The sequence below is a fragment of the Sphaerodactylus townsendi genome, linkage group LG01, assembly GCF_021028975.2.
Source record: "Sphaerodactylus townsendi isolate TG3544 linkage group LG01, MPM_Stown_v2.3, whole genome shotgun sequence".
NCBI lineage: Eukaryota > Metazoa > Chordata > Lepidosauria > Squamata > Sphaerodactylidae > Sphaerodactylus > Sphaerodactylus townsendi.
The window spans coordinates 192,915,618-192,986,184 of NC_059425.1; the positions used below are offsets into that span (position 1 = coordinate 192,915,618).

At 53.6% G+C, this 70,567-nt stretch overlaps 1 protein-coding gene across 1 annotated transcript; it reads left to right on the forward strand.

Annotated features, from left to right (window-relative positions):
- The first annotated feature begins 28,772 nt into the window (after positions 1 to 28,772).
- PLA2G7 (phospholipase A2 group VII) lies at positions 28,773 to 58,360 on the forward strand. The gene is made up of 7 exons (XM_048502789.1): positions 28,773 to 29,126; positions 47,718 to 47,829; positions 48,879 to 49,029; positions 51,009 to 51,102; positions 52,382 to 52,450; positions 55,727 to 55,871; positions 58,196 to 58,360. The coding sequence occupies exons 2-7, from the start codon at positions 47,743 to 47,745 to the stop codon at positions 58,343 to 58,345; spliced, it is 696 nt and encodes a 231-aa protein (XP_048358746.1). The 5' UTR covers positions 28,773 to 29,126; positions 47,718 to 47,742; the 3' UTR covers positions 58,346 to 58,360.
- Positions 58,361 to 70,567: the final 12,207 nt, after the last annotated feature.

Here is a 70,567-nt window from a genome sequence, read left to right on the forward strand (position 1 = left end):
GCCATGTTGTGTGCTGCAGGAGATTCTCCGTGGACATTTCCCACAGAGGTTTTCTCTGCATGCCGCTCATTCATTTGCTATTTTGCTGTACAAAGCAGATGAATAAGGTTTGTTTAGCCTCGTGATCCTGTGCACGTGGCATTTTGTTGGGATTTTGCAAGTGCCTGTCACAACTCAGTTATAAAAGGGTTAACTGTTTATATGTAAATGAGTTGCTGAAGTCACGGTTTATGACCTCAACTATTGATTAGCTATTGGTCAGTGAGAAAGCCATTGCTTACATGTTAGTGAGCATGTACATCTGAAGTTATATAGTTAACTCTGTTTCAGTGGTCCTTTCTGCACGGGCCTATCACGGTACAAGACGACAAAATGCCGTCCCAGAGTGCGTTCGCACAGGGGACGCAGCTTCTTTGCAGCCGCGGCGCGAAGCTGCCGTTTTCCTACCTCGCTCCCTGGCGAGTTTACAACGGCAACCGAGCGCTCTGTCTGAAACGGCAATGGCACCAGCGTCTTCCCTCCCCATGTCAGTCCGCCCTACCTGCTCTGCGGCCCTCCAGCATGTCGCCAAGGCCTGGGGACACGCCCCCTCTGCCCTGCGACGGCTGGAGCAGTCCGCCAGAACAGGGGGGGTGTCCCCTGGCCTTAGCGATAATGAAGAACCCACAAACTGGAAGTAGGTCGGCTAGACGGCCAGTAGCAACCTGGCGCCCGTTAATCCCCAACGGGATTCTGGGACGTTCGTCTGAGCAGTCCCAGAGGGTGGAATTGGCGTCATGTCGCCAGGCCAAGCTACTGACGTGAAGCGGCCTTTGTTTGAGAAACACACCACCACCGCGAGACCTTGTGAATGGGGTAGCAAGATGTAACCAAACGTACAGTAATGTAGATGTGTAACAGGAAAGAAAGGATTTCTTATTTTATCTGTATGTAATCCTCCCTTTATAGTTAGTAAACTCATATATAAAAAGCAACTCGGAATCTGTCTCTTCTGTTCTACTCTGCTAATATATATTGTTCTGTTTCCCAAGCAAACTAAAATCAGGTGCCTTGCACTCAGCTAGAACAGAGTGTAAGACCCACAAACAAATAAGTAACAGTTCAAAAACAGTGTAATAATATTGAAAGTTTAGGACTCTGACATCTCCCATGAAGTCTAACTAATAATGAATATTTGCGATGCTGGAAATGGTTGGAGATGGTTTGAAGAGCTTGCAGACACCAACTCTTTCCTTAACTGCTTCTAAGGAAGTCTGCGCTGCTTTGCCACTTCTAAGATCTCCCGGTGTTCTCTACTTGAGCTCTGTTTCCTTACAATTTTGTTGAAACTTGATTACTCAAATACCATGGATCTTTAACACCTTAAACATCTGAGATATTGCTGTCTCCAGCCTTCCTCAGACACCTGAAAACTAAAGAGACTGTAAAACAGGAACTGCTAACTAACGAGAAATACTATAGAGTTTTTCCTCTAGAGGGCTTCTTAAAGAGACAGGGTCTAACTAAGATTGTCTCCCACAGAATACTGTACAGAAGGCAACTAAACCCATTCTAACTAAAGAATTTACAACTGTAGGGGTTTAAATAAGGAAAATAGGGTGTCTCTAGGGGCATGACTTTTTTGTTTGTTTGTTTGTTTTTAGGGGGCTGTTTTTAGCTTGGGAGTCACAACTAGAAAAGCTACCGCATGCACATATTTGTGTTGCCACAGCTTCACAGACTTCCCCCAAAAACAAAAAAGGAAAAATGACACATGCAGAGGATTGCTAGGGTAAACAAACTTTATTAATCTGCAGTGATTCCCAACCAGGGTTCCGTGGGACTCTGGGGTACCATGAGCATGTCCCAGAGGTACCATGACAATGCTACTGCCTGCCCCACCCACTGGAATCAGTGGATTTTTGAAGGGGTTGGAAACCCTCATGAGCTCCCTTTAAACAACATTGAAAACCAGCAACATTGAAAAAGGAGCTCTCCCTTTAAATCCCCCCAATTCATGCCAAATTTAGGCAAACAAACAACCACTGACTGTCGAGGTATGCTTCCCTCCCCTCCCCTGCTTGCCCACTCCCCACCTACGGGCCAAAGCAGGGAAAAAACCACAAAAATTAAAAAAAAAAAAAAAATATCAAAAGCGAACCTCCAAAGGGTACCTGAGATATGAAGGCGAGGAGTCCGCGGGTACCGCGACATCGAAAAGGTTGGGAAACACTGATCTACTGTGTACAGTGAAACAGCAAATGGATAAGATGCAAGCAGACGAAACCTCTGTGGGGAATCTCTATGGAGGATCTGCTGCAGCACACCAAATGGCAAATGCCACTGACAAGAACTCCTTGCAGCAGGCGGGGAAAAAAGATCAGTTTTGGCTGACAACGCTTGTGTTCTCCCACACTGTGGGAGCACAAAATCCCCAAACATATTTTTATAATGTCCAAAAGTTATATATTTGGCAATGTGAATTCACCTAGGTCCGTGGTGTGGCCGAACCTTTGGCCCCTCAGATGTTATGAGGACTACAATTCCATCAGCCCTGCCAGCATGGCCAGTGGCCATGCTGGCGAGACTGATAATTATAATTTCGGAGGAAACAAATTAACACAGATAGAACATTGAATGTACCTTGTGTAGTACATGCATGGTATTTAACTGTCATTGATAGCTACCTACAGACATGGCCTCCACGAATTACATTATGTAATTTTATACTAATTTTAGAATTAATATGCCTAACAGCAGTTCAGAAAATGACATCAGTCCATTCAAAAGTTCCAGCCTCATTCATTTTTCATAACCTCTCCTCTTTAGCCAGCAACCCACAGAGGTCAGCAATGCCCAAGACGCTCCAACTGGAAATGTAGGTGGAAGTGAGCCATGCGCAGAAGGAAATACCTTGAGCCGCTTAGATATACCAAAGTTTAAGATCATTGTGATGATGAATATTCAAGCAAACAGAAATAAGTGGGAAGATATGCTGGGGCACAAGAAAAAAGGTATGGTTCATAATATTGAAGTATTTAGTCTTGATCTTAAAGCAGTTTTCTAAAAATTTCCTATATATTTTTGTATTTGTTCACAGGGTTTCTTAAGGTAGCAGCACATTTTAGTTTATTACTAATTACACATATTGCGGGATATTCTGTGATAACGAACAGTGCAAATTAACCATATTTTTGCAGCAGCGTTAGAGGTGGAAAAGGTGGTTGCCATCGCTGCTTCCTGGCCCTCAGATATCTCTACTGCGACTGGCTGCTTCCAACACTTGAGGAAAAAAACAACATTCCTGTTTCAACAGAAGTCAAATTTGCACAGCTCTGCCTCACTGGCTGTATTAAGCTGCAGCACACACACACACACAGTTTTGGAACTGCTTTCAAAGCAGTTGACAGGATGGACAGACGGCACACGAATTATTTTCAAAACTGTCCAAATGCAAGACATTTGGCCCTTTCCGCACGGCCCATTTACGGCACACTGGGGGCCGGCAAAGCGCCGTCCCCGGGGCCACGTTAGCGTGACTCGCACAAAACACAGCAACGCACCGACCTGGCTCCCTCCACCCCAGAGGCTGACATCAGGCCACCTCAAAACCTCCCTCCTGGAGGAGGTTTTTGAAAACAATCAACGTTCCCGCCCGGCAGTGCTTGGCACCATCAGAACAGCTGTTCCCCGTCCCTCTCCCACTCACCCTCGTCACCTTCCGACCGGCTCTGCTGGACTGCTGGGGGTCCTCCTTGCTATCCTCCAGCCTGGAGGTTGGAGGGCAGCGATGGAGTGAGTCTTAGGAATCCAGCTGCAAGTGCTGAAGCGGCAATGATGAGAGATCAGGGGAAGGTATCGATCTTGGAGCCACCTCTCCTAAGCTGGCCTCTCTTGAGGGGCTTCGCCGCGCTCAGTGTGAGAGCGGCCTCACAAGCAGAATTCACAGCGGTGGAGGCGCCCTCGCCCAGTGCGAGGAAAGAGACCATTTAGCACAAAAGCGAAGGGAAGAATCATAGAATCATAGAGTTGGAAGAGACCCCAAGGGCCATCAAGTCCAATCCCCTGCAATGCAGGAACACACATAAAGCAAAGAGATGAGAAAAGGGGGAAAGGAAATTAGGTCTGTCTTCAGAGTTTACGTGTGATTTGAGCAGTGAATTCAGGGAGTAAGTTCTTCTCATTCCACAGCAGAAACACCTACCTATTCTTATATGTAACCATGTGGTGTAGTGGTTAAGAGCAGGTGCACTCTAACCTGGAGAACCAGGTTTGATTCCCTGCTCTGCCACTTGAGCTGTGGAGGCTTATCTGGTGAACCAGATTAGCTTGTGCACTCCAACACATGCCAGCTGGGTGACCTTGGGATAGTCACAGTTCTTCGGAACTCTCTCAGCCCTACCAACCTCACATGGTGTTTGTTGTGAGGGCAGAAGGGAAAGGAGTTTGTAAGCCCCTTTGAGTCTCCTTACAGGGGGGATATAAATCCAAACTCTTCTTCTTCTTTAGTAATAAACCCAGCTCTCTAGGATTGCCAGCTGCCAGGTGAGGTCTGGACTCAGAGATCTACTGGAATTACCACTGATCTCCAGATGACAGAGATCAATTCACCTGGAGAAAATGACAGCTTTGGAGGGTAAACTCTGTGGCTTTATACTCTGTTCCAACACAAAAGGCTCTAGAAATTTTCAACCCCCAGAGCTGGCAAACCTAATTTACAATACAGTTCAAATGGCGAATGATGTCATCATTGGCCGTTTCTGCATGGCACAATCATACCTGGTTACAACCGGTTTCTTACAATCCAGGTCTGTTTTATCCTGGTTTCTCCCTTCGCATGGCTGCCTGTTTTGTGAAGGAATCCAGTGAAGACCAGGAGGAAATACTCCCAATTTCTTTTGCATGAGCCCAGGACTTCTGTATTTACATTGCAGGCATATCTGCACATGCCCGGTGTCCCAGGTTCTGGTTGGCTGATGTTTTTGAGTGGCAGCTTGAATGAATGTCAGGTGGGGAGATCAGACAGCTGGGCGGGAAAAATAAACTGGTTCTGCTTCTGTGGTATTTGCACAGTAGTAGGCTCACCCCAGGATTTCTGAAATGAATCACCAATTACCAATTTATCAATCGATCGATCGATCAATCAATCAATTTGCCAATTTTTGAATACCCCGGGACGAGGGAAATATTGCAGGGCAAACTTCTTGCATGGGATGAGGTATTTCTCTTGCTCAACCCAGGATATTTGAACCATGCAGAAATGGCCATTATGTAGACCAGGGGTAGGGAACCTGCGGCTCTCCAGATGTTCAGGAACTACAATTCCCATCAGCCTCTGTCAGCATGGCCAATTGGCCATGCTGGCAGGGGCTGATGGGAATTGTAGTTCCTGAACATCTGGAGAGCCGCAGGTTCCCTACCCCTGATGTAGACAAACCAGGGAACCCTTAGAGTTGCATGTCTCTTTCCACCTCCCATCTTTTCACGATTTGCTTTGTTGGGTATGAATGTCGGTGGCATGCTGCATGGACTCTTCTTTAGATACACGAACTGTCTGCTGCGATGAAGCACATTGAGACAGATTCTAGGTGTTGCCATGGAAAGTGAAATGCCCTGTTTGTTGGAACTGCATTATGAAGCAATGGCTCATGGGTCTATTAAAATAATACATTTCTCCACAAATCCCACAAAACATTTCTAAAATGTTTTCAATGTCAGAGATAGTAATTAACCAAGAGCATCTTGCAAGGGGAATGATCACAATGATCTAAGTGACAGACCTTTCCAGAGGATGATGGGTAATGTAACTATCAAAAGTCCTAGCTGAAACGTCCTGAAACCAGTTGAGACTGGACAGCTGACCTTTAAGTTGATTGACTAACATTTGTATAAAGTATGTGTAGGTGTGTTAGCTTGGTGTTGGGGTGTTTAAGGAGTTTCTGCATAGCATGCTGTCGGACTGTTCTTTGATTTCTGTATATACTTTGTAAATAGCTGCACTGAAGATAAAAAGCCTTCGTTGAAGTTAACTATTTCTGGTGTGGTCTGCTTATTTATCAAAGTATTCTGCCAGTGCAGTGGTTTGCTGAAGCTGCATTGCCTACCAATGTAATGCAACCTCAGTTGAAAAAGGTCTACTCTGCATCAGGTTATGGGCCCAGCACTTCCATATGAATCCCCCCCAACAACAATATATGTCTGTATTCATGCCCTCAAAATTATTCCTTGCTGCCACTACATGATTTTTCCTTCTCTTTTTTTAGTTCTGTGTAGGATTGATGCTTGACAGTGTCATGCTACAATTCCCTACACCACGCCTACTCGATACTTCGAACATTGGCCTCCCAAAATAAAAGACCAAACAGAGAAATGCTGCAAATAAGCAGGCGAGGGGGAAATTGGCTCTGAGGGGGAAGTTCATGGAAACACAGGATGGAAAATGTAGTCAATAGGTCACATAGTCACTGAAGATGTTTTGAAAATGTTTCAACCAGATCATCATTTTAAAAGGGGATTCATTTAAAATGTTTTGAGGCTGCAAACAAAACATTTTGGGATAAAAACAATGCAGAGGTCCATGGTGGAAATGGTTTATTTCCTGCCTCGAAACATTTTAAAAGGTTTGTGCAGAAAGGGTATTATTATTAGATCATGACATGGAATAATGTTTTAGCTATGATTGACCACACTGAGGGCATGAACAAAGGACCTGCTTTCAAAATTTGTTCTTCTTTTAACTTCACCTTGCAGAATATTTTCTCTCTCTCTCGTGAACATATAAATCCATTACCTTTACACATCTGACAAAATGCAAAAATACATTTAAAGATATAATACACCTTTTCCCTCACAACTCTCGATTTCGAATACCTTTAATGGCATGTAAACCCTCACAACTCTCAACAGCTGTTCTCCACGGCTCTTTCCCAACTGACTTGCCCCATCACTCCTCATTGGTCACTGACTTGCCCTCATTGTTTGCACATTAAACATTTTGTAAGAATTAAATTGAATCATTTGCCATTATAAGGCATCTGACAGAGGGAAGCTTTAACTCTCAAAAGCTTATAGCCTGAAAATATTGTTGGTCCCTTAGATGCTCCCAGACTTGTTGCTATAAATGAAAATAACCCTACAGTGGCATTTCTTGCATTCATCCTTTTTCTTAGACTCACCAGAAAAAGAAAGCAACAAGGCAACTAAAGTTAAGATACACGACGAAAAGCCACACAAAGAAAGCCACGCAATGAAAAGAACATCGAGCGATACTGTGCTGCCAAAGTTCAAAAGGTATTGTGCGATACCGCAAAGAACAGCCTCTTGTGACTGCCAGCTCTGTGACTGTAAAGCCTTCAAGCCAATAGATTTCAACTGTGTACTCTGCAATATGAGTCCACCACCAAGGGTCTTGTCTCGACAGGAATTTGAGTCGATGGAAGTCACAGAATCATACGGTAATCCTACACCTTTCCAGAGTTTCTTATCTTTCACCCCATTCCCTCAGGCACATAAATGCATCTAAATGACCCCTGGCTATAACTAGATACGTTTCAACAGGAATTGTCAGAAGCAAAATATTTGTTTTGTTCATAGACACAGGTCTGGAAATTCATACAGAATCTGGCATCTTCTATTAACAAGTTTGAATGAGGTGTTAATAAAGAAATTGAGATCTGCCTGGTGGAGCTTATAATTAGTTAAATCCAATTCCAAAAGCAGGAACATGTTTTTTGTGCAGCTAGTCCGTATGGATGCTTTTTGGGATGAAGGATTCCTGAAACTGGGGATAGCTCAAGCCAGTGAGTGTATTCCTCTTGAGTGATTGTGTAAATCCAGTGCTTGTGTCAAAATGAGAAGTGGATTATTCTGAATGTAATTCTCATTCCATCAGCAATTTAGGAAATAATATATTGCCCAGACGCAAGGCCCAGAGCCAACCTCCATCTTCTCTCCCCTGAGGTCCTAGAGCAGGGATAATTACCTGGTCTGGGGCCATTGGAGTGAGGGAAAAGTGCCAGGAAGCAAGCTGCCTGCCTAAGACAAACAAGGGAATCGACAAGAATCAGTCATCAAATGACTTAAGGGAAACACCTGGGAAAACAGGTGAGGCTGGGCCCGACCCACATGTAGGGGTTATTGAGTGAACAGGGAGTGTAACCCAAACTGGACCCAGAGAAGGGGAAATTAGACATAAAATGGATCCAGAAACAAATACCGCAATACCTTACAGCTGCTGTATACCAGGGTGGGTCAAGGTAGGGGTACTTCAAAATAAAATTATGAAGTGAGAGTGTAATTGGAAACCCAAATAATTAATGGTTGTTGTTTACAAAATTAAATCAAAAGAAATCAAAATGCAAAGAACCTGTACCAGGCACCTAGGAACTAATTCCTTAACTAATCGCACACAGTAACGAGAGGGCACACAGACTGCCTCTGCCTGCATTGACCCGCTAGGTTCCTCCATTCTTCTGAGGAAAACCTGCTGGAGGTCCCTGGCTCGAAAGAGATCCAGTTGGCCTCCACGAGGACCAGGGCTGTTACGGCCCAGGCCTCTACCTGGTGGAATAAGCTTCCTAGGGAGATCAGGGCACTGCGGGATTTACCATTTATTTTGCCAGGCTTTTCCCTCTGGCCAGCCGGGAATCAGACTGTTCTACTGATTCCCATATTACATCTGGCCTCCTGTGGGTACAGAAAAGGCCATCTGTTAGCCATCTGTTGCTGTTATTTTTGTTTTTGTTGGACTGTACTAGTATGACGACAACGATGATGGATGGATGGATGGATGGATGGATGGATGGATGGATGGATGGATGGATGGATGGATGGATGGATGGATGGATGGATGGATGGATGGATGGATGGATGGATGGATGGATGGATGGATGGATGGATGGATGGATGGATGGATGGATGGATGGATGGATGGATGGATGGATGGGTGGGTGGGTGGGTGGGTGGGTGGGTGGGTGGATGGGTGGATGGGTGGATGGATGGATGGATGGATGGATGGATGGATGGATGGATGGATGGATGGATGGATGGATGGATGGATGGATGGATGGATGGATGGATGGATGGATGGATGGATGGATGGGAAACTGAGGAGGGGTTAGGGACATTAGCCAGGGAAGGGAAATTAGCCAGGGCATAGCAAAGTGCTGGCAAAGCAAGGAGAAAAGTTCCACCCAAACACTTACTGATTGGTTCCCCACCTGGGGACATGACAATTTATACCCCACTAAAACATTCCCTTTTCACTGGACCCAGTGTGTAGCACATTTCTCTCTGTGATACACCTCTGAAGATGCAGGCGAAATGTTAGGAACAAGATCCACCAGACCACGGCCACACTGCCTGGAAAACCCACCACAACCAAGGAGAAAAAGCTTCAGAGTGTTGCAGGGTTTTAAGAAGAAAACCAAAGTTCCGAGCAGCAGAGATCTGGACCGGACAGCTAAGGAACCATTTGCTGAGGGACGGGAGGTCCATCTTTTTAGACAAAACATCTCCGGGACAGGTGGGGAGTTGACCATTCCAAATGTGGATTGAGTCTAGATAAAAATTTGAATCTCACTGGCTGGTTTACAGTTAACAGCTGTCAACCTTTCGCAGGAAAAAATGGGAAGATCCCTTGATGAGGCTATTTTGACCCTAATGTGCACGGCAACATGATTAACATACTTTGATTAGGGTGAAGCAACCCAGATCTGCATGGATACAGATCTGAGTGAGGCAACATAACTTCCGAGACAGGATGGAGGGCAAATTAATAAAATGAGTACCCTTCCTGATTGAGTAAAAAGGAAGCTGGTCAACGAAAGAGCAATGCTCTTGGGCTGGGCAGCCACATCTGGGGTCTGTCAGGATATTGGGCAATGTCTCCAGCGTTTTTTTTTTATTCCAGAAATATTTCCCCCTCTTTTTTATTTATTAAGAAAAGAAAAACAAAGGGAAAAACTTTACAAAAATACATTGAGTAAAGATAAAAATATAACACAACAGTAGGGGTGGAGCTACACATAAAATTTCTATAAATGGTTTCCAAATATCTAAAAATAACTCCATATGAAATTGCCTTCCATACGCCATGCATTCAAATACTGATAAGAGTTCTAAGGTCCTGAATCCACTGATTGACCAGAGCTGGGCTTTTATCTTTACAATGTTGAAATGTGAATCTTTTAGCTGTAGTAAGAGGGTCTATTTTCGATTACTGTCTACCTCCAAGAGATAGGCAAATAGTTTTAAAGTGCCTAGCCATCTTCCAAAAATCAGTGATCATTCTAATACAAAATTGGTATGAGTAATAACTTCTTCCCAGAAAAACTGAATTACTGGATACGCCCAAAGCATATGTTTAAGGAATGCATCTGATAAATTACGCCATAAGAACATCAGAAAGAGCCTTGCTGGATCAGACCAGAGTCCATCTAATCCAGCACTCTGCAACTCGCAGTGGCCCACCAGGTGCCTTTGGGAGCTCACATGCAGGATGTGAAAGCAATGGCCTTCTGCTGCTCCTGAGCACCTGGTCTGCTAAGGCATTTGCAACCTCAGATCAAGGAGGATCAAGATTGGTAGCCATAGATTGACTTTTCCTCCATAAATCTGTCCAAACCCCTTTTAAGGCTATCCAGGTGAGTGGCCCTCACCACCTCCTGTGGCAGCACATTCCAAACACCAATCACACGTTGTGTGAAGAAAGATTTCCTTTTATTAGTCCTAATTCTTCCCCCCAGCATTTTCAATGGATGCCCCCTGGTTCTAGTATTGTGAGAAAGAGAGAAAAATGTCTCTCTGTCAACATTTTCTACCCCATGCATAATTTTGTAGACTTCAATCCTATCCCCCCTCAGCCGCCTCCTCTCCAAACTAAAGAGTCCCAAACGCTGCAGCCTCTCCTCATAAGGAAGGTGCTCCAATCCTTCAGTCATCCTCGTTGCCCTTCTCTGCACTTTTTCTATCTCTTCGATATCCTTTTTGATATCAATTAGACACGTCATTCAATCCTTTGCTAAAGAGTTGCTGTTGTGTCCATTTTAGGTCGAAGGCTTCTACTATTAGCATAGAGACACCTGTAGACAGGGACGTAGGTATAGATTTTTTATGGGGGGGTTCAGGGAGGGCCACACCCCCACCTGCCCCTAGGGCATGGCCACGCCTCCACAAGCCCCGGCCCCGGCCCCGGCCTAGCGTTTATAAAAGCAGCTCTCCAAGGCCGGGGACGGCAGACTCCCCCGCCCTTCCCTCCCCTGCCCCCCACCAGCTGGGCTCCCAGCCTCTCCTCTGGGCAGAGGCAGAGAGGGAAAATGGAGCCCGCCCGGTGCAAAATCTGAGTTTTGCGCCCCCCCTCCCGGGGCAGCCGCTGTGATGCTGGAATCCACCCTCAAGCAGCATCACATTCAATGGTGTTTAAACTAGAGAGCCCAAATACTCCTTTTAAATCCACCTTAAAGGGAGAATCTGGGGTCCCCAGTTAAACAACATTGAACGTGATGCTGTTTGGGGGTGGATTATCCCCCACCCTGAAACAGCATCACTTTCAATGTGGCATACTGGTTAAGAGCAGGTGCATTCTAATCTGGAGGAACCGGGTTTGATTCCCAGCTCTGCCACTTGAGTTGTGGAGGCTTATCTGGGGAATTCAGATTAGCCTGTGCACTCCCACACACGCCAGCTGGGTGACCTTGGGCTAGTCACAGCTTTTCTGAGCTCTCTCAGCCCCACCCAGCTCAGAGGGTGTTTGTTGTGAGGGAGGAAGGGCAAAGAGATTGTAAGGTCCTTTGAGTCTCCTACAGGAGAGAAAGGGGGGATATAAATTCAAACTCTTCTTCTTCTTCTAAACTGAGGACCTCAGATTCTCCCTTTTAACCCATGCCGAAAGGGGTGGATTTAAAAGGAGATTCTGGGGAAATTTGGGGGGTGCCTGCTGTCAGGGGTGCAATTGTTAAGCTAGAAGCACCAAACTTTCAGGGTATCTTTAGGAGACTCTCCTAATGATACCATCCAGATTTGGTGAAGTTTGGTTCAGGGGGTCCAAAGTTATGGACCCTCAAAGGTGTAGCCCCCATCTTCTATTAGCTCCCATTGGAAACAATGGGGGATGGGGCGCCCCCTTTGGGAGTCTATAGCTTTGGACCCCCTGAATCAAACCTCACCAAACTTGGGTAGTATCATCAGGAGAGTCCCCCAAACAATCCCTGAAAGTTTGGTGCTGCTAGCTCAAACAATGCACTCCCTGCAGGCCAAAAATTAAAAAACACTAAAAATGTTTTTAAAACCCAACAAACGGAGTGGCGGAGCTTCGGACATGAATGGGGGGGGGTCTGAACCCGAGAAACCCCCTCCCCCTTACCTTCGTCCTTGCCTGTATACACTGTCTCTGTCCTTAACCTGGGATTTATGTGCTTTACCCTCAAGTCTTTTGTAGACATTATCCCTTGTCACATGCACATTGCTATGTTCCTCGCTTGTACATGATTGATTCAGAAAAAGGGGCTAATGGCAGCTACCAAGAATAAGTTCTGAGGATTACTATGCCAGGGATTTATAATTTTTTGTTTTTATGGTGTACCCCTTGAGAATCTCTTATTAGGGGTTCTTGACACCTATCAAGAGGGAATGGCATTCAAAATATGTCATTAGCACCCTGGATCAGGGAGGTGTATAAAGAATTCTAATCCAAACATTTCTGCGGGAAACTACATTTAGTCAATGTAGCAAAGATAAATTTCCAGTATATTTTGTCAAACTGTTTTTAGCATTAAGTGAAAGGATTGCAACTTGACCAGATCTCTTACTATTTAAAGCGATCAGATTAGTGACCAGCCTAAGATTGTCAGAACCTTTTCTACCTCGTACAAATTCTCTATGGTCTGTGTATACCCAGTGGGATACTGGACCTAAATGGCACCTGGGGGCATGACCAGCTCCCTGTGCCCCCATGCCCTCCCATGCCCCACTTACGGAAGCCATCAGGGAGGCTGGGGGAGGCCGGGGCTCAGCAGCAGGTGGCTTGGGAGGGCGCTGTGGTCGTAGGCTGGGTGGAAGGGCAGGAGCCGGCCTGAGCCCGCAGCAAACAACTCAGCCAGCAAGCAGCGCCCCAGCACAGGGCGAGCCGCCGGATTCCAGACGGGCCACTGCGCCACGGGAGAGGCCGAGCGCAGGGTCCCTGCTGGTGCCCGGCACCCCCTCATGTGATGAAGCGACGTGTGCCCAGGGACATGGGATTCCAAAGGTGTAACAATCATTTGGAGTCTGTTAGCAAGAATAGCAGTCACAGCCCACTCCAGATGGGGGGCCAAAATGACATCTGGATGCAGCAGAGAGCTGTGCCAATGTATTTTCCCCCTCCACTAGCGTAGGGGGCGGATGATGAGGGCAAAGATGCTGGCATCTGGTCGCCTCACAACTCTGTAGCAGCCAAACTCAGAAGTGACCGCCACCATGGAGCTACACTGGTATCCGAAGAGTCATTGGTGCAGGGGGGCGGGGCATTCCCGGAGGTGGAGCCAACATTTTCCGAGCCAAAAACACCACGGCACAGACTCTCCGTTGACCCCAGATAAGTACATTATCTCACCAACATAAGCAGATGGGGCACTGACTTTCATAGAAGACAATTTAGCTAATGTAACCACTCTCTCTGCTTGTTTGTTTTGTAGAGGAAATAGCAGACAAAGAAAGTTCCTGGAGGAGAGCTGCCGGTCAGACTGTTGAGTCAAACATCCAGGAGATGAGAGCCTTAGTTCCCAAGACAAAACCGCTGACTTCGGACGAGAGTGATGATGTCATCATTGAGGAGTTTGTCGCTGAGGATCCTCAACCCCAATCTATGGAAACGAGTGGAGCCCCTGCTACTAGTGGTCAGGGATATGCACCGAAATCACCTAATGTTGGCTTCATAATGACAGATCTGACTCAAAGCGACATGGAAATTTTCTCCCTGTGGAACAGTAATTGGCTATTTTTGCTTGAACTTTAATCGTAGCTAACTGGTAGTTTTGTTGTAGACTTCAGTGAACCTTAGCTGTGGTCAGTGTAGCAACCCTGGACTTCCGTGGTTGTCTCCCATCCAAGTGCTAACCATGGCTGACTTTGCTTAGCTTCTGAGATCTGACAGGATCAGGGTAGCCTGGGCCAGACAGGTCAAGGAGAACTCTACCTACAAATGGAAAAATTCATTATGGTATTAGCCTACAGCAGAGGTGGGATTCAGCCGGTTTGCACCAGTTCAACAGAACCAGTAGCTAACTGGCTGAAATCCCACCACCCCAGGCTGGCCATCAGTCAGGCTGCGCCGCTGGCCACCCGGCAGGCCACACCACCAGTCCAACTGGCCTCCGGCAGCCCACCTAGGCCTCCGAGCCCAAGGTGAAAAAAGCCCAGCCCGCAGTGGGTGGCGCAGCCGGGGGCGCAGCTGTGGGGGAACCGGTGGTTGAAGTTTTAGAATCCCACCACCAGCCTACAGTATTTTCTAATGAAGAAAAACTCATTTCCCCCAATTAATATTAAAACAACGGCTGGATATGCCAACTTCAGATTAACTTACAGGTATATAATGCCCAGCACAAAAGAAAGAAAGAGCCCAAAATTGAACAAGTGTGGTAAGCTAAATCATTTTGTAGTGATCATTATCATATTACCAATGAGTCCAAAGATAGGAGCTCCTAGAAAGGTCAGGGGAGAAATGTGTATAGCTGCCAAATGAAATAGCCCACAGCAATTGACCAGTCAAGTCTATAGAATGGCATCACATTTGTATTCAGTCTCAGAATGAGCCAAAGTGCAAGCAATAAAATGTTCCAAATGCCTCTAAACTATGCAGAATATTCATGGGCTTAAGCAAATCAAAGTTAAGAACGTTTAAGTTCTAGTGACATTATCAGGGAATATTTAAGCATGGGCTTCAAGCAGCCAATTTGGATTTAGGACCAAACTTGACTTCATTAAATGTTGCATGTAATTTCCCCCTTTAAAAACTACCCCCCCCCTCCCACCACCAATAGCCTGGTGGGACTATAAGTTTAATCAAAGAAATGGCAAGCAAGGGGGAGCCATTCAGTACTCCATAGTGGCACAACTGCTCAAATCTCACATTCATTCCTTTCCGCTTTTCACCCATATAGATACAACATGTTTTTTCAAACATGGAGCAGCAGTGGCGTAGTGGTTAAGAGCAGGTGTACTCTAATCTGGAGGAACCGGGTTTGATTCCCAGCTCTGCCGCCTGAGCTGGGGAGGTTTATCTGGGGAATTCAGATTAGCCTGTGCACACACGCCAGCTGGGTGACCTTGGGCTAGTCACAGTTCTTCTGAGCTCTCTCAGCCCCACCTACCTCACAGGGTGTTTGTTGTAGAGGGGGGCATGGGAAAGGAGTTTGTAAGCCTCCTTGAAGGAGAGAAAGGGGGAATATAAATCCAACTCTTCTTCCTCTTCAAACAAACAGAGGAAAAAAGTTTGAGTCTGAGCAGAAAAGCAGCTGAGGGAAAGACATTAAAAATCCCTTTTCCCATTTGGGAATAACCTAAATGACCATCCCAGATCAGCCAGCAGCATCCATTCTTGGGCTACAGAGCTTGAGCAGGTGGCCGTTGCACAGCTTCATGCGATCTAGAGGAGGGATGTGAAACTGCTGAGCCTTCGCAGGTTTTTCTGGGCTGCTCCAGTGTTGTGGAAAAGCCTCCCAGAGAAGAAAAAAGAAGAAGAAGAAGAAGAAGAAGAAGAAGAAGAGGAGGAGGAGGAGGAGGAGGAGTTTGGATTTATATCCCCCCTTTCTCTCCTGTAGGAGACTCAAAGGGGCTTACAATCTCCTTGCCCTTCCCCCCCTCACAACAAACACCCTGTGAGGTAGGTGGGGCTGAGAGAGCTCCGAGAAGCTGTGACTAGCCCAAGGTCACCCAGCGTGGCATTAGTATTGGGAGTGTACAGGCTAATCTGAATTCCCCAGATAAGCCTCCACAGCTCAGGCGGCAGAGCTGGGAATCAAACCCGGTTCCTCCAGATTAGATACACGAGCTCTTAACCTCCTACGCCACTGCTGCTCCATTTACCTCCACCTTGCAGGTTTTGAAGGGCATGTAAAACAGAACTCTTCAGAAGAGACTGGCTCTTCCAAGATGATTGCTGTGCAGATATCTCAAAAGACACCGTCTTCCCTGGAACTGTTATTAAATTTTATCGCTGGTTGTTTTCATTCTGGTGTTCTTAGAGTTATGCTCTCTCTCATGCTGATTTTATAGTTGCTGCAGGTCTCGGGAGGCGTATAAATGTTCCCATTTGTTTTTTAAAAAACTAAATACATTGCTTAATAGGCAGCTACTCTTTTAGACGATGCATAATAGAGAGATATTTCCAAAGATATGTAAAATACACTTTCTAGTCTAGCTGGAGTATAGTAATTTTGTGCTGATCCAACAGAAACTTGCTAGGGCACAACATGACTAAGGCCCAGCAGTATTTTTAAATGTGTCTTGCTTGTTGAAATAGCTAACCAGACCTGTGGGTCATCTGACACAGTTTGTGCTAAGTGCTAGGGGAAGGATCTCCAACTTTCTAGGACCGTAGGCACTTCTGGAATTCCAAGACAGGTCTGTGGGCACAACCACAAAATAGTCACTGTAGGAGGCAGAGCCAGCTACAAAATGTTAAGGTTATGCACAACCCAAATACTAATTCTTCAACATTTGTGGCAGAAGTTGTGTTTAAGAGGATGCCTGATAAAATGTCTTTCATATTTGAGGAGCTTACGGTCAGTTACTTTGTACAGACCCTTGTCTTGTGGCAGCAGCTGCTCCTAAAGTGGCATTTTTGTTGGCAATTTAATATATATTAGCAGAGTAGACAGAAGAGACTGATTCACAGTTGCTTTTTGTATAAATGAGTTTACTAACTATCAGGGAGGGGTACATGGAGAAAAAACAAGAAATGCTATACTTTCCTATGTTACTACATCTAGTTACATCTTGCTACCTTGTGGTCACATTGTGTCTTCTGCTCAAACAAAGAAAACAGACTTAACTTTATAACTTCTGGCTACTTGACCATTAGCATGTAAGCAACGCCTAACTAGCTGACCAATAGCTAATCAATAAAGAAGGTCATAAAACAGTAACCTCGGTAACTAGTTAACTTACACACAGTTAACTCTTTCATGACTGAAGTGTGACAGACACTTGCAAATATGAACAATGTTTAAAACTCTGCTTAGCTTCATCTGATCTAGAGCCATTAATCAACCTTCCTGGGCAAAAGCCCCATCGGCCCCTGCTGGTTTTCTAAAAATCATTCACAGGAGCCAGGAAAGATTTCAGTGGGCACCATGTTGGAATCCCTGAACCACCGGGGGGGGGGGGGGGGTTCTCCAGATCAGGGATAGGTAACTCCTGACATGCCATACCTCTTTGCTCTGCATGGTGGCTCCCTTGCTCTGCTGCAAAGGTGAGTCCCACCAGAGCACAGCCCTAAGACTTTTCTGAGACCTGCAGGGGTGATGTCATCATCCTGGCCTGTCCCCTTTAAGTACCTCTGTCCTTCCCTAACAGCTGGTGCTGAACTATGCAGATGTTCCTTGGTATGTTTGGTGCAACAGGTTGCCAGCTGTGCAGGTGATGCCACCCTCCACACTGAACAGCAAAAGAAGTCACTGCCATTGCTTTCCTCAGGGTTGCCAGCCTCCAAGTAGGAGGTGGAAATCTCCTGCAATCACGACTGATCTCCAGACAACAGAGATCAGTTCTCCAGGAGAAAGCGGGCACTTTCGCCAAGTGTCATGCCCTGCAGAGATCCCTCCGCAACTCCAACCCCACCCTTCCTCCAAATCTCCAGATCTTTCCCAAGCTGGAGTTACCAACCTGAGGTGCAGCTGCCTCTCAGGCACCCCAACCTTCCTTCCCCGCTTTCTCTGAGAGAACGACAACATCATAGTTGAACAATATCATCAAAAAGGCTGCTTACTCCTTTCTGGATCAGTTGCCCAAATATTAGAGCAGTGTTGTATAAAAGGCCATTCACAATTGACCAGCAGGTTCTAGAGCCGTGGTGGCGAACCTTTGGCACTCCAGATGTTATGGACTACAATTCCCATCAGCCCTTGCCAGCATGGCCAATTGGCCATGCTGGCAGGGGCTGATGGGAATTGTAGTCCATAACATCTGGAGTGCCAAAGGTGCGCCACCATGGTTCTAGAGCTTTGGATGTGAGCCAGCAGGCCAGCTGTTAGCAGCTGAGCAGGCCATTCAGGAGGAAGCGAAGTGAGTTTGGGTGGAATTGCCAGCCAGGTCAGCACTAACAAAGACGTTCTGATGGCGACTTCATTGTTGGCAGTAAAAGTTATGGAAATTCAAGGTTGGATCCCAAACAGAAGCACTCAGTTTGGAATACCAAAATCATACTGCTGAAAGAGCGTGGGCTACTCTGGAAATTATTGTTTTCAGAGAAAGATACTTAATGAAGTGCAAAAGATGTTGAAAATAACAACAGTGAAAAAAACTTGAAGATTTCTCACTGGGATTATTGGGAGATGATATGCCAAATCACTACAGACTGCTTTTCATGTATCTGGAAAAATAAAATACCAACGAAGGGAGACTGGATATTAAAAGTCACAGAATACTCAGAAATAGCAAATTTAACAACTTCGTTAAGAGACAGTAATACAGAGAAGTTTTCAGAAAACTGGAAACCTTTGACGAATTATCTATTGAAAAAATACGGTAGTAGAGAAATAATTGCCGGATTTGAGATCTAAAAGAAAAGAAAACAGTAGAATGAATTAAAATATTAATGATGACATAGTGTGTAATTGATCAATTGTTTAAATTTAAAATATATGCATGAACCTAGAATAGATTAGAATTCAACAATGAGATAGCGGGAAGTCATTACATGGTTTTATGGTGTTTGGTTAGTAAAATAGATTGTGTTTAGCTACTGTAACATTTATGTTTTAATTTTTCATGTTTTTTTATTTTTAATTTGTATCAGTGTGGGAGCATATAGTTGTATGGGTATTTTTGTTTTTTGTTGGGAAAATAAAATTTCTTATAAAAAAAGAAATTGCTGTTTTCTACATAAAAAGTACCACCATGTAAAAAATACACGAAAATGTGTGCAGATCAAATCAAAATTTGTACAAATATGTAGACAAAGCACAGCCACACTCACAGATTTCCCTATAGCACAGGTGTCAAACTCGCGGCCCTCCAGATGTTATGGACTACAGTTCCCATCATTCCCTGCCAGCATCATGCTGGCGGGGCTGATGGGAACTTTAGTCCATAACATCTGGAGGGCTGCGAGTTTGACACCTATGCCCTATATGCAGTGGTGGCGAACCTTTGGCACTCCAGATGTTATGGACGACAATCAGTTCAGTTTTCAGTTCAGTTTTATTACGGCCATTAGGCCAGCTGGCAGGGGCTGATGGGAATTGTAGTCCATAACATCTGGAGTGCCAAAGGTTCGCCACCACGGCCCTATAGGATAGAAAAGCCTCACACCTCAATTAGTTGTGAGTTTTACACAGGGTGACACATTTCCCGTTTTCCCGAAACAAACTCTGAAAACTTCTCCTCTGTTTTATTTTCCCTTTCTCTAGAAGAAGTCATGAGACAGGTCCCAGAGCCTCAAAAGAAAGCCCAGAGGGGGATGCCAGCGGATGCGCCGTTACAGGTGGCCGTGTCAGCAAATCAGCCAATGGATTGTGAAGGGTGTGAGAAAGCGTCGGTGGGAAATCCTCCTCAGTCCTTTGTCCTGCAAGTAATTTCTTTTGACTCCCCTTCTGTCACCTATTCGAAAAATGCAGTTCTGAGCTGTGACCGGGGCCCGCAAGCAGTCAGCGCTGCACCCACAAAGGACAATAACGCCCCAGGAGGCACATCGCAACAAGACCCAACGGACCCCTGTGGAGCTGCCGCTGTCTCCGTCACATCTGTGAGCTACGGTGTCTTTAAAATGCCCCAGTGAGTTCTGGTAGTGTAAGATTTCCCTGACCGAGTTTAGAGACAGGTGTCATCCAATACAACCTGACGCAAATAAACATAGCTCTTACAGCTGCCGAGTGTTTGATGCTTAACGGAACATCACTCAGTGTGAAATCAGTCGGTGTAATTTTGAAGGATTTCCCTGCTACAGAGTAGAGGGAACTTATTCTTAATGTGCCAACCTATTGGTAAAAATTAAACCCACCCACTTGTGCTTGAGCAAAAACAAACCGCTCTGAGTTTGTGTGAATCTTCTCTGCAACACAAAAAAGGGCTCTGTAATTACTTTGTCACTTGTATGACAGCTTGTAGAGAATAAGAACTGCTAGGTTGTTGTGGGTTTTCCGGGTTGTATGGCCGTGTTCCAGTAGTATTTTCTCCTGACGTTTCGCCTGAAGATGGCAGCCACAGATGCAGGCAAAACATCAGGAGAAAATACTAATGGAACATGGCCATACAACCCAGAAAAACCACAACATCCTAGTGATTCCGGCGGTGAAAGCCTTCGATTATAAGAATTGCCTTTGTAAGATGAGGCAAAAGGCGATTGGGTGGGTATGATGGAAAGTACCATCAAGGGACAGCTGACTTAAGGCTCCTGGGCTCCACATCACCGAGCCCAGCAGACACACCCCCCCCCCCCGGTCTCCCTACAGGCTGGCTCCCTGCAGGCCTGGGGAGGGCAGAAGTCTGCATGTAGGGAGGCTGGAAATTTGCGGGCTTTAAGCGGGCGGCTCAGGTGGGCAATCTCATCACACCCACACCTCTGCCCCTGCAGGCTGTCTCCACCCTCATCAGGACTTGGGGAGGGCAGGAGCCAGCCTTCAAGGAGGCTGGTGGGGGGGGGGGGTCAGCAGTGTGTGCCTGGGGATATGGGATACCCCATGTCCCTATTAGCAGTACACCACTGCATTAACCTTTTATTTTAAAAAATCTGGAAACATCCCACACAAACTCATTAAACAGGCCCTCCCCCAGGGGCCCCCACCAAATTTGTTTTCATTTGTTTCCATCTCTCCCTTCCCCTTCAGTTCCTCCACCAATGGACTGATGGCATCCACAAAGCCTTAGTTCTGCGGAAAAGAAACACAGGGCAGCATCATGTCATGCCAGGGCACGGCTAGCAACTAAAATACAAGCAACACGTGCAAAGTAACAGAAAACAAGTTTCCGTCCAGTGGCACCTTTAAGACCAACAAAGTTTTATTTCTGGTGTATTTTTGTCATGCACACGTGCACTTCTTCAGGCGTATAACTTTGCTGGTCTTAACAGTGCCACTGGACTAAAAAAAAAATTTCCACTGCTTCAGACAATGCAGCTACCCATGCATCTATGCCCATGGTGGCGGACCTTTGGCACTCCAGATGTTATGGACTACAATTCTACATGGATTTGTAGTCCATGAACTACATGGATTTGTAGTCCATGAACATCTGGAGAGCTGCAGGTTGCAGACCCCTGCACTAGACCACTGGAGACAGGAATTAGCTGAGGACGACCAGCAATTTTCTGAAGTCAGGGAATCTGCCCTCACTAGATCCCTGGTGCTCTTTAAAACTACTGTACGTACATCCATGCACCACAATAAGCCTTTTTCAAAATTCTGTCATAAAGTATAATGCCCCTGACCTGGATGGCCAGGCGAGCCCAATCTTGTCCGAGCTCAGAAGCTAAGCACGGTTAGTTCTTAGATGGGAGGCTACCAAGTAAACCCAGGGGTGCTCCACAGAGACAGGAAATGACAAACCACCTCTGAACATCGCTTGCCTTCTAGGATCACCATAGTAGCAACTTGACAATACTTTCTACCACTGTCATACAGCATAAGCATTACTATTCATTAAAACAAAAAGAAAAAAACCACAAGAAACTACAATATTTGCCATGAAAAATATGCCGAGTGCGGTGTCTATTCTGGTTTGATTTGAGGAAACACACAATCACACAATTACTCTATTTGTTCATAGGGGGCATTTCGAAATTGCTGGCTTGGGAATGACCCTAGCATGGCTAGGCAGTTTAAACTATTCCTCTGTGATTTTCCTTAAGAAGAAGAAGAAGAAGAAGAAGAAGAAGAAGAAGAAGAAGGAGGAGGAGGAGGAGGAGGAGAAGAAGAAGAAGAAGAAGAAGAAGAAGAAGAAGAAGAAGAAGAAGAAGAAGAAGAAGAAAAGGAGGAGGAAGAGGAGGAGGAGGAGAAGGAAGAAGAAGAGGAGGAGGAGGAGGAGGAGGAAGAGAAGGACGAGAAGAAGAAGAAGAAGAAGAAGAAGAAGAGAAGGAGGAGGAGGAGGAGGAGGAGGAGGAGTTTGGATTTATATCCCCCCTTTCTCTCCTACAGGAGACTCAAAGGGGCTGACAATCTCCTTGCCCTTCCCCCCCACAACAAACACCCTGTGAGGTAGGTGGGGCTGAGAGAGCTCCGAGAAGCTGTGACTAGCCCAAGGTCACCCAGCTGGCATGTGTGGGAGTGGACAGGCTAATCTGAATTCCCCAGAGAAGCCTCCACAGCTCAGGCGGCAGAGCGGGAAATCAAACCTGGTTCCTCCAGATTAGATACACGAGCTCTTAACCTCCTACGCCACTGCTGCTCCCTAGGAAGCTAGGAAGGCATTCTTTAACACAGTTTCTGATTCCAGCTGCTGGCTTTCCTGTGTGATAATCATTTGGTAAGTTATGTCAACTGCAAGGGGGTCTGTCTGACTCACTAACTATGTTTATCCTATGAAACATTAGGAACAAGATCTACCAGACCACGGCCACACAGCCAGGAAACTACTATCTTTATCCTGTTTCTCTGCTATTTCTGCATCCGTCCCCTTTCGGTACAATCTTATCTATTTCCTAGCCATCTTGCAATTCAGACAGTACATTCAAAGAACAGTACATTTTACAGAAGGAAAGAAACCTTTTACAAACTTTGGCAAACAACTTTACAAATAAAACCAAAATTCTACTAACATTATATGTCTACCTAAAATCATATTTAAACAAAATTATTTTTATTCCTCTCTCTGGCTACATAACCACGACTCAATTACATCAATGACTCAAGAATACTGCAGGGATGGGATCCCCTCTCTAGTTCAAAGAAAATCCAGCATACATCCCTAAATTAAGCCAGCCCGGTACAGTGGTTAAGAGCAGCGGACTCTAATCTAGAGAACTAGGTTCGATTCCCCCCTTCTCCATGTGAAGCCTGCTGGGTGGCTTTGGGCTAGTCACAGTTCTCTCGGAACTCTCTCAGCCCACGTGGAGGCAGGAAATGGCAAACTGCCTCCCAATGTCTCTTGCCTTGAAAACCCATTGTAAATTGGAAGTGAAGAAAGGGCAGCTTATGCATCAACTATCAAGTAAGTACTCTGCAGGCAGGATGTGACAGGGGAGTGCTAAGAAATGTGACATAGGCAGACTAAAATTTTTACTGAAGTAGAACAGTTGTTAGAGGACTCTAGAAACTTGCAGGAGACAGTAGATGGGGAAAGGGTGTGCATGTGTGAGAGACAGAGAGAGAGAGTCAGTCAGACAGACAGACCATGGAAAAGCTGGTGGTAGGTGGGAAAAATGAACTCATACTGACCAAACTATGGGCCTTTCCCCACTTAACTTAAGCCCCGCGCTACTTGAGGAGAGTAGCGCGGGGTCCCCCGGTACTCCCCACGAGAGGGGCGGCGACAGCGCAGCCACCCCGACGCTGCCGCTGTCGCGCCCTCTCAGCATGAGACATCCCTGGCGCTCTTGCAAAGGGCGCCTTTTGATGATCCGCACAGAGCGCGGGGTCGTGGGGACGCCCGGGCGCACGCCAGGGATGCCGCGCGCTGGGAATTGCGCGCAGTGACGGCGGCCGAGGGAAAAGTGGGGAAAGGCCCTATATCAAATCTGTCAGTGTTCCTTATATCAGGGATAGCCAAATCTTCTGAGAAGCACATGATAATCTTCAAACTTACAAGAAACGTATGATACTTAAAGGAATGACAAGGAATGACTACTAGAAAGACTACAGGGATCCAATGTTTTCCCAAAGAACTACTGGAAAGCTTTAAAGCGAAGGGGACTGGTTGCTTACAAAGTGGTTTTTAAATTATTTCTCTGCATTTTAGGTTATTTATCTGACTCTGCATATCCAGATTTTTAAAAGTCAAATGCTGACTTTTATCATGGCCCTTTTGGCAAACAAGATGAGAAATGGGATGCTTGGGGTTTAATACTTCCTCCATACTGGCTCACTGAGTGTAATCTCCCTCAAGTCCCTGTGAGAAAGGCAGACTAGAGGTTACAAAAATAAATACAGAAATAAATAAAATATATGTGAGTTAGTCTGGTTCATATCAACAGGATTTAGTGCAAAGTAAATATACTTAAGATCTGTCTGAAAGGATGCAGTTATGTGCACGGCTAACTGGAAGACGTTGTACGCAATGGAACTTGAGTGTTACATGCCATCTAATTGCTTTCAACTAATGGTGACTTACATCTGGTTAAACCTGCACAGGATCCAACTGTGGAAATGTATTTCTCCTCTTGGCAGAGCTATTCTTCCTCTTTCACAAACTGAAATGAAATTTAAAAAAAATATGGGAGTGGTGTTGTCTAGGAAGGTGGAGAGTCTGGAAGGGACTGATTTATGAATCCGGGATGATGTAAGCTTATCATTAACATGACAAGACGCCTGTCTTATTAATATCTTGAAGCCAACCTTATTAGAAGAACAGCAGGCGTGCTTCCTTTAATTGAAACCTGTGTTGTCCTCACAGACGCTGCTGAGCCAGGCACTTTGTTGTTCCCTTCTGTAACACAGAGACTGGATTATTGCAACACGCATCATGTGGCGATGGCCTTGGAGACAAACTGGAAACTTTAGTTAAGGGCAGAAAATGACTGCTTGCTTACTTAATTCCAAGCTATGCACACAAAGCACCATTTCTAATGGGGTTTCACATTTGCTTTTGAGTTCAGTTCGAGGTGCTGGTTTCAACCTTTGCAGCTCCTTACTACTCGGGAACTACAAATTCACTGCATTCCTCACTGCCATTTTCCCTCTTAATTCCACCTCCGCGCGTGATACGTTCTGCCTCAGTTCATTCCTCGCCTCCCCCTGTACCAGGGAACAGACCCCAGGCATAAGCCCTACAGAAATCGCCAGTATTGCTGAATAAGGCCAAAACTTTCAATTTGCAGCAGGCGCCTCCATCACCTCACCCAGGGAGGAGAGAAATAGCGTGGGGGGAGCTCCCCTCCCACAGAAGAGGCCAATTGGACAGGAGAGCTGAGCAAACAGAAAATGGAGAAAGGGACGGAGCCTCCATATTCAGAAGCAGTAAACCCTCGAACATCAATACTAGGAGGCAACATCAGGGGGAAAGCCTTGGCCTTTGTGGCCCTCTGTGCTGGCCCTGCAGGGCGATGGGTTGGCCATTGTGTGCGACAGGATGCTTGGCTTCATGGCCCACTGGTCTGATCCACAGCGCTTCTCCGATGTTCTGAACAGACCTGACAGGGTGATAGTTGTTCATCTTCCACTCATGCCACTCCAGGTAACAGAGAGGCGGCATCAGACTAATGAAAAGGGCACGGGTGGGCAAGAAAAGCTGGTGCCAGTGCTAATCTGGTTTCTCCATTTACTTCACCTCTCCACTGGCTTGCAACTAATTAAAGGGGGGGGGGTCATTTTATGCACTCTTTCTTCAGCTCTAGTACCACTAAGCTGTAATGAGGGCAATGCAAAAGCATCAGTGGCGTAGTGGTGAAGAGCAGGTGCACTCTCATCTGGAGAACCGGGTTTGATCCCCACTCTGCCGCTTGAGCTGTGGAGGCTTATCTGGGGAATTCCAATTAGCCTGTACACTCCAGCACCCACCAGCTGGGTGACCTTGGGCGAGTCACAGTTCTTCTGAGCAATCTCAGCCTCACCCACCTCACAGGGTGTTTGTTGGGTGTGGGGAAAAAGAAGGGAAAGGAGTTTGTAAGCCCCTTTGAATCTCCTTACAGGACAGAAAGGGGGGATATAAGTGAGCCAACTCTAGCTTGGCTCACTTCCTCAAGCGATCTGCTGCTCTGTATGTGTATAAAACCTCTGCTATGCGTGCTCTTGATTTAGTACATTCCAGGATTGATACTCCACACACACTTCTTTGACTCTTTGCCAAAGATAACATTAAAATGGCTACCTTACCGGGTTGAGATAACATGAACTACTTTCATCATATTGAAACACAATACTAAGCATCAGTTCTGGCTTCAGGAGAAAGGGAAGAGATCTGTGGGGCAAAGTGGTTATCTGCAGTACTGCGGTCCAAGCTCTGCTCACAGCGTGAGTTCGATCCTGACGGAAGTCAGTTTTTGCTATCGTGTTTCCCCGAATATAAGACAGTGTTTTATATTAATTTTTGCTCCCAAAGTTGCGCTATGTCTTATTTTCAGGGGATGTCATATTTCTGTATTCTGTTCGTCAGGCATGCTTCCAAACAAAAACTTTGCTACGTCTTACTTTTGGGGGATGCCTTATATTTCGCACTTCAGCAAAACCTCTACTACGTCTTATTTTCCGGGGATGTCTCATATTCGGGGAAACAGGGTAGTTAGCTCAAAATTGACTGAGCCTTCTTCTCAGGTTGGTAAAATGAGCTCCCACCTTGTTGGGAGTAAAGTGTAAGACTGGGGCAGGCGATGACAAACCACTACATAAACAAAGTCTGCCCAGAAAATGTTGTCATGTGAGATTACCCCATGGGTCAGTAATGGCCCACTGTTTGCATTGTAAGGGAGAAGTTAAATTGACTAATGGGCCACAGTATATGGAATCTGAAAGCAAAGGTGTCTCTCATAACTTGAGTGCCACATAAGCACTTGCTCTTGGCAGAGAAAAGAAAAACTATCTTGAAACTACTGAGTGCAAAAGGACATGAGAGGCATGGGGGAAGTGCTGCACAGTGATAAGAACATCTTATTGGAATCTGAGATGTTCTGGGACCAGAGAGATCCAGACCTTGGACCAGTCCTTCTCTCTCATCCTCACCTACCTCATCATTGGGCTGTTGTGAAAGAAAAATGTGTGTGGAGAAGATTTTAGATTTATAACCCGCTTCTTTCAAGCAAAAGGTGTCTCAAACCAGCTTACAAACTCCTTCCCTTCCTCTCCCCACAACAGACACCTCGGGGTAAACAGTGGACGACTGGGGGAGGCAATGACAAACCACCCCATAAACACAGTGGGTGTCCTCCTCCTCCTCTACTCTCTTCTTTTTGTAACTTGCCAAGATCCAAATTCTGTTTTATAATAGCAAGTGGGTGTAACATGGGGAGTTCTGACATCATATTTTGCTGACACAGGGGTGCAAAGAAGCCTTTTTGTCAAACGTTCAAAAAGGGTTCTCTGCAGCAGGGCAGAACTAAAGACACAAAACACTATTTTACGTCTGTGCTGTTTTAAGCTAAATTTCAGTTGTTGGTTTTAAATTATTTATAGGGTATTTCATGATGTATTGGAACGTTACATCTGGAGTATCTACCTGTTATGTATTTCTGTATGTATGTGTAGATAGATAGATAGATAGATAGATAGATAGATAGATAGATAGATAGATAGATAGATAGATAGACAGACAGACAGACAGACAGACAGACAGACAGACAGACAGACAGACAGACAGACAGACAGACAGACAGACAGACAGACCGGCAGGCAGGCAGGCAGGCAGGCAGGCAGGCAGACACACATTTAGAGAGAGAATAGATACAGATATATTATATTTTGATATAGTCTTTTATATGTAGTGAGGTCCAATTGGACCTACTTTTGATCTTTTTAAAGCCATTAACCCTGTACTGGGTGTTTTATTGAAAGCTGGAAACGCCTCGAGCCTGAATAAGGAAGGGCGGTATTTTTTTTTAAATCACATAATAAATGAATAAACAAAGTAAAAACAAACAAACAAACCCTTATTGGGCATAAATTGATCATACATAAAAATATAACTCATAGCCTGTAACAAAAACTGAACAATCTTCTCCAGAATAAAAGAATCGTCACTAGAATAAATAAAAGGTAAAGTTTCCCCTTCAGTCCTGTCCGACCCTGGGGTACCCCTGCAAGCAGTGATTTCAAAGGCAAGCCGTTTTTGTGGGATAGTTTGCCATTGCTTTCCCTGGCTATTCTTTACCCCCTAGCCATGAGCTAGTACAGTGGTGGCGAACCTTTGGCACTCCAGATGTTATGGACTACAATTCCCATCAGCCCCTGCCAGCATGGCCAATTGGCGAACCTTTGGCACTCCAGATGTTATGGACTACAATTCCCATCAGCCCCTGCCAGCATGGCAGCCGGCTCATGGTCAACTCAGCCATCCATCCATTCCTTGGTCGGTAAGTGGTGACGAACCTTTGGCACTCCAGATGTTATGGACTACAATTCCCATCAGCCCCTGCCAGCATGGCCAATTGGCGAACCTTTGGCACTCCAGATGTTATGGACTACAATTCCCATCAGCCCCTGCCAGCATGGCCAATTGGCGAACCTTTGGCACTCCAGATGTTATGGATGTTATGGCCAATTGGCCATGCTGGCAGGGGCTGATAGAGATTGCTCAATCAACATCTAGAGTGTAAAACTCGCTACAAACTCAAAAACCAAGGAATGGATCTAACTGGCTGAGTGGCTTCCCTTGAGCCGGCTGCCAGGATATCTGGCCCACAGGGGGCTCGAACTGCTGACCGTGTGAGTGGCCGCGCAAGCACTTGACCACTACGCCACCCAGAATTAATAACCGCTCCTAGAGTCAATGAAGTCACAGGTTGCAGCAGGCGTCCCACCGGGCACCTGCGGGCTCGAGTACGAACACGGGCTCTCCTCCCCCGGAGGCCTCTCGCCGCGCCCGCGTAACGTGTGGACGCGGCCTCGGCGGGCACACCCTCGTGCCGCCACCCCCTGGCCCTCGACGGCCACCCTCCCGAGGCCTTTCCCCTCAGGACATCCGCGGCGCCGCCGGGAGAAGCGGCCGCGTGGCCGAAGGGAGGCGGGTCCGGCCAGGCCTGCGGGCCTCCCTCCTCCTCCTCCTCCGGGCGGGCGGGCGCGGCTTGGGCCTGGCCTGGGCCCCGAGGTCGCCCGGCCGCAGACGAAGCCGGCTTGTCGCCTGGTGGTTCTCCGCCCTGCTGGCGCTCCGGAGAGGTAGGCGGGGGGGGGGGGGGGGGGGGGGGGCGGCGGCGAGGCCGCTTCTCTGAGGGAGGGTCTCCCCTTCGCCCCCGCAGCGCTCAGGCGGGGAAAGGGCCGCCCTCTTGGGTGGGGGGGGGAGGCAAAGGCCCCCCCTCCCAGGGTCTCTGGAATTAAAAATGCAGTTAAAATCTCTGCCTCTGGATCAGGGGTAGGGAATCCTGCGGCTCTCCAGATGTTCAGGAACTACAATTCCCATCAGCCCCTGCCAGCATGGCCAATTGGCCATGCTGGTAGGGGCTGATGGGAATTGTAGTTCCTGAACATCTGGAGAGCCGCAGGTTCCCTACCCCTGCTGGATGGAGGTTTGCTCTTGCAAATACCAGCACTTTCCCTGCTTGGTTTGCAAATAAACCTTTTTGCATTCGGCGGTTGTTATTTCTAGGCTGTTTTGGGGGTTTCTTCTGTCATAAACTTGGTTATTGAATTGAGTTGCCAATTCGGGGCGGGGGGTGGGGGGAGAGATTTTTGGGGATTTCTGGTGAGGTCTTTGATAGCTGTAGTTCTGTAAAGGCTATAAGTCCTCAAAAAGGTGTCAACAAAACTGGATTACAAGGGGGTCAGACTTGATGACCTTTGGGGTCTCTTCCAACTCTGTGATTCTACGATTCTAAGTATTTGCCATTAACTAGAAAACATGATAGTTCCACTGTCAGAATGATATAAAGGATTTTTTTTGGCAAGTCCATCAAAATGTCTCGATTCTTTTCTCAAAGTATGAGAACCTATGTTACAATACTTGTATAGTAATGATCCCCAAAATAAGACATAAATAATAACAGCGTAGAATCTGATTTGCAACACTTATGTATCTGTTCTCCACGTACATTATATATTAGTAGAAGAGCTTTATTGTAGAGCCATAGGCCATTACAATTTTAAAACATGAAACATATATCATATTGACTTATTACTATGTAAATTACTGCATTTCGAAAACCAATAAAATATAATTAAAAAATTATATAAAGGATGAATAAACCTTTATGAGGCATTAAAATTACAATTAAAAGAAGAACGTTATTTCACAACATTCAGAACACATAATAGGAATGTGGCTAGTCAGAATTATATTATAATCAACTATATTCTAACTTTTAAAAAATCACATAAGTTCAGGTGCTGCTTTCAGAAGACTGTAGAAAGGGAAGGACCAGCTTCAAGGCTAACTGAGATCTTGCTAGAGTGCTCAACAGATTAGGACAGTGATGGTTTTCAGCTTTTTTGCAGGTAAGGGAGGGCCTTTCCCCACTTACCTTCAGCCCCGCGCTACTCTCCGAAAGTAGCGCGGGGTCCCCTGGCACTCCCCACGACAGGGGCGGCGACAGCACAGCCGCCCGGATGCTGCTGCTGTTGTGCCCCCTCAGCGCACGGCATACCTGGCGCTCTTTTAAACGGCGCCTTGTGATGGCCCGTGCAGAGCGCGGGGTCGTGGGGACAGGGATGCGTGCGCGGCATAGGGGGGATTAAGGTAAGTGGGGAAAGGCCCGGAATCCTAAACCTCAGTCAGAAGTAATGGCTTCCAAAACTTCCAAAAATTAAAAAAAAGTCCTGTCCCTTTAACAGAAGTTTAGTGGGATGTTATTGTTAGACAAATGAGTCAAAACAAATAATTGGTCTCATTTAGCCATCATTTTTACTGCAATAAAAAGCAATGGACACACACACACACAGAGAATACTTATTTGTGCCCCAAGAGGGTAAGATATCTTTATATGTTCGGTCTACTGTCTAAAAAGCAGCAGCTAACCTGATTGATTGCCTTATAGCTCAGTAGAATAGTTCCTAACTATTAGATGTATTGTCAAAGGCTTTCATGGCCGGATTCAACTGGTTGTGGTGGGTTTTCCGGGCTGTGTAACCATGGCCACACAGCCTGGAAAACCCACCACAACCAGTCTAACTATAGAATTGATTGTTCTGAATAAAACAAAGACCCACAGTTATGTCTTTCAAAGACATAATTATCTGTCTGGGTGATAAAAAAAAACTAGACATCATTGTATTGTTGAGGGCTTTCACGGCCGGAATCACAGGGGTGTTGTGGGTTGTATGGGTTGTATGGCCATGTCCTAGCATTTTTTGCTGATGTTTTGCCTGCATCTGTGGCTGGCATCTTCAGAGGATCTGATCCTCTGAAGATGCCAGCTACAGATGTAGGCGAAACTCAGGAGAAAATGCTACTGGAACACGGCCATACAACCCGGAAAACCCACACCATTGTGGCAGCATTCCTCTACTGTAACCCCTGGCTGGCTGTCTCACAATCTAAAAAAGATGCAATTGTGCATTACAGTCAAAAACAGAGATTGTTACCTGGCTTTCTGCTTTACAATTTAAAACATACAAATACAATTTGTACCACATTATTGCCTCTGTACTGTGCCTACTTCCACACATTAGGTCTCTATTCAAGGGAAAAGATATTTTTTTCTGTTGACAATCCCAGTTTCAATTCTCTTGAAAAACAATGTCTCAATCAAATTCAGTCCTTTTAAAAAACCACATATCTCACTTTCCCCTAAACAATATAAGAAAATAGCCAGTAGTTCAGAGTGAAACTAATCACAGCCCACCGGGTAAAAAGAAAGGGCATATGGAGACACCGATCGTTTTGTGTTTTGTTAGCTTTGCTGTGATCCCACAGCCGGAACTGAACATGCTGTGGTAAACCACTAAGCGCTGGCATTGTGTCAGTCTGAAAGTGATAGGTAAACTGAGATTCCCTAAACTTGAGCACAGTGAAAGAGGAAGGTTTTTTTTATTTTTTATTAGTTTTCAAAAATTAAAATACATGAAAATAAGTTGAGAGAAAAAAAAGAAAAATACAAATAATATTGAATAATCAGAAGCTATCCATAAGTTCTCCCATTCTTCAATAAGGGAATTATACAATAAAGAAAAAAAGGCACAAAAATCCTTGCTGGTACATGCTGTTATTTCACATCATTGCCGTGTTGATGATAGTAATGAACAAGAAAAAAGAAGAAAAGTAAAATTAAGCAAATCATTATTGTATCTCTTCCCCACTAATACAATAGAGAGGAGATTCTTATGTAGCTACAGACCAAATTAAAAACTTATCTTGCTACAGAGTGTACTGATATCCCCCTCCTCTGCTTCTAATTACCCTCTGTACTTGTCCCCTCCCCGGACCTCCCCAACAGCTTTCCCGTTTAAAATTAATATATCTACTCCCAAACTACTCATAGTTGTCTTAAAAAAAAGATTTAATTCTAATCTACTATATTATTACTTATTGTCTAATAGTTAAAACCAGTTATTTATTTGTTTGTTTCAAACATTCTATTCTTGTTCTGAAATATCTGTTGCTTCACATCTGTAAAAAGAGAGAAGAGTTTATTAGTAATTCAGTTTCATATATCTATGTTATATAAGAGTTTTTGTTCGTTTATAGTAGTATAAGTCTGTCAACTTAAGGTTAATCAGTTAATAAGTTCATATTTTAAAGTTAATATTCTGTCGGTTTAATTGTTTGGTTTGTGATCTGAGGGAAAGACAGAGGCGGAACTATTTATTTAAATCTAAAGACAGATATTCTTTTGTGCAAAGGAAGCAGCTGTGTCCCAGCAATAGGATTAAACCAACCCTGATTTTCAGGTAGTAAATAAGTTAATTGTAGAAATGTAATATGAAAAGAAAGGGCAAGGAACACCCAGTTTTTAGAAAGAAGGAGAAATCCTTGGGAAAAGAGGGTTTTTCAGTAGCTTATGACCAGGGGAAGGGCACAATCCTAAATGAGCAATTGCATGTACAACATAGCCCTTAATAGAAGAAAATAGCTTGATTGTTTTAAAAATCAAATGGCACAGCCACTTGAAAGGGGTGTGTGTGTGTGTTGATTCTAGTATCAGCAGTAACGTAATAGCCCCCAATTCTACAGGTGCATAATCAAAATTATGCATCTCAGAAAAGGTGATAAAAAAGGATATTCTGTACCTTTAAGGCTCAGGCATTGTGAAAGACAGTTTCCTTAAACAATGCTTAACAAACACATAGGTTCACAATAACATTTTTACTCCAGCAATACTTTTTATGCCTTAGCAATGATATAACTCAAACAAAAAACTCTCCATAAATGGAGAAGTATTTTATTCTCTGTTATAAAATAATAAATAACTACTGGACATACATTATTGTACTCAGAAAAATTAAGACCTTGTCGTAAATTGTAAATGATTAGCACAAGAAGCATATTATAGTCATTAGTGCTTGAGCCTTAAAGGTATAGAATATTCTTTTTGATCACTTTCAGGTGGACCTGCCCTTCTTTGCTCATGGGAAAGGTGGCTGCATTAGCTGCTAGAAGAGGCACATTTTCCCCATGATCTAATAATCACACTTTCCCCTCAGCAAATGGGCACAGATTCTCTAAGGCAGTGGTTCTCAACCTTCCTAATGCCGCGACCCTTTAATACAGTTCCTCATGTTGTGGTGACCCCCAACCCTAACATTTATCCATTTTACAGATGGAGAACACTGATGCAGAGAGTCTTAGGCGACCCCTGTGAAAGGGCTGTTCGACCCCCAAAGGGGTCCCGACCCCCAGGTTGAGAACCACTACTCTATGGAATATTCTGTCCACACTTTCATTGCTGAATAACATCTTGTCAGGATCAGATGAGCAATCAACAAATTTGTTTGTGTCACTTGCATCTTCAGAGCACTTGGTAACCTTTGCATAGTTTCCCAAATCTGCTATGACTAGCAATACCAACTTTTATGTAATTTCAGTTGCAATTTTCTTCTTTAATGAGCTTAGTACTGAAAAGTTTTTTTTTACGTTTCATTTTTTGTGGATTTCACACATTTGATGACTGCAGTGTCCTTCAAAGTTGCATGTGTTTCTGTTATTGGATCACATTCCCAGTTTACATGTGTATTAAAATTAATCACGGTTCATTTTGACAATACTGACCCATATAAAACCTACTTATTAAACTGCTCTCCACATTCAGAAACTGTCAGGAGGTCTGTTATTATGGGGATTTTGCTATTGCTGCTTTCTGTATGCTGGGTAGTGGTGGAATGGGTTAATTGCATTTCTAACTGACTTTCAACTGTCTTCTGTATGATGTTATACTGTACCAGGTGCTGCTCAAGGTCAGTGCCTGGCCATCTTGACTGTTATCTCTTTCACAGTTCCTTTGGGGCACGCTTTCCCAGGATGGGGGGTGCAAGCTGCTTTAACTACTGGGTTTTGCACAGGCAAACCTCAGTTCTGGCATGACCAGAGAAGATCCTCAATACTCAATAAACTACTGTTCTTATACATGAGTTTGTTTCAGTTTTTGGGATTCTGACAGAAACATAGACCACTTCCTGCCTGTGAAAAACCTGAAAATGTAACATATTTAGAAACACACATCACACAGCTACACTAAACAAAGAGTTGATTGGTTGTAGCTCCTTTGTATGTAATATGTAGTTGCATGTACCTGCATGCCACTATCACATCTTCGACTACAATAGTAAGGATAAAGTGCTGAGAAAGTACTTTTCTACTCAAGATTTAGAAATGTGACCTCTGATACTTTGGTGAGATAAGTCTCTTTTCAGCAGTGGCGTAGGAGCAGCAGTGGCGTAGGAGGTTAAGAGCTCGTCTAATCTGGAGGAACTGGGCTTGATTCCCAGCTCTGCCACCTGAGCTGTGGAGGCTTATCTGGGGAATTCAGATCAGCCTGTACACTCCCACACACGCCAGCTGGGTGACCTTGGGCTAGTCACAGCTACTCTGAGCTCTCTTAGCCCCACCTACCTCACAGGGTGTTTGTTGTGAGGGGCGAAGGGCAAGGAGATTGTAAGCCCCTTTGAGTCTCCTACAGGAGAGAAAGGGGATATAAATCCAAACTCCTCCTCCTCCTCCTCCTCCTCCTCCTCCTCTTCTTCTTCTTCTTCTTCTTCTTCTTCTTCTTCTTCTTCTTCTTCTTCTCTTCTCCTCCTCCTCCTCCTCCTCCTCCTCCTCCTCCTCCTCCTTCTTCTTCTTCTTCTTCTTCTTCTTCTTCTTCTTCTTCTTCTTCTTCTTCTTCTTCTTCTTCTTCCTCCCTCTCAGTCAAATCCGAAAAAAATGGCGACTATCCATGGGGAATTGTGGGCAGAAAGCTCTATTGATTACACGAAGAACTTTCCTTGCACCTATTTCCATTTATGTTTCTTTTTTCCTCCTGACAACAGCGCCCACCCCTAGTTTAGTGTGGCATCTGCTGGAGGCCTTGTTAACCAAAGGTAATCTTGAGGCATCTCGTTTGTTTCCGCTGTCTGTTCATGTACTGCTATCCAGGGGTTTTAGAGAGCTTTTCAGAAATTGCTGTCTTTGTTCAATTTAAAATGCCCCCTTGTCAAATTGAGTGGTTTCAAAGATATTCTTATGAGTGGCACTGAGAGTGAGCTATGAGGACTAAGGGGTCACTTGGACATCTGGATAACTGCTGAACGTGTATTTTATGCTTGTACCCCGTATTGTCATGAAGTGTGTTTTTTTAAAAGCAGCTAAGTTTGGTTGTGTGTTCTTTAGCACCTGAGCAACTGGTACTGTTTCTGTCTCTCCTCCTCCTTCCCTTGGATGCTTCACTTTCTCATTCTCGTTTTCTTCTATAACTGGGAAATCACTGTCCTTTTATGTTTTACTAGCAGCAAAGCCCATTGCTGGTGAGATGCAAAGGGCACTAGCAAAGGGTCGAAGAGGAAGCATTGTAGTCCAACAGGCAGAGCAGCCATCCCTCCACCACCTTCCTTCCTCAGGCTTGCGAGACTGGGGAATGGAGAAGGTGGGGGAGAAGGTGCACCAAGTCCAACAGGCAGATCAGCCCTCCTCCTCCCCCAGGCTTGCAAGGCTGGGGACAGGAGGGGGGAGAACAGAGGCGTAGCTCCAAGGGGGTGGCAAAAGTGTGTGGGCAACGCACCAGGCGCGGGCCCCTCTGGGGGTGTGGCGAGGGCGTTCCGGGGGCGTGGTGTGGGTGTTCCGGGATGGGGGCGTTCCAGGTGGGATGGGGCGGAGAATGCAGCGGTGCACCGGGTGCTTTTCCCCCTTACTATGCTTCAGGGGGAGAAGGGGCAGTTACCCTGCCTTCATTGTCAGACGTTTGAACCCTTAGCCAATCATGTATAGGAAGATTTCAAATGGTCAGATGAAACCAGAAAATGCAAGATGACCACCTTATGCTACCCTTTCACATTTTCAGTAGTATGTCATATTGAGATTAGGAATGTGCTTAAACAGAAGCAAAAGAATGCCAGACTGGAAAGAATGGGGCATGGCTGAAGATGCACAGTGAAGTTCTGTGATCAGGCCGGGGCACGAGGGATAAGAAAGTATTACATAGTAGACTGAAACCACTGTGTTTGCAGTTATGATCCATATGGGTTGTCTGCAGGAGACCTTCTTGCACTTAAAAGGTGACACTTCCCTGTTCAGATGGCAGGGGGAAAAAAACCCCCCCCCCCCCCCCCAGGAAAATGTTACACTTCAAAAATAACATTATCTAGCAGGATCACTCTCGTGGTCATAGAAGCTATTTGGCTCCATGAACAGCCCCACCCAGTGTACGCAGGATGTCTTAGACTGGACCCAGGTGTGGTCTTGTGTATATTTATTTATTTTATTTATTAATTAGATTTTTATACCACCCTATCCCCGAGGGGCTCCGGGCGGTGTACAACAATAAACATAATATAACATAAAATGGCTAAATCTTTAAAAGCAGCGATAAAACAGTAAAAGCTACATCTCATAAATACAATAAAAATACTAGTATAAATATAAATGGCGTCCAGCAGCTCCATATTCAAAATCCTCTCCCCAAGAGGGAGGAATGGCAGGTCCCAGATGTAGAGGGCCATGAGGTAGAGGGCCATGAAAGTGGGGGAAGGGGGCACCATCAGCGGCCGGTTCCTCCAAAGGCCCGGCGGAACAGCTCCGTCTTACAGGCCCTTCGGAACTCACCAAGCAACTCCCGCGAGGGGTCCGGACAGCTGGAGGGAGAGCTGCCCACTCAGGCCGGGGCCAGAGCCATGAAGGCCCTGGCCCGTGTGGAGGCCAGCCACATCACCGAGGGGCCAGGGACCACTAGTAGGTTGGCCTCAACTGATCAAAGAGGCCATACAGGGACATATGGGGTGATGCCGTCTCGAAGATACGATGGTCCCAGGCCACGTAAGGCCTTAAAGGTCAACACCAACACCTTGAAGATGATCCGGAACTCTACTGGGAGCCAAAGCAGCTGACGCAGCACAGGCTGGATGTGTTCCCAAGTGGCGCTGCCTGTGAGCAAACGCGCCGCCGCACGCTGCACCAGTTTTAGTCTCCGGATCCAAAGGTGTCCATTCATTTAATTTCATTCAGTTCATTTCAGACAGAGGTGGAGCTTCCAGGGGGTTGGGGGTGCATCTTGCACCGAGCACACACCTGAAGGGTGGAAAATCGTGCCCCCCTGAGGCACCCCCTCCCCCCCACCCCACACTTACCTTTGTTAAACAGTGCAGGCTGGAGAAATGGCCTGTTCCCTTCATGGGAAGAGTAGTTCCCACCAGGCCGTTTTCAGCCTGAAGGGAACAGGCTACTTCTCCAGCCTGCACTAAGATAAGGGAAGGGCCGGGGGGCATGGTGCCATGGAGGGGAGGGGGGTACACCGGGTGCACTCTGGCCCAGCTACGCCACTGACTTCAGGTTCCTGGGTTCCAGCTATGCTGATGGTAAGGGCTGTTGGACAGTGGAATGCGCTGCCATGAAAGTAGTGGGAGTCTCCTTCGGAGGTTTTTGAACAGTGGCTGGGTGGCTGTCTGTCAGGACGGCTTTGATTGTGTTTTCTGGCATGGCAGGGGGTTGAACTCGATGGCCCTTGTGGTCTCTTCCTGCTCTATGATTCTCTGCTCTTCCAGACTCCTACAGAAAGAGTATATTGAAGATGAAATTGAACAAAGCTATCTTAGACCGTCAATGACATGATCAGCATTCTTGGGCCTGGTTTCCATATGCTAGAGCATGAGGTGGTAGACTCTTGACATAGTAGAATGAATGATCCTTTGCATTTAAAAAAGCCTTACGAGTAGAACACAAGTACAGGACGGGAAAAGCTTCTCTCCACCCACACCGCATTCTGTGGCAAAACATGATTCTAGGTCATAGTCCATTCTATGGAACTTAGCATTTTACAGATCTGTGCCCTATTTGACCCTATAACTGGTTGGCTACTGTGTGAAATGGGATGGTAATAGACTAGACAAGACCAGACAGACGAGGAGGGTTTATATCCCCCTTTCTCTCCTATAAGGAGACTCAAAGGGGCTCACAATCTCCTTTCCCTCTCCCCCCCCCCCCCACAACACCCTGTGAGGTAGGTGGGGCTGAAAGAGCTTTAAAGAACTGTGACTAGCCCAAGGTCACCCAGCTGGCGTGTGTTGGAGTGCAAAAACTAATCTGAATTCCCCAGATAAGCCTCAACAGCTCAAGTGGCAGAGCGGGGAATCAAACCGAGTTCTCCAGATTAGAGTGCACCTGCTCTTAACCACTACTCCACTACTAAGCCTGATCCAGATGGTGGATCGTTCCATCTCTTGCACACATATGCAGTAAGGCATGTTTGTTTGAATGAGCATAGCGGCTGCTGAAAGATTTATCAAGCATGCGAGTACACCTTTGGGAAATAAAGACCACCCTCCTCTGAATAATTTTGGTTGAAAGCTGGAGTATGTTAAGAGTACAGAATTTTGAAGTTTCCAAACCCATATTTTATAGTCTTGAAACCATGGTCAAGACATCCTGCAAATCTCTGACAAATTAGGACTGGAGTAACGTCTGTATTTCCATTGAAGGAGTTTAACTTGGGCTAAGACCCCATCTTTTATTATATTTTGTTTTGCACCAGTCTAGGCAATAAAAGGCATGTATTCACACCAACATCATAAATACCACTGAACTTTCCTGAGAATTTTAGTGACCTCAGAAAACAGGTAACATGCATACTTACAGTACCAGTTTATCTCATTGGAAGTAAATTTCATTTAAGTTGTTTAACGTGGTCTGAGGCTGAATACTTTTGAGACATCACTTCTTGTGTCAGTTTTGGTTTAAAAATACACACATGTACCAATATAATAAGTACCATTGTATTTCCCTAAGAATTTTAGTGACCTGTTAACAGGAAGCCGCAGAGAACAGCAGAGAGTAATTTTTGAAAAGCTCACAACATTTTTGTTAGATCAAAAGCAGTTCTAATTACTAACCACGGAAAGAAATTTATTGTTTTCTCTTAATTACAGAACTGTCCTAGATAAAGAAGTGGCATTAAATGGAATTGTATTTAAACTGCTTTAATGTTTGTATTGGTATTTTAGATTTTATGTTTTAATGACTGAAATTTTATGTTGTGACCCGCCCTGAGCCCTGTGGGGATAGGGCGGAATAGAAGTCAAATAAAATAAATAAATAAATAATAAACTAGAAAGTTGAGGTTAAGGTTGTGTTTTAAGCTTCTCCACACACTCATGAAGACGGTTGCTGATTTCTGTTTCAGATTGCAGCCTCTCACACTTTATAGACTGTTGCCTTAAACTCTTTTGATGAGAATCTGCTAGACATCATAGCTCCCAGGAGTTCCGGTAACTTTTAAGGCTGCTAAAGCACTTGGACGGGAATGCTGAGATCACTAAAAGTCAACCTGGGTTTCTCAAAAACAAGTCATGCCAGATTTCTCTTATCTCTTTTTTCGATAGAGTGACAATCATGGCAAACAAAGGGAATGCTGTGTGGATGTAGCATACCTTGATTTTAGTAAAGCTTTTGGCAAGGTGCCCCATAATATTTTTGCAAGTAAGCTAGTGAAATGTGGACTTCACAAAGCTACTGTTGGCTGGATTTGTAATTGGTTGACTGACTGAACTCAAAGGGTGCTCATCAATGGCTCATCTTCATCCTGGAGAGAAGTGACTAGTGGGGTGCCACAGGGTTCTGTCCTGGGCCCAGTGCTATTCAATATTTTTTATCAACGACTTGGATGATGGAATAGGGGGCATGCTAATCAAATTTGCAGATGACCCCAAATTAGGAGGGGTAGCTAATACCCCGGAGGACAGGGTCAGAATTCAAAATGACCGAGAGAGATTTGAGAGTTGGGCCAAAACTAACAAAACGAATTTCAACAGAGATAAATGTAAGATACTACACTTAGGCAGGAAAAAAATGAAATGCAGATATAGGATGGTTGACACCTGGCGTGACAACAGAAAATGTGAAAGGGATCTGGGAGCCTTAGTAGACCACAAACTGAACACGAGTCAGCAGTGTGATGTGGCAGCCAAGAAAGCCAATGCAATTCTGGGCTGTATCAGTAGGAGTATAGTGCCTAGCTTGAGGGATGTAATAGTACCTCTATATTCTGCATTGGCCAGATCTCATCTAGAACACTGTGCCCTTTTCTGGGCAGTACTATTTAAGAAGAAGAAGTGTTGGATTTATATCCCCCCTTTCTCTCCTGTAAGGAGACTCAAAGGGGCTTACAAACTCCCTTCCCTTCCCTCCTCACAACAAACACCCTGTGAGGTAGGTGGAGCTGAGAGAGCTCAGAAGAACTGTGACTAGCCCAGCTGGCGTGTGTTGGAGTACACAGGCTAATCTGAATTCCCCAGATAAGCTCCACAGCTCAGGCAGCAGAGTGGGGAATCAAACCTGGTTCCTCCAGATTAGAGTTCACCTGCTCTTAACCACTATGCCACTGCTGCTCCTGTCCCGTGAGAGAAGAGTTTATCTTGTTGTGGGCAGGAGACCACGTGGCTCCTTTGCTATCTGTTGCTGACCTTGGAACATTCTTGGTTCCAGAGACTGCCTCTGGGAAGTTGGGAGGCAACAAAGGCAGCAACAGATAGCAAAAGAGCCACCTGGTCTCCTGCCCACAACAAGATAACTTTTCTCACGTGATAGGAGATGCAGGGGATGCCTAGTTATCTGCCAAGCTTGTGAAGCCATAAAGTAAAGATCAAGGGAAGAATGCACAGATGGCAGTGGATACATATAGCAGGCTGGTTACATATATCAAAAGAGGCTTTGACTGGTTGTACATGGGCAGGTTACAAGAATTCAAGAATGTACTCCATTCACTTAGAAGAGCATCCTCCTGACACTGATGTTGTTGCTGTCAGTTGTGCATCAGTGAGACATTATCATAGACACATTACAATTTTCTGTGCTATTCAACATTCTGTGCTGGCAGGACAGAAATCGGAGGGTTTATTAACGGTTTATCTACAAATTGCCCAATCTTTTTTGTTTTGTTTTGTTTAAGCAAGCTCTGAAAATTTCTGTGGGATTTCTTTGAAGTATATATTTTAATCAGCTCAAATAGCTTAGGCCAGAGATGTCCAACTGTGGTGCTTCAGGTGTTCATGGACTACAATTCCCATCAGTCCCTGCTGTAGGGAGTTGTAGTCCATGAACATCCGAAGCACCAGAGTTGGACACCCCTGGCTTGGGCTTTTCAGAGCTTGAGATTGAAGGAAAGTGAGCCACGGTCAGTACTTGGATGGGAAACCACCAAGGAAAACTGGGCCCAGGAGGCGCTGGCAAACTTCCTGACTGTGGTAACCATGAAAGAGTTGCAACTTGACAGCGTGTTCTTCAGCAGTTTGAATCTGTACAAGGTTCAGCCATGGGACAGTTATTAATAAATAAAGTGCCCCTTGGAATCTTGGGCTCTAATCTAGAACTATCGATTGTGAAAAGGTTTCATGATTCTTGCTGCGTGCAAGCACTCTGTTCCCCCACCCCCAAGAAAACAGTACGCTGTCAGTGGCTAGTGATCTGTTCATCTCTCTATGCACAGCATATGAGTGCGAAACACAGTCCAGATACAGCCCTGTGAGGGAGTACTGAGAGGGTGGCCAGATAGTAGGTTTGTATCGAGGACCAGCTCAGCCACCTCCAGTGAAGACCAGCTCAGCCACCTCACATCTAGCCAGCTCCCCTGTGAGCGGTGGGGCAATATCAGTATTTTTTAAAGAGAAGTTCTCAAAATAAAAATTACAATTGAGCTTGCAGGTCCTCAAGCACTTTTACTCGGTAACATGCAGCTAACTCAGCCTTGATACTGAACTGTTTACTGCAAAGTTTGGCTTATGATTTTTGGCTTTCAGTCATGCAGGTGAACACGTCTGCCAGCCTTGCAATCGTGCTGGGTGCACGCTTCCCATCAAAGCCATTTTTCTACCTGTTAGTCCTCGTAGAGGTATGAAAGTACATCAGAACTTGCAGAATTCTTCCAGCAAGGGCGGGGCTGGGGTTCCTGTCAGAATGGGGATCCTCCTTCGCCAAAAATATCTTATTTGCAGGTGATGAGCTCAGCTGCGATTTAGAGAACAGTCGTTTCTAGGAACCTCTAATTACTTCCTCTTGTTCTAATCCCAACATAACTACTCATGGCCACCTAATCCTTACTAGCAGCAACTTATTAATAGCCCTGGGCACATGCAGCTTTTTAAAAAAACCTGCCAAACTGGAATTAAAACTGATGTCACAGAAGCGATGGCAGATTTATCTGCTATCTCTGCTAGCTCGGTAGAGTGAACAATGGCCAACTAACCTTGCTCTCCAAAACTCATTTCAAAATTAACCGTGCCAGAGAAAACAACCCCCCCACCCCAGGACTACGTGCAGGGTATAGAAGCCAAGAAAACTCTTAAACCCTGTTTCACAGGGTGAAAATCTAGCCAATACATCCAGCTACGACACAGTCACCACACAGACAACCCAGATATATCTTTTTGCTTGCTGCGGCTGGGAAACCAGGCAAAAATAGATTTCCTTCCAAAAACAGTGGCAGCCGTTCACTGATGGCACAGGCAGTCCAGCCTTGATTTTATCTGAAACGGAACTGCCAAAGATCAATCAAAGGTGTGAATGGCAATATGTCCATCATCCAATTTTATTTAAGCGCAAGGAAACGGCACAAAGGTGTCTTTCTCCAGGAGGATAAGGAAGGACACACCTTGGCTGGCTGCCTTGGTCTTTTCCTCGATTCCCTCCCTCTGAGGACACCAGTTACAGGCGGAGCCCTGTTTTCTTTTTCACAACCTGACTGCTAAGTACAGGGAAGTGCCCTCCGGCCACGAGGAAAGGTGGCTCGCAGGAGGATCTCTGGGCCCTTTTTGGCCTCACAAAAGCCAGGGATAGCCATCACACAGAGACGCACCTGTTCCACGACAGAGTATCAATCAGAAGCGCTCCCTGCCAAAAGTGGGGCAGAGCTGGGGGTGCCCCAGCCCAGGGCTCTCTCAGCAGCCCTGGCCAGAGCTGTTGCACTCCTGGTTGTGGTTGAGCAGGTGCTGGTGGATGTGGAAGGCACTGGTCCGGGGCGTGAAGCCATCCACGATCCCTTCCCTGTGTCCTACTGTCAAACCAGGCGCCCCCTATCCTATAGCTGTGCATTTGCTTCTTTCTGCCTAAGTGTTGCATCTTGCATTGACTTCTGTTGACATACACTTGGTCAATTTTGGCCATCTCTCTCATCTGCCCAGGCCAGTTTGACCTGGAAGACTGGGTGGACTGCCTCTGCAGGTGGGATCCCAGCTCGCTGCCACCGGGGAAAGAGAAGGTGCCTTGCCGGAGGAGTCTGGCAGGCAGGCCTTTGCTCCGGGCCCCGGAGGCGGAGCAGGGGGAGAAATGGCCAGCCTGCCACAGGAGCAAGGGGATGTCACTGGCCACGGCCCCACCAGGCACCCCTTCCAGGAGCCCACGGGCTCCAAGCAGCCTGCCCTGGGAGATGTGCATGCAGGTGGCGGCCACCACAGAGGTTCTGAATACGCCAGCCACAAACCAGGCGCCCCGAAGGTGCTCCAGTGTGCAAAAGACTAGATATAATCGAAGTTAGATCACCTTTATTCCCCTCTCTCTCCCCCCCCCCCCCCGGTACACCTTTTCGTTTGCTGGAGCACCAACAACTTCACATAGATTTTTTCCTGCACTCGGGCCAAAAAAGGTTATGTGTGTCTGAGTCTGAATTAATCTCCAGTATTGTTAACATAAGAGCTGTCGCCTTATTACACTGCAAGGACCGCCACATTATTCCCTTGGCTCTCAGCCTTTCAACGTACACAACGTACCCGAGTGTCACATTTGGGGCTGCAGAGAGATCTGATTAATGGCTGCCTTTTTATGTTCTCAAACAAACACTGTCTTTCCCCTTCTTCTTGGAATAAGAAGGTATAACTTGAAACCTGTCACAACCAGTGCCGAATGGTTGAATGACATTTACAGCAGATCAACCAGACTCTTTTCCACCATGGCCTAAAAAGTGCCCCCCCCCCCCCCCCCACCCCCCCGGTTAGGTCCTGGACCAGGGATCAATAAGCGGACTCTAGATATGAAATCAGAAATCTTTATTGGTTTGGCAACAGGCACTCTGCTTCAGAAAGCCAGTTCTGGGGGAATGTGGCCTTCTACATCAATATTTATCCATTGCTGTCACTCTGGTCTCCCCCCTTCCTCCTTCGCACAGATTGTGGGAACAATGAGTTGCGAAAGGCTTTGTTTTTGAAAGCAAGCGCCTCAAGGCCATTGCAACAGTCTCCTGTCAGGCTGCACCCACGGCCTCCATTCGTCCCTCCTCCCATCTGGAGCCCCAACAGGGGTGCACTACTTATCTACATTGCTAAATGCATTGAAACAGAACAAAAGGTCCATTAACATATGACAGGTATGGATACATAGAAGTCCATAATTCACACTCTTGCCCTTAGCCTAGATTGGTTGCCTGGCACCTCCTGGTCTGATGTCGGGAGGGGGCAGTTGCCACTCCTAACACCCACACCTTTGGCTTATAGGGGAGTCAATACATTTCCCCAGGTTTTGCTAGTAAAATTAGGTGCCTCGGCTTATACACGAGTTGGCTTATACACGAGTTTATACGGTGATTTTTATAGTCAGTTTGGCATCTGCATTTAGTCACAGTATAATACTTCTTTCATCAGCATTCAATACTTTTCAATAATCCATTCAAATCAAAATCCATTCCAAAATCAAAGCTTCATTCACAAGTATATACAGTTTCTTTCACAAAAATACACCATTCATATAAGTATACAAAAATGTTTCGCGCGTATAAGACGTTTTTCGCGGATCTTCTTCAGTGTGATTAATCATTCATCCAGTTAAATCGTGGAGGCTTCTGATGGGTACATCTGCAATTAAAGACACATATACATACATGTACATATATACAATTTCCCAGCACATTATTTTTACATAAATTACTTTTAAAGTCCGCTACTTACTGGCTCTCTGCCCTGAGCTGCCTATTCCCATTTGTTACTTACTATTTCTTTCCTGACCGCATGTCTGAGTTCCATTGAAATCAACCTAATTGGAATCACCTGTACAGCTGTCTTCATCCTACAAATGGCATGAGAATTCAAGTACTTTGTTAAGCCCTATTCTATCAGTTTGAAATTTAAAGATATATCTGTTTTCCATCTGTAACAGTTTTTTCTCCACATTACCTATGTCAATCCCATCATTCAAGTGATAAACTATACAGAAACGTAAATCCGTATCACTATGTTGAAATGTTAAAAAATGTTCCACCAATGGGGCATCTATCTTGCCAGTCCGGATACAACTGCGATGTTCTGACATTCGGGTTTTGATCTGGCGTAACGTCTTCCCGATGTAAAGTTTAGGAGAGGGACATAAGATCGCATAGATACATCTTCTTGTTTCACATGACGTATAGGAGTTCAGCCGCCATCGTAGGTTTATTCCTGGGATATCAATTTGCGCTGTTGACAGCGAGCACTGGCACTGTACACAATTCCCACACGGGAAATGCCCTATGCAGGATAAACAGGCAATTTCTGAATCAAAACAATTTGGCTGACAGGGAGCCTCAGTTCAAACTCGGATCTGTTGTGTGACTACTTCTAGCTACGATGCCAGATATTATTTAGGTACACAGGGAGTTGTACTCTAGAATTTACAGACCCCGATCACCCCAGGTTGCAATAAAATACATTCTGATGCCATATCTGAAACTGGCGTTCAGATATTCTCTTGCTATCTGCCGCTGACCTTGGGGCATCTTAGCTCCAAAGACTGTTTTTCCAGAAACTCTCGGGAAAACAGGAGGGGGGTTATCTGGGGGTTACAGGGGACTGTGAATGCCAGCTTCGTCAGAACTGATTTTGTTAAGTGTGGTGCTTCGATGCCTATTCAATAAACTCTAATTCAATTGGCCATGCTGGCAGTGACTGATGGCAATCGTAGTCCATGAACATCTGGGGCGCCAGAGTTGGACACCCCTGCCTTAAGGTATGCTGGCCTCAAGTTCTATAGGGCACCTTGAATTGGGCCCAAAAGCAAATCGGGAACCTGTGTAGCGGGAACCTGTAGGGTGATATCTATATATATAAAAAGCTAACAGTATTTTTGTTAATGGTAGTATAACTCAGTAACTGCTGGGCCAATTCCTCTGAAAATTCCCAGCCACTATAGTCAGCCAGGTGAGAGTGTTTTTAGATGTTCACATACCTGAAATTTCAAACCTGGCCCAGGTAAAATGCCTTTTTCCTGGCGCTCCCTGGTGAAGGACATGCAGCTGCCTGTGTGTAACTGTCACCCTTAGAATGTTCGTGCAGCTTAGAATGTTCACTCACACGGCCAGATAGGAGCAATGAAAACAGTACATAGGCAGTAACTTGAGTGGAAGTGAAACACATACACACACACACACGAGGGAGAGGAGAGGAAGGGGTGGCATGCAAGGGAAGAGAGGGAGGGAGAGGAAAGGGATGGAGGGGGAAGCATGCAATGGAAGAGAAGTGAGAGAGGGGGAGAGAAAGGGTTGCCATGCAAGGGAGGGGAGGCAGGGGGCCCAGCATCTTGATATGACCCACCCACCCTAGCGGAGGGAAAGGGAAGGGAGGGAGGGGGAGGGGTGGCATGCAAGGGAAGAGAAATGAGGGTGGTAAGAGAGTGAGGGGCGACATGCAAGGGATGGGAGGGAGGGGCCAGGCACCCTAGATTCCCTGAATACTGCGATTACAGTTAAGAAAACCAGTCATGCATTACTCAGGAGTAAGCTCGGTACAGCAACCATGACATACTTTGAATGGCTGTGTCGCGCCCCTCAGAGGGTTTCCTCAGAAGCGACACCCATTGCCACCAACCAAACTTACTCCCAGGTAAAGGATCATGACCAGCCAGCCTAGATGTATGGGAGGGGTGCCTTTCCATTCCCCACCCCCCAAGGAATGTGGGCACACACATCACTGACATCGCACAGTATCAGGCTGCGTGTTTGCATGAGCACGTACTGCTGGCCTCTGCAATTGATTTGCTGCTACTGTTCCTTTCCCATTTCACCACAATAAGCCACAGCAACGCGTGGCCGGGCCCCGCTAGTGTTGAATATAAATTAACTGCTATTAAAGCAGGCAGTTCCTGATAACCAGTTTCTTTGTCACTTGGGAGAAACCGATCCAAATAAGAACAGTATTTGTGTTCAGCATCAGTAGACCAGTTTGATGACAGCGTGTTTTTCTTTTCAGGTCTTCCTGCTAAAACCCATAAAAAATGGGGAGTAAACTGGAGCAAATCCCTGCAGGAAAAGGGCCTTATTCTGTCAGCTGTACAGACCTCATGACTGGTCCTGGCATTCAGGTATGCAAGCTGAGATCCTGTGAATTCTTGCTTATAAAAAATCACTAGGTGATGAATGGCTGAGAAACTAACCCCATTCCACTCCAAGATACTGTTAAACAGGGTGGCCAGATCCAAGTTGGGAAGTACCTGGAGAATTTGGGGGTGGAGCCTGAGGAGGGCGGGGTTGGGGGAGGGGAGGGACCTCGGAAGGGTATAACGCCATAGAGCCCATCCTCCAAAGCAGCCATTTTCTTTTGGGGAGCTCATCTTAGTTGGCTGCAGATCATTTGTAATAGCTTGAGGCCTCCAAGTGGAACAAGGAGGTTGGCAACCCCAGCTTGGATCTGGGCTACACTTTCCACAGACACAAGACTTCCTGTCCACAAAGCACAATTTGATGATGATGATGATGATGATGATGATGATGATGATGATGATGATGATGATGATGATGATGATAGATTTCACACCTGCCAGATCTTTAGCTGGTTGTTGGCCTTCATTACAATTCGAGCCTCACCCAGAGGCCTAGGAAGTTGTAATGCATCAGGGTAGTATTCGTGTGGATTCCAGCAGGGCTGCCTCCTGAATTTGACAGATGTTAATTTTGTCAATTCGAAGATGTTTTAAGTGCTGCCCTAGTGTTTTTGGGATGGCGCCCAGCGTGCCGATTACCACTGGGATGACCTCAGCTGGTTTGTGTCATAGACGCTGAAGCTCGATTTTCAAATCACGGTATCTAGTGACCTTCTCGTGTTCTTTTTCAATGACCCTGCTGTAACCGGGGACTGCTATGTCGATGATGGTCACTTTCTTGTCCTCGATCACAGTGATGTCTGGTGTATTGTGTTTCAACACTTTGTCCGTTTGGATTCGAAAGTCCCACAGGATCTTGACCTTCTCATTTTCCATTACTTTGGTTCATGGGTGGAAATCCTTGTTTCTGTGGAAATATTTGTCTGGATCCAACCTCAAGTCTTCATAGCGTATAAGTTTGTTCCGGCACTGTTCTCCATTACACCGTTTCAAAGTAGTTTTAAATAACAATATTTTTTCTGTTAAATCAGGGAATTTTTTTGCGTCTGTATTATCCATCTCAAAATGACGCAGGCTGTAAAGATGTCAAATGGATCCCTAAGAAAGAATACTATTTTGGACTGTCAACTTTCCTTCAAACGTGTGGGACTGTAGGAGCTTTTATTCTTGCACACTACTTTGGTATGTTTTTATTAATACAATCAGCTTCGATGAAGAGCATTTTTTTTTGCTTTTGGTCCCGTGTCTCAGTTGCCAACTTTGAAGTGAGTTTATTTTCTGCATCTGGTATTTGGTAGGAACATGTCACTGCAATTGGTACACAGTTTTATGCAGAGTTATTCCAGTCAAAGCCCATTGAAATTAATGGGCTGATGCTGGAGTAACTTTTGTGGAATTGCACTGTGAATCGAGTAAAGAGGTACCAGTGTAAACGCAGTAGGGGACCCTTTGCCTACTATACTCTTTTCCACCAGAAGAACTACCCTGTTTCCCCGAAAATAAGACATCCCCTGAAAATAAGACATAGTAGAGGTTTTACTGAAGTGCTAAATATAAAGCATCCCCTGAAAGTAAGACGTAGCAAAGTTTTTGTTTGGAACTATGCCCGTCGACCAGAGCATGCAGCTGTGGAGCAGAAAAATAAGTCATCCCCTGAAAATAAGACATAGCGCATCTTTGGGGGCAAAAATTAATATAAGACACTGTCTTATTTTCGGGGAAACACGGTATGAGCAGTGGTTGTGCTGAAGTGAAAATAGTGAGTTTCCGTGGGTGAAAGTAAGTCCCAAATGTCTATAAGCATTAAAGAATCATTTCTAAGGACAGCCTTCATCAAAACTGTCATTCTGTGCACTATTAAACAGTAGTTTGATCAGAGAGCATTTAAATTGCCTTAAACAACTTTCGGAGAAACTTGCCATTTTTGAATGGAGACATTCCTCTCCGTTGAAAAAATGGTGAGCAGGGCAGGAGCAGCCTGTTCAAATCTTTTGCCACAATCACAATTACTGCCAGAAGGTGAGAAAGGGGAATCAATCCAGCTACTCCCACCCACCTTCCTTCCTACCTCCAAAGAGGGGGAGATTACTGATGTCTTCAGCCCTGGGCCGCTGCTTGGGCTCTTAGCCCAGTTGACAAATATAGAGCTGTTCATGCTCCCCTGGGAAGCATGGAGTCAGTCAAAGAGGCATCAGAGAAGCAGCAACAGCTCCAGACTCTCAGAGCGGATTGCAAGAGCTGGTTGCTACAGAAGGGTGGGCAGGCGGGCTAAGAGCCCTTGCAGCTGCCATTGGTGAATTGGTTCCGTTTCCACTTAACATTAGTGGGGGTATATTCAATTTGTTTAATGCTCAGGGCATGCCAATTATCCCTGAACAACCCCTTGTTCACTGCAGCAGGAGATAATGTCAGCATCCCTGGCACTTGGCCAGCTAGTGTGTTGTGGTGCTTAAGGGCAGGTGGACTCTCATCTGGAGAACCAGGTCCGATACCACACTTCTGCACATGAGCAGCAAACTCTTATCTGGTGAACCAGATTTGTTTCCCCACTCTTACATTCTTGCTGGATGACCTCGGGCTAGTCACAGTTCATTCAGAACTCTCTCAGCCCCACCTACCTCACTAGGTGTGTGTTGTGGGGAGAGGAAGGGAAAAGGATTTTGTAAGCCACCCTGAGTCTCCTTACAGGGGAGAAGGTGGGGATGGTATAAATCCACACTCTTCTTCTTCTTCTAGGCTAATTTGGAATGAAACAAGCCCTGAGAAACATTTCAGACTAAATAAGGAGAAGCTGGATGGGAGGAAGAATATCCCCCCTTTCTCTCCTGCAAGGAGACTCAAAGGGGCTTACAATCTCCTTCCCTTCCCCCCGTCCCACAACAAACACCCTGTGAGGTGCGTGGGGCTGAGAGAGCTCCAAAGAGCTGTGACTAGCCCAAGGTCACCCAGCTGGCATGTGTGGGAGTGTACAGTGAATTCCCCAGATAAGCCTCCACAGCTCAAGCGGCAGAGCGGGGAATTAAACCCAGTTCCTCCAGATTAGAATGCACCCGCTCTTAACCACTACACCACTGCTGCATAGGGTGGGGTGGGTCTGTTGTTACTTCTTTGAGATCACCAGACTTCCCAACTCCAATGAAATGTCTTCCATTTTCACCCAGATTCTGTAACCTGCCATGCCAAGTGGGATGCTACATTCAGACCTGGGGAAAGATACCCCGTCATTATTTTTTCTCATGGACTTGGAGCTTTCAGGTAATGCTGCATTTTTTTCCAATTTATTTTTATTTTATTTTTGTAAGCATAAACAGAACAAAGGAAAAGCATATTATACATTGCTCATCATATATGAAATAAACTTGTGTCTTAGCACTTATTTATAATCTACTAGAATTGTAAACTTCGGAATATAAATTGTAACACTGTGACATTATAACTGTGTGATATTACATTATAATATCATAGCCATTCGACATTTGACAAAAATAAAGAGTTGTTGCAGATAAATAAAGTAGTTTTTCGTTTGTAGGAATTGTTTAACCCATTAGTGTTACAAGAGAGTATTTTCTTAAGGTCCAAGTTAGCCAATGGTTTAGCTGTTGATGTCTGTTTGTTGGTTTGTTTATGGTTTTTTAGTTGATTGTGTTATGTCTCCATTATATTCTGGAATTGGAAGACTTTTTTTCCGTTTGGAAAAGCATTTGGTGATTGAGTTCGTTGATATTGCAAGATAATAATTTATGGAGATTTGGATCAGTCATGTGTTTTGGTGTTGTGAGAGTGTTGTCTTGTGATGTGTTTGCTTGACTAGTTTGTTGTATTTTTTGAGAGCTTTGTGTCCTGTGCTTTCATAACCCTCTGTAGGTTTACTCTAGTGTTGTTCCAGACAAGGGAGATCCCCTCAGGGAACAACCAGGGACGTAGGTATAGGTTTTTTATGGGGGGGGGTTCCGGGGGGGCACACCGCCACCCGCCCCTAGGGCATGACCACGCCTCCCCAAGCCCCGCCCCTGGCCTAGCGCTTATAAAAGCAGCTCTCCAAAGCCGGGGACAACAGACTCCCCTGCCCTTTCCTCCCCTGCCCCCCACCAGCTGTCTTGTCTTGAATTGGACCCGTGGTCTGTGAAGTTAGGAATGACTGTTCAGACTGGAAGCAGCTTTCCAGGATTTCAGGCAGAGGTGTTTCCTGCCACTTCATACCTGGTCCTTTTAAGTGGAGATACCAGGGATTGAACCTGGGGCCCTCTGCTTGCTGAGCAGGTGCTCTGCCACTCAGCTGTGGCCCTTCCCAACATTAATGATGCACATGCCCGTTTTTCCTAATGAAGGGGGGGAAACAGTTTTAAAAGGAACTGTGTGGCACAGTGAATGCAGAACTGGTCATGCCTCGATTGTTGTTGAAGCAGCACACATAGCAGAGGCGGTGTTCCCCCAAAAATGTTCACTTTGAAATCAGAGGCCGCGTGCAGATGACTTGTGAACCTGATCAAGGCTGAAGTGATCTGTGTGGTTCATTTCACTTTGATTCCAACAGAACTCTCTATTCGGCAGTCTGCATAGAAATGGCGTCTCGGGGGTTTGTGGTGGCATCTGTTGAGCACAGGTAAGAACAGCATCCATCTCTCCTTTGTGTTGGTTGGAACAAAAAGGCTTTTCATAAGAGCCTGACGGATTCCTGCCTAGATCCTTCAACTGGAGAATATCAGTGAAATAGAACTGGAAAGATAATCTGGGTTAGGAAGGCAGACCTCACAACCGATGCAGTATTTTCTCACCAAAAAGAATCTGGGAACCGTTCTCGTGGAAGTATATGTTTCAAAAGAAAGTGTTTAGATTGGGTTGGGGGTGAGATTTTGCCGATTCCCCCCTCCTACCACAGCTCCTACCACAAGAGCAGCAGTGGTGTAGTGGTTAAGAGCAGGTGTACTCTAATCTGGAGGAACTGGGTTTGATTCCCTGCTCTGCCACCTGAGCTGTGGAGGCTTATCTGGGGAATTCAGATTAGCCTGTGCACTCCAATACATGCCAGCTGGGTGACCTTGAGCTAGTCACAGTTCTTCGGAGCTTTCTCAGCCCCACCTACCTCACAGGGTGTTTGTTGTGAGGGGGGAAGGGAAAGGAGTTTGTAAGCCCCTTTGCGTCTCCTTGCAGGAGAGAAAGGGGGGATAGAAATCCAACTCTTCTTCTTCTTCTTCTTCTTCTTCTTCTTCTTCTTCTTCTTCTTCTTCTTCTTCTTCTTCTTCTTCTTCTTCTTCTTCTTCTTCTTCTTCTTCTTCTTCTTCTTCTTCTTCTTCTTCTTCTTCTTCTTCTTCTTCTTCTTCTTCTTCTTCTTCTTCTTCTTCTTCTTCTTCTTCTTCTTCTTCTTCTTCTTCTTCTTCTTCTTCTTCTTCTTCTTCTTCTTCTTCTTCTTCTACCATCCCAAAATGCTGTTCCTTGGGGGTAGGGTTGTAGTTATGGAGGGAATTCAAGGTCTCCCATAGGACAGGGGAATTGGCAAAAATCATAATTCCATTGAGCTCATGGGCATCTACGCAGGAATGTCACTGGACCGGGGGCCCCAACCTTTTAGAGCCGGCAGGCACCTCTCACAGTGAACACAATCACAACATGTGCCCCACAATAGGTGGAGCCAGTGACAAAAATGGCTGCTAGTAGAGTCTTCTTCCTAGGCTATTTTTCCAGTGGAGGGGTTAGCACTCTGACTGTCGTTTCCACAGGTCTCTGTTTTGTGCTAGTAGAGTATAGTAGCATGACTCTACTAGTAATTCTTGAACATTTCAGGCAGAAGCTCTGTTTGACAGGCTGTCTTTTGATCTTATGCAGCTAATCAGACGCCCTGCTGGGCAAGAGCCCCACCTAGCCCTGTCCACATTCTAAAGCATTTGGGGGGCGGCACTGGTGGGTGCCGCGATGCTCGTGGGCACCGCATTGGGGCCCCCTGCACTAGATTATTGACTCTCATTAGGCTACGAATCATAGGATGCTGAAGGGTTGAATATTTTGCTCTATTGCCTCTGACTATTCTACGTAGAAAATCCAGGGAGAGTAGATCCCTACCTGACAGGTAAGGAGAGAGGCCCTGACGCACCCCTATACAGCTCCCAGCGGGCTTCTAGATTTCAGATTTCAGAAACCTTTAATAGGCATTAGAAAAAAAAAACCAAAACAGTTAAAACTAAATAAAGTTACAGTTTTTTTTAAAAAAAACATTATTACAAGGCATTCAGAACACGTATTGAGAATGTGGCTACAGCTTCTGAAGATGCCAGCCACAGATGCAGGCGAAACGTCAGGAGAGAATGCTGCTAGAACACGGCCATTCAGCCCGGAAACCACACCAGCACCCCAGTGATTCTGGCCATGAAAGCCTTCGAGAATACATTTTTATTTTGTCTGGAAGAGACACAAATCCTGTAGGAAATAATGCAACCAGGTCAGATGTAAGAGTATTATGCTTAGGGCAGTGAAGCAAGACATGAGCAAGCGAGTCTGGTATATGGAGACAGAATAGGCAGCGTCGCTCAAGATGACCAATATTAGAAAAATGACCTTGGAGTAAAGCTCAGTTACATTTTGCTCTGGTCATAACCCATCTAAGTTTATAATTTACCAGTTGGTCCAGGTAAGTAGCAGGGTAGAATTTCTGGGGAGTAATTCCAAAAAATAATGGAGAACAAGAGCTCTCTGCTTTACTTCAAAGAAATTGGTATTCCTGTTCAAACAGTCTAGCTTTTAGTTGGTGAAATAACTCAGGAGCAGTAAGCATTAGTAAAGACTTCCAGGTAAAACCTGTCAGAACTACAACTCCTAGCATGCACTGGCTCCCACCTCTTTCCAACAACAGCGGGAAAACAAACTGAGAAGCTACATCCCACCGGAGCTTCACGGCCAATGAGAGGACAGAGACTGGGCAGGGGGAGAAAGCTGATTGGTTGTTGTTAAGTTCAGAAATAAAATAAATACTGGGACTGAGAACACGAATCCTCAGTTCCAGCACCCTGTAGTTAGGGCGACGCAAATCAATAAAGTTCTTTTCTTTAACTTCATTTGAGTGTGTTCAACCTTACAAAACCCAGAGAAAGGACTTTGGCTTCAATATGAAGCCACCAATTCGAGCGCAGAAGCTCACGCATTGCATTGCTTGCTGAGTTAAACTACATGAGTCTGTATGAAAACAAAGGTGGACACAAAATTTGAAGGTTGCAACCCACGCCTTTCATTCCAGCAGGTGTTGCCCCGATTCTAAACATATGGGACGCAACGGGGGACACCAAAGATCTTGTATAGGAAGTTAGATTGAATCCGTTCTATAGTTGGCTTCCAAGCATGGATCCAAATTGGGACAGCAGTGGGCTGCTTGTTTGTATATCTTCTTGTTTCAATGGATGAAGTTTTTCATGGCTCTGCCCACCGGTATTAGCATCTGTGCTGGGGAGTACACTTCGGACTGTGTGAACCGATGGGGTGATCAAGGGTTACGCTTAATCCTGTGTACCGTTCTTGATACCCGTTTTCTTCATCATTGTAAAATCCCAAAGGAAAACTATGGACACAGAATGTATTGTCGAAGGCTTTCATGGCTGGACTCAACTGGTTGTGGTGGCCGTGGACTGGTGGATCTTGTTCCTAACATTTCGCCTGCATCTTCTCTCTGTGACACTGCACCTCTGAAGATGCCAGCCACAGATGCAGGCGAAACGTTAGGAACAAGATCCACCAGACCACGGCCACACAGCCCGGAAAGCCCACCAGAACCAGCATGGATGTAGAAGTTAAGGATGTCCATCAAAACTTTAGACATCATCGTACGGATCTTAATGGTGAAGACATCTCAAAAGTGAAGCCAAAAGATTTCAAACCGGCATTTGCTTCCTCTCAGAGACCAGTCCGCCTCAGCTACATATTACTGCAAGGAGAAGCTCTTTTCAGAAGCAAAAGGATCCACCTCAGAAATGCAGGAGGAGTGGATTTATTACAGGAGGCCAAAAGCAAATGAAGACGATGCTTCTTTTCGCCGGCAGCAGGTATTTGAGCCAGTCCTGAACACCTTTAAACCTCATCATCCCGCAGGATCATTGCGGGGTGGGGAAATGAGGCCTTTTCACTTTGGGGGAGTATTTGATTCTTTCTCATGAACGTCTAGGTCTTTGACCTATGGTCTGGCGTCATGCCCAGGCCTCCTTCTGATGGCAGGTGGGTCTGTCTCTTCCCCTCTCCCAACCCTCCTTCCCAGGCTGTCCTGGGAGACCACATCCTGTGGTTGCTCTTGGCCCCCTGGGGTAGAGAAAAGGAGGCCCAGCCTCGTTCCTTTCTGGCTGAAAGAGACAGGCTGGGTTTCTCTGGGAAGGGGCCTGTGCCTTGGGGTGCTACGTCGTTGCTTTCTGTATTTGTAGAGGGATTTTGGCAGGGTTTCTTCTGGTTCTGTCAGTAAACATCTTACCTGAACTGCTATTTCTGGATAAAGACTTTTGCTAAAATGGAAGTGCTTTTCCTGAACAGTCGGGGGGGTGGGGGGGGGGGTCTGGTTCTGCAGACTTGGACTGAAGCTGTGCTTACAGTCCTCCAAAGTGACGACGTGCAGAGAACCATGGCAAAAGTTTTGTCCTAGCAGAATACATTTGTGCCTGGGGCACTCCAGTGGCAAATATAAGGGGATCAAAAAATAAAAAAAGATTTTGTTGCTGCTCTTTAGCTCAGGTGGAAACGATATGTCATTCTTTCATATTCTGTCCCAAATTTGCAGAGATTAGAGCCAAATATTCTGTCTGTGTTCCATTGTTACAAGACAAAGCAGTTGATCTATTCAAAATCCCATTAATTACTGAATAATTCAGATGCCTGGTTCAATGAAACGATAGCACGTTTTCTGCAAGAGATAATGCATTGGAAATAAGTACCCTAAGTGTTCGATTGTTGGTGGGTTGTTATACTATTTGCTGCTTTTTGTTAATTAAATGATTTATTATGCCAATAAAGGCTTTGAAATTGAAACTGAATTGATCTCAGGCTGGGCCTTGCAGTTCCCGAGGCTACTGGTTCTGGGGGACTTCAGTTTCCATGTAGATGAGGCTGCCTCTAGACAGGCCGTGGATCTGTTGTTGTCCACAACAACACTGGGCCTGTCACAATTCCCAAGGCATCAAGCAGACTACACCCTGGATTTAATCTTTGGGATGAAGGTGGATATGGAACAAATTTCTACTTACAGAGTTGGCAGGGGCTGATGGGAATCATAGTCCATGAACATCTGGAGGGGCAGAGTTGGACACCTCTGCTCTAAGGAAACCACTTCTAAGGTGGTCAGATTTTGTGCCCAGTTAAATTTTTTTATTGACTATGTACGTTTCACGGAATGTAATTTATAGTGAGGTTGTGATTTTGCTCAGTCCTGCAAAGCCTCCCCCCCCCACCCCCCATGTCAGATCTGGTGATCTGATAGCAGACGGCATTCTCTGTCATGGGTCTTTTCTGTACTCCAGAAGTCTTGGGGTAACAGCACCTTTATTCTCTGCATTTCTTCCCCACCCAAAGTGGCTCACGTAATTCTCCTCTCTGCCTTTCTGTCCTTCCTCATCACAGCCCTGTAAATGAGGGCAGCGTGAGAGTGTGGTGCTGACCCAAAGCCAAGCTTCCATGGCAGATTTAAGCCTGGGTTTCCCAGACCATAGTCTGGCACTCTGTCCACTACACCATGCTGGCTATCACAGGTAGGGAAGCTGAGGTAGGAAGAAGAAGAAGAGTTGGATTTATACCCCCCCTTCTCTCCTGTAAGGAGACTCAAAGGGGCTTACAATCTCCTTTCCCTCCCCCTGCCCCCCACAACAAACACCCTGTGAGGTGGGTGGGGCTGAGAGAGCTCCAAAGAACTGTCACCCACGGTCACCCAGCTGGCATGTGTTGGAGTGCACAGGCTAATCTAGCTCCCCAGATAAGCCTCCACAGCTCAAGTGGCAGAGCGGGGAATCAAATCCGGTTCTCCAGATTAGAGTGCACCTGCTCTTAACCACTATGCCACCCTGGGGGAGGGGGGACAACATCGCCTTTCTCGTCTCTTCCTTCCACACAGTTTCACCGGCATAAACAGAGGATTTTGTGCTTTCTTCCCTTCGTGAGAACCTATCAACCTGCCTGGCCGTTGGTCCAGGGCCATGGATGACAGCTTTAGTGGAAAGACGGGAAGATGGGGAAAATGTGTGACGATTGTCAACTTTGCTTGGTGGGCTGTGGGATCCAGCCCCTGGACTCCAAGCCACAGGGACATGGCCAGGTTTCCTTGACGGTTACATCGAACCCTTTCGTGCCTCGGCCAGAGAAGGATCCCCATGGCTGATGTTTTCCCTTTGTGCAGGTGCTTCAGAGAGCAGACGAGTGCATCCGAGCTCTTGACCTCTTGCTAGATATCAATTCTGGAAAGCCAGTAGCGAACTTGCTGCCAATCAGCTTTGACTGGACCCAAGTAAAGGTAAAGGAAATGGCTCACTTGTCCTCGAATCAATAAAATGCCTACCAGGGGACTCTACTGGGCTAATCTGCAGCTTGCCAGATGTTTCATGAGGTACAAATAGCATTGCTTGTGTCGTACATCTTCCTCTCCCTCGGTATGTGTGGTTTTGCAGATGTCTGTAGTGCTTCAAGCAGAACCCGGAAATGAATATCTAGTCCCTTCCACCACGGCAGTGGGGGTGCATATAAATTTGGAGGGAGACTCTTACACGGGACACCCTCATTCTTTGACGTGTGCATATGTGTGTAAAGTGCTGTCACTTGCAGACGACTTAGGGCAGGGGTGGGCAATTATTTTTTCCATGGGGCCGCATAAGAGACAGAAAATATTGTGGAGGGCCGGGCCAAAAGGCTGAACTCAATTCTGCATAATAGGGGCTGATAAGTGACAGACAGGTGCACAGATCAATTTGGATTCAGTGGCAACAGTTCTGCATGCAACACTATTTGGCACAAAGAATCACAGGCTTAACCTACTCCTGCATAGTTGTCCACTGTGACAATCTGCCAAGTGGGGAGACTTAAGTCCCTTGACCTACTTTTTTTCATCGACTGTATGCTTTTGAAAGCCCCGCAGAAGCCGGGCTGCCTTGGTTGCCGGCTTCTGCTGGTGGGGGGGGGGGGGGGTGGGGGGGGGGGGGGGTGGGGGGGGGGGGGGGTGGGGGGGGGGGGGGGTGGGGGGGGGGGGGGGTGGGGGGGGGGGGGGGTGGGGGGGGGGGGGGGTGGGGGGGGGGGGGGGTGGGGGGGGGGGGGGGTGGGGGGGGGGGGGGGTGGGGGGGGGGGGGGGTGGGGGGGGGGGGGGGTGGGGGGGGGGGGGGGTGGGGGGGGGGGGGGGTGGGGGGGGGGGGGGGTGGGGGGGGGGGGGGGTGGGGGGGGGGGGGGGTGGGGGGGGGGGGGGGTGGGGGGGGGGGGGGGTGGGGGGGGGGGGGGGTGGGGGGGGGGGGGGGTGGGGGGGGGGGGGGGTGGGGGGGGGGGGGGGTGGGGGGGGGGGGGGGTGGGGGGGGGGGGGGGTGGGGGGGGGGGGGGGTGGGGGGGGGGGGGGGTGGGGGGGGGGGGGGGTGGGGGGGGGGGGGGGTGGGGGGGGGGGGGGGTGGGGGGGGGGGGGGGTGGGGGGGGGGGGGGGTGGGGGGGGGGGGGGGTGGGGGGGGGGGGGGGTGGGGGGGGGGGGGGGTGGGGGGGGGGGGGGGTGGGGGGGGGGGGGGGTGGGGGGGGGGGGGGGTGGGGGGGGGGGGGGGTGGGGGGGGGGGGGGGTGGGGGGGGGGGGGGGTGGGGGGGGGGGGGGGTGGGGGGGGGGGGGGGTGGGGGGGGGGGGGGGTGGGGGGGGGGGGGGGTGGGGGGGGGGGGGGGTGGGGGGGGGGGGGGGTGGGGGGGGGGGGGGGTGGGGGGGGGGGGGGGTGGGGGGGGGGGGGGGTGGGGGGGGGGGGGGGTGGGGGGGGGGGGGGGTGGGGGGGGGGGGGGGTGGGGGGGGGGGGGGGTGGGGGGGGGGGGGGGTGGGGGGGGGGGGGGGTGGGGGGGGGGGGGGGTGGGGGGGGGGGGGGGTGGGGGGGGGGGGGGGTGGGGGGGGGGGGGGGTGGGGGGGGGGGGGGGTGGGGGGGGGGGGGGGTGGGGGGGGGGGGGGGTGGGGGGGGGGGGGGGTGGGGGGGGGGGGGGGTGGGGGGGGGGGGGGGTGGGGGGGGGGGGGGGTGGGGGGGGGGGGGGGTGGGGGGGGGGGGGGGTGGGGGGGGGGGGGGGTGGGGGGGGGGGGGGGTGGGGGGGGGGGGGGGTGGGGGGGGGGGGGGGTGGGGGGGGGGGGGGGTGGGGGGGGGGGGGGGTGGGGGGGGGGGGGGGTGGGGGGGGGGGGGGGTGGGGGGGGGGGGGGGTGGGGGGGGGGGGGGGTGGGGGGGGGGGGGGGTGGGGGGGGGGGGGGGTGGGGGGGGGGGGGGGTGGGGGGGGGGGGGGGTGGGGGGGGGGGGGGGTGGGGGGGGGGGGGGGTGGGGGGGGGGGGGGGTGGGGGGGGGGGGGGGTGGGGGGGGGGGGGGGTGGGGGGGGGGGGGGGTGGGGGGGGGGGGGGGTGGGGGGGGGGGGGGGTGGGGGGGGGGGGGGGTGGGGGGGGGGGGGGGTGGGGGGGGGGGGGGGTGGGGGGGGGGGGGGGTGGGGGGGGGGGGGGGTGGGGGGGGGGGGGGGTGGGGGGGGGGGGGGGTGGGGGGGGGGGGGGGTGGGGGGGGGGGGGGGTGGGGGGGGGGGGGGGTGGGGGGGGGGGGGGGTGGGGGGGGGGGGGGGTGGGGGGGGGGGGGGGTGGGGGGGGGGGGGGGTGGGGGGGGGGGGGGGTGGGGGGGGGGGGGGGTGGGGGGGGGGGGGGGTGGGGGGGGGGGGGGGTGGGGGGGGGGGGGGGTGGGGGGGGGGGGGGGTGGGGGGGGGGGGGGGTGGGGGGGGGGGGGGGTGGGGGGGGGGGGGGGTGGGGGGGGGGGGGGGTGGGGGGGGGGGGGGGTGGGGGGGGGGGGGGGTGGGGGGGGGGGGGGGTGGGGGGGGGGGGGGGTGGGGGGGGGGGGGGGTGGGGGGGGGGGGGGGTGGGGGGGGGGGGGGGTGGGGGGGGGGGGGGGTGGGGGGGGGGGGGGGTGGGGGGGGGGGGGGGTGGGGGGGGGGGGGGGTGGGGGGGGGGGGGGGTGGGGGGGGGGGGGGGTGGGGGGGGGGGGGGGTGGGGGGGGGGGGGGGTGGGGGGGGGGGGGGGTGGGGGGGGGGGGGGGTGGGGGGGGGGGGGGGTGGGGGGGGGGGGGGGTGGGGGGGGGGGGGGGTGGGGGGGGGGGGGGGTGGGGGGGGGGGGGGGTGGGGGGGGGGGGGGGTGGGGGGGGGGGGGGGTGGGGGGGGGGGGGGGTGGGGGGGGGGGGGGGTGGGGGGGGGGGGGGGTGGGGGGGGGGGGGGGTGGGGGGGGGGGGGGGTGGGGGGGGGGGGGGGTGGGGGGGGGGGGGGGTGGGGGGGGGGGGGGGTGGGGGGGGGGGGGGGTGGGGGGGGGGGGGGGTGGGGGGGGGGGGGGGTGGGGGGGGGGGGGGGTGGGGGGGGGGGGGGGTGGGGGGGGGGGGGGGTGGGGGGGGGGGGGGGTGGGGGGGGGGGGGGGTGGGGGGGGGGGGGGGTGGGGGGGGGGGGGGGTGGGGGGGGGGGGGGGTGGGGGGGGGGGGGGGTGGGGGGGGGGGGGGGTGGGGGGGGGGGGGGGTGGGGGGGGGGGGGGGTGGGGGGGGGGGGGGGTGGGGGGGGGGGGGGGTGGGGGGGGGGGGGGGTGGGGGGGGGGGGGGGTGGGGGGGGGGGGGGGTGGGGGGGGGGGGGGGTGGGGGGGGGGGGGGGTGGGGGGGGGGGGGGGTGGGGGGGGGGGGGGGTGGGGGGGGGGGGGGGTGGGGGGGGGGGGGGGTGGGGGGGGGGGGGGGTGGGGGGGGGGGGGGGTGGGGGGGGGGGGGGGTGGGGGGGGGGGGGGGTGGGGGGGGGGGGGGGTGGGGGGGGGGGGGGGTGGGGGGGGGGGGGGGTGGGGGGGGGGGGGGGTGGGGGGGGGGGGGGGTGGGGGGGGGGGGGGGTGGGGGGGGGGGGGGGTGGGGGGGGGGGGGGGTGGGGGGGGGGGGGGGTGGGGGGGGGGGGGGGTGGGGGGGGGGGGGGGTGGGGGGGGGGGGGGGTGGGGGGGGGGGGGGGTGGGGGGGGGGGGGGGTGGGGGGGGGGGGGGGTGGGGGGGGGGGGGGGTGGGGGGGGGGGGGGGTGGGGGGGGGGGGGGGTGGGGGGGGGGGGGGGTGGGGGGGGGGGGGGGTGGGGGGGGGGGGGGGTGGGGGGGGGGGGGGGTGGGGGGGGGGGGGGGTGGGGGGGGGGGGGGGTGGGGGGGGGGGGGGGTGGGGGGGGGGGGGGGTGGGGGGGGGGGGGGGTGGGGGGGGGGGGGGGTGGGGGGGGGGGGGGGTGGGGGGGGGGGGGGGTGGGGGGGGGGGGGGGTGGGGGGGGGGGGGGGTGGGGGGGGGGGGGGGTGGGGGGGGGGGGGGGTGGGGGGGGGGGGGGGTGGGGGGGGGGGGGGGTGGGGGGGGGGGGGGGTGGGGGGGGGGGGGGGTGGGGGGGGGGGGGGGTGGGGGGGGGGGGGGGTGGGGGGGGGGGGGGGTGGGGGGGGGGGGGGGTGGGGGGGGGGGGGGGTGGGGGGGGGGGGGGGTGGGGGGGGGGGGGGGTGGGGGGGGGGGGGGGTGGGGGGGGGGGGGGGTGGGGGGGGGGGGGGGTGGGGGGGGGGGGGGGTGGGGGGGGGGGGGGGTGGGGGGGGGGGGGGGTGGGGGGGGGGGGGGGTGGGGGGGGGGGGGGGTGGGGGGGGGGGGGGGTGGGGGGGGGGGGGGGTGGGGGGGGGGGGGGGTGGGGGGGGGGGGGGGTGGGGGGGGGGGGGGGTGGGGGGGGGGGGGGGTGGGGGGGGGGGGGGGTGGGGGGGGGGGGGGGTGGGGGGGGGGGGGGGTGGGGGGGGGGGGGGGTGGGGGGGGGGGGGGGTGGGGGGGGGGGGGGGTGGGGGGGGGGGGGGGTGGGGGGGGGGGGGGGTGGGGGGGGGGGGGGGTGGGGGGGGGGGGGGGTGGGGGGGGGGGGGGGTGGGGGGGGGGGGGGGTGGGGGGGGGGGGGGGTGGGGGGGGGGGGGGGTGGGGGGGGGGGGGGGTGGGGGGGGGGGGGGGTGGGGGGGGGGGGGGGTGGGGGGGGGGGGGGGTGGGGGGGGGGGGGGGTGGGGGGGGGGGGGGGTGGGGGGGGGGGGGGGTGGGGGGGGGGGGGGGTGGGGGGGGGGGGGGGTGGGGGGGGGGGGGGGTGGGGGGGGGGGGGGGTGGGGGGGGGGGGGGGTGGGGGGGGGGGGGGGTGGGGGGGGGGGGGGGTGGGGGGGGGGGGGGGTGGGGGGGGGGGGGGGTGGGGGGGGGGGGGGGTGGGGGGGGGGGGGGGTGGGGGGGGGGGGGGGTGGGGGGGGGGGGGGGTGGGGGGGGGGGGGGGTGGGGGGGGGGGGGGGTGGGGGGGGGGGGGGGTGGGGGGGGGGGGGGGTGGGGGGGGGGGGGGGTGGGGGGGGGGGGGGGTGGGGGGGGGGGGGGGTGGGGGGGGGGGGGGGTGGGGGGGGGGGGGGGTGGGGGGGGGGGGGGGTGGGGGGGGGGGGGGGTGGGGGGGGGGGGGGGTGGGGGGGGGGGGGGGTGGGGGGGGGGGGGGGTGGGGGGGGGGGGGGGTGGGGGGGGGGGGGGGTGGGGGGGGGGGGGGGTGGGGGGGGGGGGGGGTGGGGGGGGGGGGGGGTGGGGGGGGGGGGGGGTGGGGGGGGGGGGGGGTGGGGGGGGGGGGGGGTGGGGGGGGGGGGGGGTGGGGGGGGGGGGGGGTGGGGGGGGGGGGGGGTGGGGGGGGGGGGGGGTGGGGGGGGGGGGGGGTGGGGGGGGGGGGGGGTGGGGGGGGGGGGGGGTGGGGGGGGGGGGGGGTGGGGGGGGGGGGGGGTGGGGGGGGGGGGGGGTGGGGGGGGGGGGGGGTGGGGGGGGGGGGGGGTGGGGGGGGGGGGGGGTGGGGGGGGGGGGGGGTGGGGGGGGGGGGGGGTGGGGGGGGGGGGGGGTGGGGGGGGGGGGGGGTGGGGGGGGGGGGGGGTGGGGGGGGGGGGGGGTGGGGGGGGGGGGGGGTGGGGGGGGGGGGGGGTGGGGGGGGGGGGGGGTGGGGGGGGGGGGGGGTGGGGGGGGGGGGGGGTGGGGGGGGGGGGGGGTGGGGGGGGGGGGGGGTGGGGGGGGGGGGGGGTGGGGGGGGGGGGGGGTGGGGGGGGGGGGGGGTGGGGGGGGGGGGGGGTGGGGGGGGGGGGGGGTGGGGGGGGGGGGGGGTGGGGGGGGGGGGGGGTGGGGGGGGGGGGGGGTGGGGGGGGGGGGGGGTGGGGGGGGGGGGGGGTGGGGGGGGGGGGGGGTGGGGGGGGGGGGGGGTGGGGGGGGGGGGGGGTGGGGGGGGGGGGGGGTGGGGGGGGGGGGGGGTGGGGGGGGGGGGGGGTGGGGGGGGGGGGGGGTGGGGGGGGGGGGGGGTGGGGGGGGGGGGGGGTGGGGGGGGGGGGGGGTGGGGGGGGGGGGGGGTGGGGGGGGGGGGGGGTGGGGGGGGGGGGGGGTGGGGGGGGGGGGGGGTGGGGGGGGGGGGGGGTGGGGGGGGGGGGGGGTGGGGGGGGGGGGGGGTGGGGGGGGGGGGGGGTGGGGGGGGGGGGGGGTGGGGGGGGGGGGGGGTGGGGGGGGGGGGGGGTGGGGGGGGGGGGGGGTGGGGGGGGGGGGGGGTGGGGGGGGGGGGGGGTGGGGGGGGGGGGGGGTGGGGGGGGGGGGGGGTGGGGGGGGGGGGGGGTGGGGGGGGGGGGGGGTGGGGGGGGGGGGGGGTGGGGGGGGGGGGGGGTGGGGGGGGGGGGGGGTGGGGGGGGGGGGGGGTGGGGGGGGGGGGGGGTGGGGGGGGGGGGGGGTGGGGGGGGGGGGGGGTGGGGGGGGGGGGGGGTGGGGGGGGGGGGGGGTGGGGGGGGGGGGGGGTGGGGGGGGGGGGGGGTGGGGGGGGGGGGGGGTGGGGGGGGGGGGGGGTGGGGGGGGGGGGGGGTGGGGGGGGGGGGGGGTGGGGGGGGGGGGGGGTGGGGGGGGGGGGGGGTGGGGGGGGGGGGGGGTGGGGGGGGGGGGGGGTGGGGGGGGGGGGGGGTGGGGGGGGGGGGGGGTGGGGGGGGGGGGGGGTGGGGGGGGGGGGGGGTGGGGGGGGGGGGGGGTGGGGGGGGGGGGGGGTGGGGGGGGGGGGGGGTGGGGGGGGGGGGGGGTGGGGGGGGGGGGGGGTGGGGGGGGGGGGGGGTGGGGGGGGGGGGGGGTGGGGGGGGGGGGGGGTGGGGGGGGGGGGGGGTGGGGGGGGGGGGGGGTGGGGGGGGGGGGGGGTGGGGGGGGGGGGGGGTGGGGGGGGGGGGGGGTGGGGGGGGGGGGGGGTGGGGGGGGGGGGGGGTGGGGGGGGGGGGGGGTGGGGGGGGGGGGGGGTGGGGGGGGGGGGGGGTGGGGGGGGGGGGGGGTGGGGGGGGGGGGGGGTGGGGGGGGGGGGGGGTGGGGGGGGGGGGGGGTGGGGGGGGGGGGGGGTGGGGGGGGGGGGGGGTGGGGGGGGGGGGGGGTGGGGGGGGGGGGGGGTGGGGGGGGGGGGGGGTGGGGGGGGGGGGGGGTGGGGGGGGGGGGGGGTGGGGGGGGGGGGGGGTGGGGGGGGGGGGGGGTGGGGGGGGGGGGGGGTGGGGGGGGGGGGGGGTGGGGGGGGGGGGGGGTGGGGGGGGGGGGGGGTGGGGGGGGGGGGGGGTGGGGGGGGGGGGGGGTGGGGGGGGGGGGGGGTGGGGGGGGGGGGGGGTGGGGGGGGGGGGGGGTGGGGGGGGGGGGGGGTGGGGGGGGGGGGGGGTGGGGGGGGGGGGGGGTGGGGGGGGGGGGGGGTGGGGGGGGGGGGGGGTGGGGGGGGGGGGGGGTGGGGGGGGGGGGGGGTGGGGGGGGGGGGGGGTGGGGGGGGGGGGGGGTGGGGGGGGGGGGGGGTGGGGGGGGGGGGGGGTGGGGGGGGGGGGGGGTGGGGGGGGGGGGGGGTGGGGGGGGGGGGGGGTGGGGGGGGGGGGGGGTGGGGGGGGGGGGGGGTGGGGGGGGGGGGGGGTGGGGGGGGGGGGGGGTGGGGGGGGGGGGGGGTGGGGGGGGGGGGGGGTGGGGGGGGGGGGGGGTGGGGGGGGGGGGGGGTGGGGGGGGGGGGGGGTGGGGGGGGGGGGGGGTGGGGGGGGGGGGGGGTGGGGGGGGGGGGGGGTGGGGGGGGGGGGGGGTGGGGGGGGGGGGGGGTGGGGGGGGGGGGGGGTGGGGGGGGGGGGGGGTGGGGGGGGGGGGGGGTGGGGGGGGGGGGGGGTGGGGGGGGGGGGGGGTGGGGGGGGGGGGGGGTGGGGGGGGGGGGGGGTGGGGGGGGGGGGGGGTGGGGGGGGGGGGGGGTGGGGGGGGGGGGGGGTGGGGGGGGGGGGGGGTGGGGGGGGGGGGGGGTGGGGGGGGGGGGGGGTGGGGGGGGGGGGGGGTGGGGGGGGGGGGGGGTGGGGGGGGGGGGGGGTGGGGGGGGGGGGGGGTGGGGGGGGGGGGGGGTGGGGGGGGGGGGGGGTGGGGGGGGGGGGGGGTGGGGGGGGGGGGGGGTGGGGGGGGGGGGGGGTGGGGGGGGGGGGGGGTGGGGGGGGGGGGGGGTGGGGGGGGGGGGGGGTGGGGGGGGGGGGGGGTGGGGGGGGGGGGGGGTGGGGGGGGGGGGGGGTGGGGGGGGGGGGGGGTGGGGGGGGGGGGGGGTGGGGGGGGGGGGGGGTGGGGGGGGGGGGGGGTGGGGGGGGGGGGGGGTGGGGGGGGGGGGGGGTGGGGGGGGGGGGGGGTGGGGGGGGGGGGGGGTGGGGGGGGGGGGGGGTGGGGGGGGGGGGGGGTGGGGGGGGGGGGGGGTGGGGGGGGGGGGGGGTGGGGGGGGGGGGGGGTGGGGGGGGGGGGGGGTGGGGGGGGGGGGGGGTGGGGGGGGGGGGGGGTGGGGGGGGGGGGGGGTGGGGGGGGGGGGGGGTGGGGGGGGGGGGGGGTGGGGGGGGGGGGGGGTGGGGGGGGGGGGGGGTGGGGGGGGGGGGGGGTGGGGGGGGGGGGGGGTGGGGGGGGGGGGGGGTGGGGGGGGGGGGGGGTGGGGGGGGGGGGGGGTGGGGGGGGGGGGGGGTGGGGGGGGGGGGGGGTGGGGGGGGGGGGGGGTGGGGGGGGGGGGGGGTGGGGGGGGGGGGGGGTGGGGGGGGGGGGGGGTGGGGGGGGGGGGGGGTGGGGGGGGGGGGGGGTGGGGGGGGGGGGGGGTGGGGGGGGGGGGGGGTGGGGGGGGGGGGGGGTGGGGGGGGGGGGGGGTGGGGGGGGGGGGGGGTGGGGGGGGGGGGGGGTGGGGGGGGGGGGGGGTGGGGGGGGGGGGGGGTGGGGGGGGGGGGGGGTGGGGGGGGGGGGGGGTGGGGGGGGGGGGGGGTGGGGGGGGGGGGGGGTGGGGGGGGGGGGGGGTGGGGGGGGGGGGGGGTGGGGGGGGGGGGGGGTGGGGGGGGGGGGGGGTGGGGGGGGGGGGGGGTGGGGGGGGGGGGGGGTGGGGGGGGGGGGGGGTGGGGGGGGGGGGGGGTGGGGGGGGGGGGGGGTGGGGGGGGGGGGGGGTGGGGGGGGGGGGGGGTGGGGGGGGGGGGGGGTGGGGGGGGGGGGGGGTGGGGGGGGGGGGGGGTGGGGGGGGGGGGGGGTGGGGGGGGGGGGGGGTGGGGGGGGGGGGGGGTGGGGGGGGGGGGGGGTGGGGGGGGGGGGGGGTGGGGGGGGGGGGGGGTGGGGGGGGGGGGGGGTGGGGGGGGGGGGGGGTGGGGGGGGGGGGGGGTGGGGGGGGGGGGGGGTGGGGGGGGGGGGGGGTGGGGGGGGGGGGGGGTGGGGGGGGGGGGGGGTGGGGGGGGGGGGGGGTGGGGGGGGGGGGGGGTGGGGGGGGGGGGGGGTGGGGGGGGGGGGGGGTGGGGGGGGGGGGGGGTGGGGGGGGGGGGGGGTGGGGGGGGGGGGGGGTGGGGGGGGGGGGGGGTGGGGGGGGGGGGGGGTGGGGGGGGGGGGGGGTGGGGGGGGGGGGGGGTGGGGGGGGGGGGGGGTGGGGGGGGGGGGGGGTGGGGGGGGGGGGGGGTGGGGGGGGGGGGGGGTGGGGGGGGGGGGGGGTGGGGGGGGGGGGGGGTGGGGGGGGGGGGGGGTGGGGGGGGGGGGGGGTGGGGGGGGGGGGGGGTGGGGGGGGGGGGGGGTGGGGGGGGGGGGGGGTGGGGGGGGGGGGGGGTGGGGGGGGGGGGGGGTGGGGGGGGGGGGGGGTGGGGGGGGGGGGGGGTGGGGGGGGGGGGGGGTGGGGGGGGGGGGGGGTGGGGGGGGGGGGGGGTGGGGGGGGGGGGGGGTGGGGGGGGGGGGGGGTGGGGGGGGGGGGGGGTGGGGGGGGGGGGGGGTGGGGGGGGGGGGGGGTGGGGGGGGGGGGGGGTGGGGGGGGGGGGGGGTGGGGGGGGGGGGGGGTGGGGGGGGGGGGGGGTGGGGGGGGGGGGGGGTGGGGGGGGGGGGGGGTGGGGGGGGGGGGGGGTGGGGGGGGGGGGGGGTGGGGGGGGGGGGGGGTGGGGGGGGGGGGGGGTGGGGGGGGGGGGGGGTGGGGGGGGGGGGGGGTGGGGGGGGGGGGGGGTGGGGGGGGGGGGGGGTGGGGGGGGGGGGGGGTGGGGGGGGGGGGGGGTGGGGGGGGGGGGGGGTGGGGGGGGGGGGGGGTGGGGGGGGGGGGGGGTGGGGGGGGGGGGGGGTGGGGGGGGGGGGGGGTGGGGGGGGGGGGGGGTGGGGGGGGGGGGGGGTGGGGGGGGGGGGGGGTGGGGGGGGGGGGGGGTGGGGGGGGGGGGGGGTGGGGGGGGGGGGGGGTGGGGGGGGGGGGGGGTGGGGGGGGGGGGGGGTGGGGGGGGGGGGGGGTGGGGGGGGGGGGGGGTGGGGGGGGGGGGGGGTGGGGGGGGGGGGGGGTGGGGGGGGGGGGGGGTGGGGGGGGGGGGGGGTGGGGGGGGGGGGGGGTGGGGGGGGGGGGGGGTGGGGGGGGGGGGGGGTGGGGGGGGGGGGGGGTGGGGGGGGGGGGGGGTGGGGGGGGGGGGGGGTGGGGGGGGGGGGGGGTGGGGGGGGGGGGGGGTGGGGGGGGGGGGGGGTGGGGGGGGGGGGGGGTGGGGGGGGGGGGGGGTGGGGGGGGGGGGGGGTGGGGGGGGGGGGGGGTGGGGGGGGGGGGGGGTGGGGGGGGGGGGGGGTGGGGGGGGGGGGGGGTGGGGGGGGGGGGGGGTGGGGGGGGGGGGGGGTGGGGGGGGGGGGGGGTGGGGGGGGGGGGGGGTGGGGGGGGGGGGGGGTGGGGGGGGGGGGGGGTGGGGGGGGGGGGGGGTGGGGGGGGGGGGGGGTGGGGGGGGGGGGGGGTGGGGGGGGGGGGGGGTGGGGGGGGGGGGGGGTGGGGGGGGGGGGGGGTGGGGGGGGGGGGGGGTGGGGGGGGGGGGGGGTGGGGGGGGGGGGGGGTGGGGGGGGGGGGGGGTGGGGGGGGGGGGGGGTGGGGGGGGGGGGGGGTGGGGGGGGGGGGGGGTGGGGGGGGGGGGGGGTGGGGGGGGGGGGGGGTGGGGGGGGGGGGGGGTGGGGGGGGGGGGGGGTGGGGGGGGGGGGGGGTGGGGGGGGGGGGGGGTGGGGGGGGGGGGGGGTGGGGGGGGGGGGGGGTGGGGGGGGGGGGGGGTGGGGGGGGGGGGGGGTGGGGGGGGGGGGGGGTGGGGGGGGGGGGGGGTGGGGGGGGGGGGGGGTGGGGGGGGGGGGGGGTGGGGGGGGGGGGGGGTGGGGGGGGGGGGGGGTGGGGGGGGGGGGGGGTGGGGGGGGGGGGGGGTGGGGGGGGGGGGGGGTGGGGGGGGGGGGGGGTGGGGGGGGGGGGGGGTGGGGGGGGGGGGGGGTGGGGGGGGGGGGGGGTGGGGGGGGGGGGGGGTGGGGGGGGGGGGGGGTGGGGGGGGGGGGGGGTGGGGGGGGGGGGGGGTGGGGGGGGGGGGGGGTGGGGGGGGGGGGGGGTGGGGGGGGGGGGGGGTGGGGGGGGGGGGGGGTGGGGGGGGGGGGGGGTGGGGGGGGGGGGGGGTGGGGGGGGGGGGGGGTGGGGGGGGGGGGGGGTGGGGGGGGGGGGGGGTGGGGGGGGGGGGGGGTGGGGGGGGGGGGGGGTGGGGGGGGGGGGGGGTGGGGGGGGGGGGGGGTGGGGGGGGGGGGGGGTGGGGGGGGGGGGGGGTGGGGGGGGGGGGGGGTGGGGGGGGGGGGGGGTGGGGGGGGGGGGGGGTGGGGGGGGGGGGGGGTGGGGGGGGGGGGGGGTGGGGGGGGGGGGGGGTGGGGGGGGGGGGGGGTGGGGGGGGGGGGGGGTGGGGGGGGGGGGGGGTGGGGGGGGGGGGGGGTGGGGGGGGGGGGGGGTGGGGGGGGGGGGGGGTGGGGGGGGGGGGGGGTGGGGGGGGGGGGGGGTGGGGGGGGGGGGGGGTGGGGGGGGGGGGGGGTGGGGGGGGGGGGGGGTGGGGGGGGGGGGGGGTGGGGGGGGGGGGGGGTGGGGGGGGGGGGGGGTGGGGGGGGGGGGGGGTGGGGGGGGGGGGGGGTGGGGGGGGGGGGGGGTGGGGGGGGGGGGGGGTGGGGGGGGGGGGGGGTGGGGGGGGGGGGGGGTGGGGGGGGGGGGGGGTGGGGGGGGGGGGGGGTGGGGGGGGGGGGGGGTGGGGGGGGGGGGGGGTGGGGGGGGGGGGGGGTGGGGG

What these genes read in the sequence shown, in the direction of transcription:
- PLA2G7 (XM_048502789.1), top strand. Translation starts at nt 47,743, where the DNA reads ATGGGGAGTAAACTGGAGCAAATCCCTGCAGGAAAAGGGCCTTATTCT. An exon ending in GTGGCATCTGTTGAGCACAG is followed by an intron (nt 52,451 to 55,726) that starts GTAAGAACAGCA and finishes GCTTCCTCTCAG; the next exon opens with AGACCAGTCCGCCTCAGCTA. An exon ending in CTTCTTTTCGCCGGCAGCAG is followed by an intron (nt 55,872 to 58,195) that starts GTATTTGAGCCA and finishes CCCTTTGTGCAG; the next exon opens with GTGCTTCAGAGAGCAGACGA.